The 70,124-nt window shown below is 43.3% G+C and overlaps 1 protein-coding gene across 1 annotated transcript; it reads left to right on the top strand.

Moving 5' to 3' along the window:
- The first annotated feature begins 20,839 nt into the window (after positions 1-20,839).
- Positions 20,840-69,231, top strand: LOC115477865 (ubiquitin carboxyl-terminal hydrolase 44-like). The gene is made up of 6 exons (XM_030214978.1): positions 20,840-20,903; positions 25,599-27,089; positions 46,058-46,256; positions 58,939-59,047; positions 60,396-60,601; positions 66,861-69,231. Exons 2-6 carry the CDS (start codon positions 25,656-25,658, stop codon positions 67,037-67,039), a joined length of 2,127 nt encoding a protein of 708 aa, XP_030070838.1. The 5' UTR covers positions 20,840-20,903; positions 25,599-25,655; the 3' UTR covers positions 67,040-69,231.
- The last annotated feature ends 893 nt before the right edge of the window (positions 69,232-70,124 follow it).

Below are 70,124 nucleotides of genomic sequence, written 5' to 3'. Positions count from 1 at the left end.
GCCAATACATTTCTATAGGCATGTTAGAATTTGACGTGCGTTAGCATTTAACGTGCGTTAAAAATGCTAACGCGCCTATAGCACACCTTTGTAAACACAGGTCTATGTTCCTATTACCACTAAGCTGTAAAACAAAACCATTTTATCCGTTTGCGAGTGCAATGAAACCAAACTGCCAGCTTTTTTTTTTCCTTCGTACCTAGTCAACATTTCTAGTTACATCATGAGTGAACACATGCTAAATTACACCTAACGCATGCTAAATTGTGTTAATCCCCATTATCGGATAAGAGGAAATTTTTCTTCTCAAACTGCAGTAAATATTCGTTCACCATGTCACATAAAAATGCATGCAAAGCAGTTCCTTTGTGCAGCTTAACGTGGATCGTGATAAGCCTCACTATCTGCATTAAGCTTGGAAAAAGATAATTACATCACAAGAGGAGTAATTAGCGTTCCCCAAGAGCGCTGACAGGCTATGTGCTGCCAACCTGACCCTTATTTTAAACTGTATTTGTTTAATATCTACTGGACTTGGCGATCGCCTTGACGGTATTATGTAAGCCACATTGAGCCTGCTAATGGGTGGGAAAATGTGGGATACAAATGCTACAAATAAATAAATAAATGCTTTTGGCCCTCTATGCATTCATCTAAGGAGGCATCTGGGCCCAAAGAAACAATCTGCCTCAGCAGCAATTACCCCTCCCCCCCCAGCAGGCATCTTCCTGCAGATCCCTTCTCCTCCAACAAATCCACCCAGTAATACTCCCATTCTCCTTCAAAGCCCACTCACACACCTACAGAGAAAAATCAAGGCTCCTCAACCCCATTCCACACTCAGCAAACCTACTTGATGGTCAAGGGATGCATCAGGGAAGCTGGCACCGCCTGCTGTCGTCATGGTCTACAAAACATGTAAAACAGATGGGGAGTCTGAAATGGAATGGGGTTTGCTATTTGGAGATCTACTTGTGGGGAGGGGTTATCTGCCAGGGTTGAGTGGGGTTACTTCTTTGAGTTAGGGACTTACTTTCAGGGCCAGATGCTCCATTAGACATGAACTGAGGTTGAAAGGGGGCGGGCCGACTCAGGAATAATATCAGGATGTATTTTTTCACTGAGGGGGTGGTAGGTACCTGGAATGCCCTTCTGCAGAAACGGTAACGGAGTTCAAAAATGAGTAGGATAAACACAAAGGAATCCTGTTTGGAAGGAATGGATCCAAAGAAGCTTAGCAGAGATTAGGTAGCAACACTAGTAATTAGGAAACAAAGCCAATACTGGCAAGACTTGTACGATCTGTGCCCTAATCGTGGCTAAACAGATTTGGATGGGCGGCAATGGATCTTTTCAGGAGCTTTGCGAACTTCAGAAATTTAGAACAAGGACAGTGCCAGGCAGAGTTCTACGGTCTGTGCCCTGAAAATGTCAAGAACAAATTAAGTGTAGCAAAGAGAGGGAGCAAAGTACAAACAAAAGTCCAAACAGCAAAACAAAAAGTACCAGGACCCTTCAAAAAAAGGGGAACTGAAACCTTTAATCATGTGTTTTGATGAAACAATCATAGAATGGACCCCATTCTATGATTGTTTCATCAAAACACGATTAAAGGTTTCAATTTCCCTTTTTCTGAAGGCTCCTGGTACTTTTTGTTTTGCTCTAAGAACAAATTAAGGTCAGGTATACATACGAAGTATCACATCATACCTTATGTAATGAGTTCATCTTGATGGGTAGACTGGACGGACCATCTTTATCTTCTCTTTATTTGCCGTCATCTACTATGTTATGTTATCACATTACGGGGCCAGTAATGCAAGTATGTTACTGCTGCTGGTAATGTACCCGGAGAATGCATGCTTCCGGCATGAATGTGGAATTTATAAAGCGCTTACTACCAGATTCTATATACGGTGCCCAGATTTCAGCATGATCCCACAATGCATATGCAGCCCTGCAACTTAATTGGCTGTTAACCATCAATAATTAGGTGCTACCAACCAATTATTGATGCTAATTGGCAACAATCAGGATTTGCATGTGCATCTGGTTGTGCGCTATTCTATAATGCTGGGCGCCTAAACCCCCCCCCATGTGTAACCCAAAAGGAGGCGTGGCCACGGGAGGGGCATGGGCAGGTCAAGGGCATTCTAAAACGTTGGACGCAGTGTTATAGAATAATGGCTCTCTGTACCCAACCTGGGTGCTGGGAATTGGCACTAAGGCCTATCCTGTAAAAGGCGCATGACCTTTATAGAAAAGTGCTTAGCACCAATCTTTTTTCCGGCACTAGCTTTTGAGTGCCATTTACCAAATTACCCTCTTAATGCTCTTTAGGAAGTTCCACAATCGAGACACTAACAGGGAAATTTTCGAAAGAGAAGGGCACCCATCTTCCGACACAAATGGGCGTCCTTCTCTCAGGGTCGCCCAAATCAGCATAATTGAAAGCCGATTTTGGGCGCCCTCAACTGCTTTCCGTCGCGGGGACAACCAAAGTTCACGGGGGCGTGTCGGCACTGTACCGAAGGCGGGACTGGGGCGTGATTAAGAGATGGGCGTCTTCAGCCGATAATGGAAAAAAGAAGAGCGTCCCTGACGAGAATTTGGCCGACTTTACTTGGTCCATTTTTTTTTCACGACCAAGCCTCGAAAAGGTGCCCGAACTGACCAGATGACCACTGGAGGGAATCGGGGATGACATCCCCTTACTCCCCCAGTGGTCACCAACCCCCTCCCACCCCAAAAAAAAATTATTTTTAAACATTTTTTGCCAGCCTCTATGCCAGCCTCAAATGTCATACCCAGCTCCATGACAGCAGTATGCAGGTCCCTGGAGCAGTTTTTAGTGGGTGCAGTGCACTCCAGGCAGATGGACCCAAGCCCATCCCCCCCCTACCTGTTACAGTTGTGCTGGTAAATGTGAGCCCTTCAAAACCCACCCGAAACCCATTGTACCCACATGTAGGTGCCCCCCTTCACCCCTTAGGGCTATGGTAGTGATGTACAGTTGTGGGTAGTGGGGGTTGGGGAGCTCAGCACACAAGGTAAAGGGAGCTAGGTACCTGGAAGCAATTTGTGAAGTCCACTGCAGTGCCCCCTAGGGTGCCCGGTTGGTGTCCTGGCATGTGAGGGGGACCAGTGCACTATGAATGTTGGCTCCTCCCACGACCAAAGGGCTTGGATTTGGTCATTTTTTAGATGGGCGTCCTCGGTTTCCATTATGGCCGAAAACGGGGGACGACCATCTCTAAGGTCGACCTAAATGTTGAGATTTGGGCATCCCTGACCGTATTATCGAAACAAAAGATGGACGCCCATCTTGTTTCGATAATACAAGTTTCCCCGCCCCTTCGCCTGGACGTCCTTAGAGATGGGCGTCCCCGTTTGAAAATGGCCCTCTAAGGGGCTCATTTTCAAAGCACTTAGACTTACAAAGTTCCACAGGTTACTATGAGGCACATTTTGAAAAGAGAAAAATGTCCAAAAAAGTGTCATAAAAGCACCATTTGGATGAATTTCTTCTCAAAACGTCCAAATTGTTATTTTCAAAACGTATTTTACGGACGTTTATCTATGCAATTGGTCTGCACTGCGTCCAAATCACAAGGGGGCATGTTGGCGGCATTTTGAAGGCGGGCTTAGGTCCCGCCTAACACTTGGACGTTTTACTACTACTACTACTAATCATTTCTACAGCCATAAAGGAACAAAACCAAAACGTCTAGGGTGAAAACTTCAACGTTTTGGTCTAGACTTGTTTTCTAATGTAGGAATGCTGAGAGATCACTGCACTCCTTATCCCCCAAATTGCAATGTGACATCTACCACCTGCTTCCTGTTTAATGCAAAAGTGTTGTGTTCACTTTGTGTAGAACAGGAAGTGAGGAGATGCAGAAAGAGGGAGAACAATTCAGGGCCGTGCCAACACGGTAAGCGAGGTAAGCATGGCAGGAGGGCGCCATCCTCTGGGGGGCACCCCGCCGCACCATGCTTACCTCGCCCTCTTCTGACGTCAGAAGAAGGCGGGAACTGAGCGAAGGGAAGACTGACACGTCGGGGCGGGGGAGCGCCACCTCCTTCTCACTAACGCTACGCTGCTGCCGGACAGAGGTAAATTTAAACAAAAAGAAAAGGATCTGGGGAGAAGAGTAGTGTAGCGATCGTTTTCGGGGGGGGGCAGCGGGTAGTGTAGCGATCGTTTTCGGGGGGGGGCAGCGGGTAGTGTAGCGATCGTTTTTGGGGGGGCGGGGGCGGGGCCAACTGCAGGGGGGCACCGGAGACCCTAGGCACGGCCCTGGAACGACTATCTCTTCATGTCCCTGCAGTGCTGCTAAGAGGGGGTAGTTGGAGACCGAGAGATAGGGATGTACAGGGATAGAATTGAGAAAAGGGAAGCTGAAGGACAGTTGAAGCACAAGCAATAGAAAAGTGAAAGCTGTAGAAGGAAGATGGATAGACAGCAGAGAAACTGAAGCAAAGATGATAAATGGGTTAGGCAGGTGAGAGAGAAGACAAGATGGGGTAATGGGCGCAGCTGAGGAAGATAGAGATAGAAAGGTGGAAAATATAGGGCGAGTGAAAAGGATTAGTCAAGAAAGGGGGTAAAAGAGATGAAAGACAGAAGGCAATGGAAGGGTAAAAAGATGGAAAGAAATGTGAGTAACTGAGGAGATGGAGAACACTGTAAAAAATCTTACTAAGGATGCACTTGACACGAGAGCTGCTGTCACTTTTAAGCTAGCATTGTTTTTCTTGTTGCTACATTATTTCATAATAGAATATATGCTTTTCAGTGCTTCCATTACTAAATATGACCTTGTTTTGCATAAAGCACAATGTCTGCCTCTGACGGATATGATGAAGACGTCTGATGTTGCTGGTAGAAGCGTGTTGAGAGCCCTCTAGAGGCAAGTGTGAAGAATACAGCTAAGGCAGGACTGGACTCTCTCTCTCCTCTAAATGTTCACCTGGAACCCAAACCCAGCAGTTCTTCCTTCATTATAACTAGTCAAGTTCTGCAGCATTTGTATCATTATTGGCATATCAGTTTCTTCCAGAATAATAGAACATTTCAACACAGTATACAGGCCAACACTAAGCAAAAATATTTTGGATTTTATATCACACTAGTAAGAAATGCCCGTTTTGGAAACAAATGAAAGGGGCGCTAGCAAGGTATTACCCCCCTCCCCACACACACACCACCCTCCCTCCCTCCCGAGTTCCAGACCCCCCCCCCTCCGTCCCTCTCTCCCGAGTTCCACACACCCCTGTCCCTCTCTCCTTCACTTTGTTGCGAGTTTCAGCTGCCGTCCGCGTACCTGATGCGAAGGGGAGCGTGTGAAACGGGCGGTAGCAAGGTTTTCCTCGAGGGCGGTGGAACGGTGGGCGTATTTCTTTACTTCTGCCCCAGCGTGGCTCGCGTTTTTGTTGAACTCGTGCCTTGTGCCTTCCCCGGCCCTCCCTCAACGTCATGGCGTTTTGACGTGAGGACGGAGCTACACTGAAGGCCAGCCAAACCAGATATCTCTGGCGCCTCATGTTTCCGGCTTGAGGCTTCATTGGAACGTTGGAGGTGCCTTTTATATATAGAGATATCATGCATGACAGCAGTAACTCATAAGATACTTTGAATAATGTTAAAATGTTTTGTATTTCATTATAAGCAATGTCACTTGTATAGTGAAGTAAATTCTACCCAAGGGCTCAAGGCGAAGGGGCCCACATGTGACCACTGCCAGATCTTCTGAGGTGGACCTCTCTTTTCCCACATCCTGCACTTGTACAAGCGGATTTGACTAATATAAAGAAATATTAAGCAGGTAAATGGTATGTACACATTAAGGCTCATTTTAGATACAGCATAGAAAATCGGAATGGACTCATCCAGGTAGGGATGTGTACAATTCAGTAGTAAATTAGAAAAGGATCTGCCGACATGGAGTCTTTTGTAAAATACATATTTCGCCTGTGCTTGCAGAAAGAGCCATTTCACAAAGACACATATTGAAATACTGCATGGAGGAAATGCAGCAACTTACATGTATAAGGCCGACACTGACATTGTACAACTTGATACTTATATATCTTATGAGAATTTTAATTTTCTATGCTCCGAGTCTTAATGTGTACAAACCATTTACCTGCCTGGAATGACTTCCCGAGAGAGGAAGCGGAGAAAAAAAAAAACTGTGGCAGAATTCAAAAAGCTTGGGTTGAGCACAGAGGATCTCTAATTAGAAAACAAATGATATGAAAATCAAAACTTAAATGGTTGCATATGTGTTTGCGTGTCAAATGGTGCTTAGATGGTGACTCTGGCTGCATCAGCTAAGGCTGGCGCTCGGCTGGATTGTACGGTTTGAGTCCCGCATGCAGCGATCCGGTTTAGGATGGGCTGGAGAGAGCTTTGACGGAAAATCCAGTGGTTTGGAATTTGAGGACAGTGCCGGGCAGACTTTTACTGTCTTTGTCTCGCAAACAACAAGATGGATTTGGATAGGCTGGAGTGGGCTTTGACGGTAACTCCAATAGTTGGAACATAAGGACAGAGCCAGGTGGATTTCTATGGTCTATTTCCCAGAAACACCAAAGAAAGACTATGATCAAGTATATAATATCACGTTCATTACTGATTTAAAGCTTGACTTGATAATGAATGTGACTGTTGGGCAGACTGGATGGACGATTCAGGTCTTTACCTGCCGTTACTTGCTATGTTACTATGTTTACACGGGGACTGTGGCTCACTCACTACTCCAGTTCCAGGAGGGGATTGTAGATAAGTCTGGGAGTCTCCCAGATGATCTGTGTATTTTGCAAACTGCTTTAGATTTCCTTTTGTCTCTCACATACGTACATACTCAAGCCTCTCCATAAATGCAGACAGAATGTGTGCATGTGGGTGAGCAAGAGGTTTAACTACTTGAACTGCTTTGAGGAGGGCTGTGGAGGGAATGGTGACTTTTACTACCTGTTCCAGTGGGTAGTGTTTGAAAGCAGATTCTTTAACTTCCAGCATTTCACATAGGTGCACGTGTTTGATAGGTTCAGCCTCTAACATTCCATAATTGCAACTGGGAGACATAATGAGTTGTCCTCACATTTGCAGGTCATAGGTGTCCTGTAACGGATATTATATGGACATAGGATAAATAGGTAAATTTTTCCAACTAAGAATTACACCAGTGAAAATAAAACCACCAAATATGTCTGCTAAGCTATCGGGTGACTATTATTTTCAAAGCACTTAGCCTTCCAAAGTTCCATAGGTTTCTATGGAACTTTGGAAGGCTAAGTGCTTTGAAAATGAGCCCCGATGATCATTATACAGGCTGATTCCATGCATACACCTGAAAATGCTTCTTCATATTACTCCGGAGTCTGCCCCCCCCCCCCCCCCCCCCCAGCTTCATACACATGTACACTAATTTCCAAAATGTGGCTTGGACTAGAAAATAGAGAGAGATTGGTGTGATTTTATTTTATTTGAATGTTGTGTGTTTTTATTCTGCTTTTGATCTTTTTTTAAGATTGTTAATTATCTCGAATGGCCCTGCCAAGGAGAGGATATATTAAATTGTTCACAAATAAAATCTGCAAACTCTACATGCATACATGCAACTAATTGCTAAACAGAGGCAGCAATCCTCAAAGCCATGGTCTGATGCTTTCAGGTCAGAGCCTGTAGGGCCTGCACCCCCCCCCATCACTACTTCCACAATCAAGAGTCCCCCCACCCCCTGGTCAAGCTCCCCACCCCCAAAAGGGTCTATCATTAGTTTTCCTGGTGGTTCAGTGGTCTTGCGGAAGGAGCAATTCCCAGTCGCTCCTGACCTGGATAGTACCATCTCCAAAATGGCACCTCTAGTGATAGTCTCGCGGTACTACCACTATGGATCATGTTTCCTCATATAGCTTTGAGGCCTGATGCTCCTGGGCTGCTAGAATAACGAAGCTTGTGAGGTGACTTGCAAGCAGAGTTAATCCTTTTACCACCGTAGTCAGCAAACTGTGGGACTATTACACCACAAGCTGCAGACTCGTGCGTTAAATCAAGGTGTGATAAAAGCCTGTCTTTTACCACATCTTCATAACTCCCCCCCCCCCTTTTTTGCATAAAGGTTTTGGCTGTTTGTGAAGAAAAATCCATATTTTATTATATATTGCAACTCACAAAAATGCCTACTCATATACTGCATAAAGGGGTTCGCTTCTTAGCATTTAGCGCATGCTAATTTCATTAATGCACATTAAGCTTTAGTAAAAGGGGCCCCAAATTACATAGCATGTATCAGTAGTGTGTATTTTGATGTGTGGATACACCTCGGCAGGGCCGCCAAGAAAAAGGGGGGGGGGGGGCAAGATTCCCTGAAGGACCCGGTGCCAGGGTCTCTCTCCATGTGTCGGGACCTGGATGATTGCGTTAATGCGATAACCCAGGTCCCGGCACACAGGAGCAGGTGAGTGAGACCAAAGGAGGAGCAGATGCAGGAAGGTAAGGGGGCGGGGGGCGGCAGCCACCCCAGCTCTGTCTCTCGGCAGCCCTGCTCCTCGGCAATTTTATAAGCTGCTATTTCCATTAATACTTAGCTTATGTGCAAAAGGGCTTTTAAAATTCTTCCCATAACCGTATGTTAGAAGTTCAGCGCACATTACAGAATATGCTTTGCGACTTCTGCGCTTAAATTCTAATCAGTGCCAATCAGTGCTCATTATTGCTTGCTAAGTGATGTTATCGGCGCTCATTAGCTTGTTAAGTTAGGCACCTTGTTATAGAGATTTCAGCACGTATCTATAGGCATGCTATATAGAATCCGGGGGGGGGGGGGGGGGAAGTAGGTATATTTGATAACAATGAACATAGATCTTACAAAAGTCCATGACACACCAGTTCTACGCCCACTTTTCAACTAAGTGACTTAGAATTTACATGCACCACATTACAGAATATGCTTAGCAAGTAGTGTGCGTAAATTCTAATTAATGCCAATTAACATCCAATTAACAGCACTGATTAGTTTAACTAATTAATTTATGCACATTTTAATGGAATACGCTTTGATTCCCATGCAGAAATCTTGGCGCAATAAATATTTGAAAGGTATTAATCCGCAAACGAACCTTTTCCGTAGATGGGAAGGCGGTAGAATCAGAGGACATGAAATGAGATTGAAGAGGGGCAGACTCAAGAAAAATGTCAGGAAGTATTTTTTCACGGAAAGAGTGGTGGATGCTTGGAATGCCCTCCCGCGGGAGGTGGTGGAGATGAAAACGGTAACGGAATTCAAACATGCGTGGGATAAACATAAAGGAATCCTACTCAGAAGGAATGGATCCTCAGAAGCTTAACCGAGATTGGGTGGCAGAGCTGGTGGTTGGGAGGCGGGGCTAGTGCTGGGCAGACTTCTACGGACTGTGCCCTGAAAATGGCAGATACAAATCAAGGTAAGGTATACACAAAAAGTAGTACATATGAGTTTATCTTGTTGGGCAGACTGGATGGACTGTGCAGGTCTTTTTCTGCCGTCATCTACTATGTATATAGAATCCCAGGGATAGCTCGTACATATGCCCATGCATTCCATAATTTGGGGTGAATTCTATAAATGGTGCCTAAAAAAACTGGTGCAAAAAAGCCTGCTTAAGCGGTATTCTATAAGCCGTGCCTAAAGGTCGGTGGAGTTTATAGAATAACACTTAAGCAGAGAGGTTGTACATATATTTAAGCACCGCAATTTGCACCCACAAAAACATGGTGCAAACGCGCCTAAATTTACGCATAGAGCACCCATATTCTGTAATTACATGCATAACTCAAAACCACGCCCCTGATCCACCTCAAAACACTCATGATCCTCCCATTTCCACACCCCCTTTTTCAGACCGTGCCTAAATTTACACGCTTAAGTCCCAATTAAATCTAATTAGTGCCAATAATTGCTTGTTAAAAAAAGCAAATTATTGACACTGGTTGGCACTGGTTGGCATGTTATTCTATTAGATTGTGTATGCAAATCAAGGGCACGCTTAAATTTGTACACGCAATTTCTGGTGATTTTTATAGAACCAGAGGCTTTATGTGCATACATATGCACTCCTTCCAAAGTCCATCCATGTACTCGCCCACTGGCAAAGTATGTGCCGTAAAATCTTGGTGAATGCTTTTTCCACTTGCCAGCTTTCTGTAAGAGCTCATTTATGTGTGCAAGTGGCCACGCAAGTGAATGACTACAATTCCACCATTTACTTCCTAATAGAATTACCCCCAAATCATGGCAGAATGAAACTTGTGCATGGCATTTTCTGATCCTGAGAAACAAGAGGCATGAAAAAGCCACAGCTAAGTTCCAGAAGAAAGAAGCAGCCAACTGAACCAGCCAGTGGCTGTAAAATACAAATTAATAAAATAGCTGCCCGACATGTTTTGCAAACAATTGCCTGCGTCAGGGGCACAATCAACTCTTATTAGGGCAAAGAGTCAAAGGCTGCCTATACTGGGCTCAGTATGTACTGCTTCAAAAACTATATAAAAACACTTCTTTTCATAAATAAAGCAGCATATGCTTCGTATATGCAACTCAAACACGTCTGAATGTACACAGCATTACCATCTGGGCAGATACAAAAAGGGGCATAATCGAATGGAAACGTCTATCTCCATGGGCGTTTATCTCCGAGAACGGGTCCGTGAAGGGGCGGACCGAAGCGTATTTTCAAAAAACATGGACGTTTATCTTTTTTTGAGCTGGGCGTTTTTGTTTTTCAGCGATAATGGAAACCGAAAGCGCCCAGCTCAAAAACGAATAACTCCAAGACATTTATTCATGGGAGGGGCCAGGATTCGTAGTGCACTGGTCCCTCTCACATGCCAGGACACCAACCGGGCACCCTAGGGGGCACTTTTACAAAAAAAAAAAAGGTAAAAGAGCTCCCAGGTGCATAGCACCCTTCCCTTGGGTGTTGAGCACCCCAAATCCCCCTCAAAACCCACTGCCCACAAGTCTACACCATTACTATAGCCCTAAGGGGTGAAGGGGGGCACCTACATGTGGGTACAGTGGGTTTGGGGGGGTTGGACGACTAAGCATTAAGCAGCACAATTGTAACAGGTGGGGGGGGGGGGGGTGGGCCTGGGTCCACCTGCCTGAAGTCCACTGCACCCCCTAACAACTGCTCCAGGGACCTGCATACTGCTGCCAGGGAGGTGGGTATGACATTTGAGGGTGAAAATAAAAAATTGTGAAACGGCATATTTTGTGGTGGGAGGGGGTTTGTGACCACTGGGGGAGTCAGGGGAGGTCATCCCCGATTCCCTCCAGTGGTCATCTGGTCATTTAGGGCACTTTTTGGGGCCTTATTCGTGGAAAAACAGGGTCCAGGAAAAGTGCCCTAAATTCTCGCTAAAAACGCATATTTTTTTTCCATTATCGGCGAAAGGCGCCCATCTCTGATCGCCCGATAACCACGCCCCAGTTCCGCCTTCACCACGCCCCCATCAACTTTGTCCGCATCCGCGACGGAGTGCAGTTGAAAACGTCCAAATTCGGCTTTCAATTATACCGCTTTATTCGTTTTTGTGAGATAAACGTCTATCTCCCGATTTGGGTCACAATATAGGCGTTTTTCTATTTCGATTATAAGCAGGAAAGTATTGCATGTGTAATTTTAAAAATTGATATTTTATTGCTTTATGATATGCAGCATTTGCTGTTTTACTACCAACGGAAGTTACTTTAACAGTTCTGTATTTCACCACTGGAGGCAGTGTGGTCTTACACATTCTTTTCTGTACTGTACTTAACACAGATGGATTTGCTGGATTCAACAAATTCCAAGATGCCCTGAGCAAAAGTCTGTAAACGTTTCTGCTGAAAAGGATAAGAAAACGAACTAAAACATGGGAAAGAACCAACATGCACAAATACTGAGTCAGATGTACGCAGCAGGTTTCCCACAGATACAAAAAAAGGGGGGAAACCCTTTCGTACATCAACCTCAATTAGGTTCAGGTTCAAAATTATTCTTGATATACCGCAAAATCATCATAAAATATCTAAGCAGTTTACATTAAAACATGAGTTAAAATGGAGGACACAATTATCAAGGTATGACAAAGGCAAAAAGAAATGACATGAAAGAATAAAGGAAAATACAAGAGGAAAGTTATTTTACAATCTCAAAATTGAGGAAAGGGAAATGGGGTAGGAAAAAACAAAAGAATAATATGTTGCATTAGAATTAGGTAGGGAAGTTGCTGTTAAAGAGTAATTTAGCAACTTGTGAAGGGGATTGTAATACCGAAGCATTTACTTTAGCAGCTAATGTTTGAGGAATGTCTTTTTTTTACTTGGGGCCCTATTTACTAAGCCGCGTTATAGGTACGTTAGCATCTTTAACGCGTGTTAACCATGTACGCACGTTAACCGTGTTCGCACCTATACTATCCCTATAGGTGCCTACATGGTTAGTGCACACGCTAAGTGTAGGCGCGTTAAAAATGATAACACGCCTTAGTAAACAGGGCCCTTGGTTAATAGTTGTACGTATTTGTTCTCCTTCCCTTCCTTTTAATGTGGGCTAGATATTGAAGGCGATCAACGTGAACTCAGTTTTAGGAGTTAAACATAGGAACATAGTAGATGACGGCAGAAAAAGACCTGCATGGTCCATCCAGTCTGCCCAACAAGATAAACTCATATGTGCTACTTTTTGTGTATACCTTACCTTGATTTGTACCTGTCCTTTTCAGGGCACAGACCGTGTAAGTCTGCCCAGCACTATCCCCGCCTCCCAACCACCAGCCCCACCTCCCACCACCGGCTCTGGCACAGACCGTATAAGTCTGCCCAGCACTATCCCCGCCACCCAATCACATATCAAAGAAGTGCTCAAAACCTTGGGGGATTTTTCTCTTTTTTTTTTTCTTGTAATTGCTGTTTGAGTATAGTTGTAAAGCAAAAAAAACCAAAAACAAAGGAGTGGCCTAGTGGTTAGAGCACCAGTCTTGACATCCAGCGGTGACCGGTTCAAATCCCGCTGCTGCTCCTTGTGATCTTGGGCAAGTCATTTAACCCTCCATTGCCTCAGGTACAAACTTAGATTGTGAGCCCTCCTGGGACAGAGAAATATCCAGAATACCTGAATGTAACTCACCTTGAGCTACTACTGAAAAAGGTGTGAGCAAAATCCAAATAAATTATTTGAGACTAGTAAAAAAGCCCTGTTTCTGATGCAAATGAAACGGGGGCTAGCAAGGTTTTCTTCTGTGTGCATGTGGGAGTGTGTGTGTCCCTGCCCTCTCTCCCCAACCCCCTCTGAGTCCTTCACTGTTACAGAGAGAGCGATGTGCTTTGCTGTGTTTTTTCCTTCACTGTTTGTGTTACAGAGAGAGCGAGGGCGGGGCAGACACTCATGGGGAAACTGGATATCTCTCCCCCTTCACACTTCCAGCTGGAGGCTTCATAGAACCTTGGTGGTGCCTTTTATATATAGAGATTCTGTTGCTACTATCTGAGATTTTACAAGGAATGATGCTACTATTTGAGATTCTACATGGAATGTTGCTATAGTGGAGGAGTGGCCTAGTGGTTAGAGCACCTGTCTTGCAATCCAGAGGTGGCCGGTTCAAATCCCACTACTGCTCCTTCTGATCTTGGGCAAGTCACTTAACCCTCCATTGCCTCAGGTACAAGCTTAGATTGTGAGCCCTCCTGGGACAGAGAAATATCCAGAGTACCTGAATGTAACTCACCTTGAGCTACTACTGAAAAGGGTGTGAGAAAAATCCAAATAAATAAATAAATTACTTCTCCGATGTCCAATCTAGCTGTTAAACTGGACTTTGGAGTAGAATGTGGATTCTCATGAATCACAACTGACTGTATTACAAAATTATTTTGACTCTTTATCTGCTTCAGTCCAGCGTGTTGATAGCCTTTCAACTAAATTAGTCAAGGGCCTAGCAACTTTGGAGCTTGGAAAACCAGGTACACAGGAGGAATCTATGCTTAATTAATTTTCCTAAGATACCAGGAGTATCAGAGCAAGATATGTTTAAAAAGTATCTTTGTTCCAAAAGAATCTATGCCTCCTGCTTCTAGACTTTTTTTAAGGAGATGGTAAGGTGGATTATCTTTCTCCTATATCCAAAGATAGTTTAAATTTGACCGCGTTTTTGGAGTCTTCAAAAGAAGTAGTAGTGATCCCCATCTACTTTGATCATCCCTATGGCACCTGATTATGATAAAGACTGGCTTTTAAGACTTTATTTTTCGCACAGAGATACGTTGTTTTGTTCCCTGAAAGTGTGCGTGTTTCCCGATGTAGCCAAGGCCACTCAAGAGACGTCGCAAGCAATTCTGTTGAAATTTCCTTGCAAATGTATGATTAAGTTTAATGATGAGAACTACATCTTTTTTGATTCCTCTCAACTACAGATGTTTCTGAGCAATAAGACTGTAGCCCAGAGTCGAACTATGGAACCTGAACTGGTTGTTCATATTTCTCCATATGAACTTTTTAGCAGTCTGCGCTCTTTGGATTATTCTTTCTGTATTTGTTTATTTCTTCATATAGTTTGATCTCTTGTCTCTCCCATAATTGAGGACTTGGGTAATGGTTATGGGATATTTTTGATTTTGTATTATTTCCTTGTACCTTGTTGTGAACAAACTACTTGTTTTCCTTTTCAAGAGATGTCATGATATTATATTTTTTCAATTCAATAAAAAATAAAATAACAAAAAACAAATGTGCATGCAATATAAGCAAAGAAACAAATGCAGGAATGGAAATTTTAATGAAACAGTTGTACATCTTATTCCAAAAAATATAAGAAATAAGTTTTATTATAATAAAATAGGGAATCTTGAGCTTTATGCCAAAAGAAGGCGCTATAAAGCCATGAAAGTACATCTGTGATTGTTAAGATACACAGAAACATGAGTTATATCTTAGCCAAATTTAGCTTTAGCATTTTCAAACTGGATGTGCTGCTTCTGACCCCATTTGGGCTCTCAAACCACAGTTTGGGAAGCTCTGATAAGTACATAAGTATTGTCACACTGGGACAGACCAAAGGTCCATCAAGCCAAGCATCCTGTTTCCAACAGTGGCCAATCCAGGTCACAAATACCTGGCAAGATCCCATAAAAGTTCAATACATTTTATGCTGCTTATCCCAGAAATAAGCAGTGGATTTTCCCCAAGTCATTTTAATAATGGTCTATGGACTTTTCCTTTAGGAAGCTGTCCAAACCTTTTTTTAAACCCTGCAAAGCTAACTGCCTTTACCACATTCTCTGGCAACGAGTTCCAGACTTTAATTACACATTGAGTGAAGAAAAACTTTCTCCGATTCCCGTTTTAAATTTGCTACTTTGTAGCTTCATCATATGCCCCCTAGTCCTAGTATTTTTGGAAAAAGTAAACAAACGATTCATGTCTACCCGTTCCACTTCACTCATTATTTTATAGACCTCTATCATATCTCCCTCAGCCATCTTTTCTCCAAGCTGAAGAGTCCTAGCCGCTTCAGCCTTTCCTCATTGGGATGTCGTCCCATCCCCTTTATAATTTGTCACCCTTCTCTGTACCTTTTCTAATTCCACTATATCTTTTTCTGAGATGTGGTGACCAGAATTGAACACAATATTTGAGGTGCGGTCGCACCATGGAACGATACAAAGGCATTATAACATCCTCATTTTTGTTTTCCATTCCTTTCCTAATAATACCTAACATTCTATTTGCTTTCATAGCCACCGCAGCACACTAAGCAGAGGGTTTCAATGCATCATCGACGACAACGCCTAGATCCCTTTCTTTGTCAGTGACTCCTAACGTGGAACCTTGCATGACGTAGCTATAATTCGGGTTCCTCTTTCCCACATGCATCACTTTGCACTTGCTCACATTAAACGTCATCTGCCATTTAGATGCCCAGTCTCCCAATCTCGTAAGGTCCTCTTGTAACTTTTCACAATCCTCTTGCGATTTAACAACTTTGAATAACTTTGTGTCATCAGCAAATTTAATTACCTCACTAGTTATTCCCATCTCTAGATCATTTATAAATATGTTTAAAAGCAGCGGTCCCAGCACAGATCCCTGGGGAACCCCACTATCTACCCTTCTCCATTGAGAATGCTGACCATTTAACCCTACTCTCTGTTTTCTATCTTTTAACCAGTTTTTAATCCACAATAGGACACTACTTCCTATCCCAAGACTGCAATTTCTTCTGGAGTCTTTCATGAGGTACTCTGTCAAACGCCTTTTGAAAATCCAGATACACAATATCAACCGGCTCACCTTTAGCCACATATTCGTTCACCCATTCAAAGAAATGTAATAGATTGGTGAGGGAAGATTTCCCTTCACTAAATCCATGTTGACTTTTGTTTGTTTGTAGCATTTATACCCCGCTCTTTCCCGCTCGATAGCAGGTTCAGTGCGGCTTACAATGTATGGGTACAAAGTATTACAGAGATAACACAGTGTATGGGTACAAAGTATCCCAGAGGTAGCATAATGTATGTAACATAATGTATGGTTACAGAGTATCACATAGATAACACAGTTGTATAGAAAGTTTCCCAGAGGTAACATAATGTAAGTAACATAATGTATGGGTACAAGGTATCATATAGATGATATAGTTGTATAGAAAGGATAAGAGGAAGAGATGTGAGGGGAAGGAATGAGTTAAGGTTAATGTTAGTGGTGTGGATTAGGTTCGTGAATTAATTTGGGTTGTTTGGGTAGGCTTGTTTGAAGAGGTATGTTTTCAGCAGCTTTCGGAAGGGTAGATGTTCGTTGGTTGTTCGGATGTATCTTGGTATGGTGTTCCAGAGTTGTCTGCCGATAACGGAGAAGTTGGATGCGTAGTAGGTTTTGTAATTGAGACCTTTGCAATTGGGAAGGTGAAGAATGAGATATGTTCGAGAAGATATGGATCCGTTCCTGGCTGGCAGGTCGATTAGATTGTTCATGTAACTTGGAGATTCTCAGTGGAGGGTCTTGTGGATCAGTGTGTGGACTTTGAAGTTTATTTGCTCTTTAATAGGGAGCCAGTGGAGTTTTTCACGGAGTGGTGTTGCATTTTCAAATCGTGATTTACCAAACTTGAGCACACAGTTATGGAACACACTGCCGCACAACTTAAAAATGATCTACGAACTAACGAACTTTCGCAAACTACTGAAGACCCATCTCTTTAACAAGGCATACTACAAAGACCAACCAATGTGAATATACACAACCCCCCCACATATATTCAGATCTAACAATACCTGCTTGTTTATTCATATATTATGTTTTATCATTATCTTGTTGCCCAAGATCTTTCTGTAACACTAAATGTCTATTTTCTAATATATTTCCATCACTCATGATGAATTGTAAGCCACATTGAGCCTGCAAAGAGGTGGGAAAATGTGGGATACAAATGCAATAAATAAATAAATAAAAATGAGTCTGGCTGCCGTGTTTTGGGCGGTTTGGAGTTTTTTTCAGGATTTGGGCTTTGCAACTGTTTGTGCTTTTCGTGCCACGCCTCCAGAGTCTCTAATCACGGCTGGGAACTACTCACACAAATACAATCCCCTCGACCGATATCTTAAAAGAACCAGACAACTGGTAGCACTATTTTAGACTGTAACCAAGACAAAAAGAGACCAAGGAAGTGCTTCCTGGGGTTAACACAGGTTTATTTAATTATCCAGAGATTAGGATAAAAAAATAAGAAAATATTCAAGTATAGTCTAGAATATGACAGAAATGAGAACATATATAGAAATGGAAATGGCAATGGAAAGTGGGAGCAGGACATTGTTTCAGACTCCCTGGCTTGGGAGCCAAAAGAGATGTACACTGCCCAACATCCTATCTGGCAGAGAAATATTATATAGGGTTTCTTTTCCCTTACAAGACAAAAAGGGAGCACAAGGGGGAGGGGTTGTCACACCCCCTTAGTTAGCACCTTACAGTCAGTCAGGATCTCTAGTATCAATAAAATACACAGCATCTGTTTATATTTCCTTTTGAAGATGCATTTGGTCTGCTGTCCAAATGTTTTGGACATACATTTCTCAAACCTTTAATTAGTATTTCCCCAATTCTAAAAGAGGAGACAAACGTTTACTGCTTCCAGTTGCTATAGAGGTGTTAGGTTTCTCTTGTCAATAGAACTATTGCTTTTGACTCCAGGGACCAGGGAGATAGTGTTTGAATTGTTCTAGGCAGAGAAGGAAATAAGGTGTTACCTGATTCATGGTTGTAAAAGGGTAATTCTGTCCTGGATAGTAGCCTTACTTCCAAGCCTGGCCATATTCAAAGGGAGAGATTTTCCCCCTTCTGCAATAATATTTCTTATCCAGTCCTTACTACAGGATTTCTATCTCTCTCTCCTCTGTCAACCCTGCCCCCTACACCTGGAACTTCCTTTGATCTGCATCCTAAAAGTCTCTCAAAGGCTAATACACACATTCATGTGAACAGCAAATGGACAACAAATGGCAGGAGCTCATTGTCTTTCACTTGCTTGGTCAGAGGAAGGTGGGGGAAAGAGGTGGGGGGTACTTGCTCCACCTGGCCTGCTTAATATCATTGTAATTTACAGAAAAAAGAGAAATTTCCACTTCTCATCATCTGTACATTAATTCTTAGATATTAGATACTTAGCAGCACTGAAACTGCTTGGTTCAGGCCTTCATAAGTACAATGTACACCTCAACCAACACAACCAATGAAGAGTCGGCGTGTGTGAGTACTGTGGATTGTACCAGATTACGGAAAGTTGTTTGGGGGAGGAATGGTTTTACTCTTTTCAGTAATCCATGCTTTTGAATGTGCTCCGTAATTTTGTTCTTTAAAATTACCATTTTGCCCGGCACCGACATCAGGCTCACCATCTATAATTTTGCGGATCTCCTCTGGAACCTTTTTAAAATATCGGCGTTACATTGGCCACAATCCAATCTTCCGGTACCACATTCAATATTAAAGATAAATTACATATTACTAACAATAATGATCTAAGGGCTAATTTACTAAAGTGTGTGACCATGTTAGTAGTACACGCTAACACAATGTGGGTTAGACGGTTTCCTAAAGGACAAGTTCATAAACTGCTACTAAATGAACTTGGGAAAAATCCACAATTCCAGGAATAACATGTATAGAATGTTTGTACATTTGGGAAGCTCGCCAGGTGCCCTTGGCCTGGATTGGTCGCTGTCATGGACAGGATGCTGGGCTCGATGGACCCTTGGTCTTTTCCCAGTGTGGCATTACTTATGTACTTATGCTTATAATGCACAGCTTTAGTCTAATAAATCTTCAATTTCAAAAATTTATCAAAGTTGATAAAGTAGCTGGGGACTGAAATATATCCTTTTGGCAGCTCCCAGCCTCCACCCCCCCTTTTACATAAACCCCTTAAGGGTCATTTAGGGGCCCTACAAGCTGAAATATAAAAAAAGGTTTAGCGTGTACTAACATTCTTGTTGCTAAGCCCATTTTTAACACAACTAAAAACATTTTTTTGCCAGACCTGTACTAATTTTTCAATTAGCTTGCGGAACTGCCTTCCGTACCCATGCCACATACCCTCCCAAGAAATAATTGTAAAAAACAAAACTGCACACGCAACCAAGGAAATTACTGCAGGATGCTTTAGCCTTAGTAAAAGGGCCTCTTCTACCTCTACGTTTGCTACTGAATGTTATTGCAAACTAACTCACATAAAAAGGATTTATTGAAGGACCCATTTTATATAATGGGACCTATTTATCAGTAATGCGCTTCAACTGTATTTGTATGGAATTAACATGGTAACACATACCTGAATATAATAAAAATGTAAACTACTTTGACAGTTTTGTAACTCCACGCCCCTTTACTATTTAGAAAAATGCAAAACCAAGGGGACTGACTTAAATCCCCCCCCACCCCCACCCCCACCCCGTGATTTAAATAAGATTCAAAATTTTACATTATCGGTGAAAAGCTTAATCACTACAATGTTTGGAATTTACTTGTTAAATCACTTACTCTTAAAACCCTCTCTGTGCCTTTTAGCATGAGGCATCATGAAGTGTTCTTTAGGTTACACCAGTTCATCCACATTGCTCTTCAGTCACATCCAGTGCAATTTTTCTAGCAAACAAAGGTGCCGGTACTCAAATGCCAGGCCACCCTTCAGGGGTGGGGTGATCACTGAGGGACTCACCCCACAACCAGTCACAGAATCTATGACAAGGCAGAATTGGTGTGTTGAGCTTGAGCTCTTTCAGTAAAACTTGTGGTCCATGGGTCAATTTTAGCAGACGCTGGACTGGAAAAGGTGCCGGTACTCAGTACTCCCGAGTACCCCCTCAAAAAAAGCCATGGGCACATCACACTCTCTACCAATCAGCGGTTTTCATTACGATTCTTTCCTGCAGTTAGTTAGTCCCTGTGTCCATTTGCACTACTTATTCTTTAAAATAGCCCACGATAGGGTCTCTTCTGTCCAAGTGCCAGGGACCATAGGAAAGTGCGTGTGTTGCATAAGGCAGGGCTCCATTGGTGCCTGGGCTTTCAAGTCCCCCCGAAGGTTACCGTTCGTTGAACAGCTGCCCTGCCTCACACGGTGCATTTGCTGCATTTAGCCTACGCTCTAAAAGTAAACTTTTTTACCCGAGGCCACGCGCCGCGCAGGCACCACTTGTGCTAGGCTGACAGCAGCAGGCAAGTCTCGTGGTTTCAATTCTCGCGGGCCTGCCCTTGAAACCGCGCGAGACTCCCTCAACTTCCTGTTTCGCGCGGCTAAGTTTACTTTAAAGGATATAGAAGAGCCAAATCGCGGCGGCGCGGAAAGGAAGCATGCAGTGTCTGCGAATACAGCCCGCAAGGTGAAGGGCTAGAGAGACTCACTGGTGGAGGGAGGGGAGGATTTCTGTGTGTGTGAGAGAGAGAAGGCTGGGGGGATATGAGAGAGAATGAGTGAAGGTTGAGGGGAAGGGGTGTGAAGAGAGAGACTGGGTGAAGCCTGTGGGGGTACATGCGAGAGAAAGTCTTGGGGGGGGGTACGTGTAGAGAAAGAGTGGGTGAAATCAGGGAGTATGCAAGAAAAAAACTGGATGAAGTCTGGGGTGGGGGTACCTGTACCTGCGAGAAATGAAAAAGACTGGGTGAAGTCTGGGGGGTACCTGCGAGAAAAAGACTGGGTGAAGTCTGGGGGGTTACATATGAGACAAAGACTGGGTGAAGCCTGTGGGGGTACATGCGAGAGAAAGACTGGGTGAAATCAGGGAGTATACAAGAAAAAGACTGGATGAAGTCTGGGGGGTACCTGCGAGAAAAAGACTGGGTGAAGTCTGGGGGGTACCTGCGAGAAAAAGACTGGGTGAAGTCTGGGGGGTTACATATGAGACAAAGACTGGGTGAAGCCTGTGGGGGTACATGCGAGAGAAAGACTGGGTAAAATCAGGGAGTATACAAGAAAAAGACTGGATGAAGTCTGGGGGGTACCTGCGAGAAAAAGACTGGGTGAAGTCTGGGGGGTACCTGCGAGAAAAAGACTGGGTGAAGTCTGGGGGGTACCTGCAAGAAAAAGATTGGGTGACGTCTGGGGGGTACCTGCAAGAAAATGACAGGGTGAAGTCTGGGGTGGGGGTACCTGTACCTGCGAGAAAAAGACTGGGTGAAGTCTGGGGGGGTTACATATGAGACAGAGACTGGGTGAAGTCTGGGGGGTACCTGCGAGAAAAAGATTGGGTGAAGTCTGGGGGGTACCTGCGAGAAAAAGACTGGGTGAAGTCTATGGGAGTACATACAAGAAAATGTCGGTGAAGTCTGGGGTGGGGGTACCTGTACCTGCGAGAAAAAGACTGGGTGAAGTCTGGGGTGAGGGTACTTGTACCTGTGAGAAATGAAAAAGACTGGGTGAAGTCTGGGGGGGTTACATATGAGACAGACTGGGTGAAGTCTGGGGGGGGGGGTACCTGCGAGAAAAAGATTGGGTGAAGTCTGGGGGGTACCTGCGAGAAAAAGATTGGGTGAAGTCTGGGGGGTACCTGCGAGAAAAAGACTGGGTGAAGTCTATGGGAGTACATACAAGAAAATGACAGGGTGAAGTCTGGGGTGGGGGTACCTGTACCTGCGAGAAAAAGACTGGGTGAATTCTGGGGGGGTTACATATGAGACAAAGACTGGGTGAAGTCTGGGGGGGTTACATATGAGACAAAGACTGGGTGAAGTCAAAGACTGGGTGAAGTCTGGGGGGGTACCTGCGAGAAAAAGACTGGGTGAAGTCTGGGGGGATACCTGCGAGAAAAAGACTGGGTGAAGTCTGGAGGGGGTACGTGTGACAGAAAGACTGGGAGACGTCTGGAGGGGGGTACGTGCAAGAGAGACTAGGAGATGTCTGGAAGGGGGGTATGTGCGAGAGGAAGACTGGGTGAAATCCGGAAGGGGGGTACGTGCGAGAGAAAGATGGGTGAAGTCTGGAGGGGGGTCTGTGTGAGAGAAAGCTGGGTGAAGTATGTGCGAGAGAGAGAGAGAAAGACTGAATAAAAAGGCAGAGGAGGCAATACGAGGGAGGGAGGGAGGGAGAGACTGGTGGTGTCCCAGGCTATGGTTATATGTGAAACAAAGACAATTGCCTCTTTGCTTCACCTATAAAGAGGGTGCTGTCACACAGCTGACAGCGTGGTTTGGGAAGTGATTTGCAGAGGCACCTTAAGGGACTGATTTACTAAAAGAAATTTTGCCTGCAGACACAAAATAGGAAAAAAGCCTTAGTAAGTCAGTTTCTCAAAGTGCTGCTGCTGATCTGGGAGGGGATTCAACTCCCCTCTCCCCCTCCAGTCACTGGGAAAAACATTGGAGAGGTGAGGAAGAAGAAGCAAGAGAAGTCAGTCTCTGCTGCTGGCTCCAAAGTTTTTGGGCTAGTTCCTAGATTTAATGACAGTTTTTCAAAGCCCAGTTTTCTTTATTTTTATTCTACGTGCTGTCCTTTCCTGTATTTTGTGCTGCTTGTGTAATTTTAGTTTGCTAAGAAACAAATAGCTCAGAACTCTCAAGGAGCAAAAGCTAGTAGTTAATGGGCAGTGTTTCACTGATAAGTTACTTCAGGAACCTTTTTACTAAGCTGCCTTAGGCACACCTAATGCAAGACTTGCTAAAGTGTTCGGCATTAGTTTTGCCATCTGTGTGTACTAAGTGCAAGATAATTCTTTTTTTAATTTTTTTGTAGGAGGCATGTCGGGTGGAGAATGGGTGTGGATGCACTAATTAGCTAGCATGCTGACATCACCACAGTGTTAACTGGTTAGCATGTCCATAACACAAGCAAATGCTAATATTAGCAGATGGGGAAAAAAAACCCACCAAAGTGGAGGAACAGAGGAAACCTTACAGAGTCCATGAAGACAGTGAAACAGTAAGGTCAATGGATGAGTCTTCCAACACTTAATCACACATACAATTGGTGGATTCTAAAGGATGTAGTTTATTAGAAAGCGAATGGACCCAACACGGGACCAGGTTTCGGCTTAAAAAAGCCTGCTTCAGGGGTCTTTTGCAGGCTTTTTAAAGCCAAAACATGGTCCCCTGTCTGATCCAATTATATGTGTGATTAAGTGTCGGAAGACTCATCTGTTGACCTAACATTAGCAGATGGCCATATATGGGAAAAGCCATTTTTGACGTCTATGATAAAAATGGGCTTAGCACATGGGAAGGTCCCATGTGAGGACGTGCTAAACTTATTTCTTAACAAAGCTTAGTAAAAGAGCCCCTCAATGTGTGTGAGAGTAGTAGCCAATAATTTTTGGGATTAAATATATATTGTGATGATACTAAATTGAAGAAAAAATTTTAATGAGAAATTTAACCCCTGCGTGGCTTAGTAAACAGGGGGGTTAGTATAGATAGTTTTTTTTTTTTTTTTAATGTGAATTGTTTTTAATTAAATTAGAAATGCATTTGATCTATAAAACACAATTGTTATAATCATAATACTATTGTTGAGCATCGGGGAAAGTATCTCTACATTAAAATACAATTTTGCCAGTGGTGGACAGTCACATAATTTTTATTTTTTGTTACATTTGTACCCCACACTTTCCCATTCATGGCAGGCTCAATGCGGCAGGCAATGGAGGGTTAAGTGACTTGCCCAGAGTCACAAGGAGCTGCCTGTGCTGGGAATCGAACTCAGTTCCCCAGGACCAAAGTCCACCACCCTAACCACTAGGCCACTCCTCCACAAAGCATAAGTTAATTATATATAAATTCAGCAAATTACTTAGACATGCATTTCTGATTGTGAAGGTGGTAGGCAATGTTCCCTCTAAGCAGAGTGCATGTTTAATTGTTCATACATTTTAGGAGTGTTGCTCACAGATTTTACATGGTAGCTCACAAAAATGTTTTTTTTTTGTGTGTTCTATACAGAAATAACATAGTAAATGACAGCAGATAAAGACCTGTATGGTTCATCCAGTCTGTCCAACAAGATAAACTCGTTTTACATGGTATGCAATACTTTCTATGTATACCCAAGTTTGATTTGTCCTTGCATTCTCAGGGCACAGACTGTAGAAGTCTGCCCAGCACTGTTCTTGTACTAAAAGTTCTGAAGCTAACATCGAGGCCCCTTAAAATTTACACTCTAGCCCATCCCTGTCTATCTCAGTCATGATCAGGGCATTGGAGTGGAGGAGTGACCTAGTGGTTAGGGTGGTGGACTCTGCTCCTGGGGAACTGAGGAACTGAGTTTGATTCCCACTTCAGGCACAGGCAGCTCCTCCTTGTGACTCTGGGCAAGTCACTTAACCCTCCATTGCCCCAGGTACAAATAAGTACCTGTATATAATATGTAAGCCGCATTGAGCCTGCCATGAGTGGGAAAGCGTGGGGTACAAATGTAACAACAAAAAAAAATTAGACCATAGAAGTCTGCCCAGCACTGGTTTTGCTTCTCAATTACTGGTGTTGCCACCCAATGCATTGCTAATAGTTGTGGTCAACAGTTGTTAGTTTTTAAAATTTGTTGTTCACACGAAAAAAAAAATTGCACACACCAACCACTTCTTAGAGGAACCATTGGTGGTAGGTCATTTGCCAGCAAGTGCCTAGAATCCAGTGTCTAGAGGCAAAACCCTTTTTCAATTATATTGTCCGGAACTGAGTCTAATTTAACAAATCGTAGTCAGCTGTGGTCAACTGTTCATTTCTAATGTAAATTATTTTATGCTTGGTGTTAAGATGAGTAGCAGTTAGGGTGCAAACCAGTATGCGTAACTGAAAAAAAGAAAAAGATTTAGTACCTGATGCACATAATTGAGGGCTAAAGATACTAACATGCACTACTGCATCAGTGCTTTCTAACACAATTAAAAGGTTCTGTTGCATAAAATGGGACCTGCAGTAAAATGTGTGTTAACAGCATTGGCGATTCTAGCCCTAAGACCTGTAGAGGATGTTTGCCTGTTCATAAACAAATTGATTATTCTAAAAGCTTTGTCTCTAGGAAAGTATTATGCAGAATCACTGCTACTTGTACTTGCTTAGTTCAAGTTGCTTTTTCTGCTTTTTCATAGGACGCTGTCTTGGACAGAGCATGCATAATATTGCAGTTTACCACGTAAGGATTAAAAATGGATAAGTGTAAACATGTTGGGCGATTGCGACTTGCCCAGGACCACTCAATTCTGAACCCTCAGAAGTGGCATTGTGTGGACTGCAATACCACGGAGTCTGTGTGGGCATGCCTCAGCTGTTCTCACGTAGCATGCGGTCGATACATTGAAGAGCATGCTGTCAAACACTTTCAGGAACATAAACATCCCGTGGCTTTAGAGGTGAATGAGCTATATGTGTTTTGCTATATTTGTGATGATTACGTTCTTAATGACAATGCAACAGGTGACCTTAAACTCTTGAGAAGTACATTGAGTGCAATTAAAAACCAAAACTATGACTGCACAACTCGAAGTGGTAGGACTCTGCGATCCATGGGCATTGGTGATGATCTTTACCTTTCACACGGAGGCGCCCAAGCCCTGCTACAAAACGAAGATCGCATGTTCACTGCTCTTTGGCATCGGCGGCATACGTTAATGGGCAAAGTGTTCCGTTCTTGGTTTGAGCTAACCTCCAGTGGGAAACGGAAGTTGGAAGAGGAAAGAGCTAAGGCAGAGGCGGAAGTAAAGCGTGAGGAAGCTAGGAAAAGACGACAAGAGCTTAAACGCCGATTGAAAGCAGAGCTGGACAGCATACCCCCAAAGAAAAGTTTACGTTTGCAACAGCGTACGTTCCCAGCATCCCAGGAAGTGGCACTGGATCAGCAGAAAGCACCGTACAAACCAGTATCCCCAACAAAGCCAAAAGCAATAGCAGCTACCTCAGAGGAAGTTAAACTGAAAAAAATTGGTGACTCTCCAGTTAAAAGAAGGCCCACTGTGACTCCTGGTGTAACAGGCCTGAGAAACTTGGGTAACACATGCTACATGAACTCTATTCTGCAAATTTTAAATCACCTGCGTGTTTTCCGCGAATGTTTCCTGCAGCTTGATCTCAACCAGACTCAAGAGCTGCTGGCTAAAGCAGGCGGTGGAAAAACAAGGTCTACTAAATTTTCTCCGGTTGCTGAAGTGTTAAATATAAAAGGGAAAAACAAGAAGGGAAAAGGATCTCTCTCACTGAGGCGATCTAGTTCCTCGTCAGGGCTTAGTGGTGGAGCATCAAAGAGCAAAAACATGGAGCTTATTCAGCCCAAGGAGCCAAGTTCAAAGCACATTTCCCTTTGTCACGAGTTACACACCCTCTTTCAAGTTATGTGGTCTGGTAAGTGGGCACTGGTTTCTCCTTTTGCTATGCTTCATTCAGTGTGGAGGCTGATCCCTGCCTTCAGAGGTTACGGCCAGCAGGACGCTCAGGAATTCCTGTGTGAACTTTTGGATAAAGTGCAGCAGGAGCTGGAGACAATTGGGACCAGATACCCAGCTCTTATCCCTAGTTCTCAAAGGAAACTGATCAAGCAGGTTCTGAATGTGGTCAATACTATCTTTCAAGGACAGCTACTCAGTCAGGTATGTTGTTGGTCAGTTATAAATAATTCACATACAGTTTTAGAGTTGAGAGGAGGCTTGTTAGCAATTCTGGGTTTTGGGTTTTTTTTTATTTTTTTTATTTTTGAGAGTATAAAACATTTTTTAGCTAATGTGTATCACGCTGTTAAGAAAGCCTCTTGGGCCTAATACAATAAAGATTCTGCTGTTTGGTGGTATATAATAGAAACGAATCACTTAGGAATGAAGGGTCTTTGAGAGAAAAAAAACAGAGCATGCCACTTGCCTGCATGGTTGTACAAGAGTGAAAGGCATTGCAGTCCTTTGTGATTAGAAAGGCAGTTTTCCAAAGCATTTCATTTTGGGAGTTTTCATTTAATCCCTCGCTCTTTTACGGATTTATTCTGACTACATTTGAAAGCAGATATCTTGTCTATTTTTATGTGCAATTAATATGAATTTAACAACAATTGAGACATATTGGACCTCTTATTATAATGAGGAGAAATTAAACAAAAAAAAAGTCTCTCTTTGCTTGGGTATATGATGGTCCTTATTTTGTAAATTGCAAGTTCATTCCTCATGTGTGGGTCAGAAAATTATTCAGTAATTTTTATAATAGCACAGAGGATGCCATGTATCATTCTGTTGCTGTAAAGGGGGCCATGGATTCAATATACCGCCTTTGTTGCTGTTGTCTTATTTTTGTCCGTAAACTATTTTGGGTTGAACTACTATATCCAGGGAAGGGTGGTATAGACGTGTAACTTAAGCATGACAAAATATTGTTACAGTGTGTATGCTAGTTGTATCTTTGATTGAGCTTCACAGAAAATGTGCAGCAAGGAATGGTGCTAGCATAACATCGCAAACGTTTTGAATGAGGAGCTTCCCGCAACCCTGAAATGCTTCTAAGAGTTTGTTAAAATGAGATAAACTACCAAAACAAAATATAGCCCAGAATGGGGGAATGGGAAGCAGGGAGTCTATTTCAATGTGACACGAATGTTTCCTTGGGAACAAGTACTGACTACATTGGTCAAATATATCAATCTGTGTTGTCATTCAAGTGTCATTAATCAGTGGGTCGAAACTATTTCACTGCGGTACAGCTTTTCATCAAATACAGCAGTGGTTTGGTGGCAGGTATTGTGCAATGTCATGCAGAAGGTGCCTGTTTCAGTCCCCAGATTAGGTCTTCCACACCATGGGTCTGTTGGGAATACTGCAGGAAGGGGAAAGGAGGATCAGGATATCATGATCATAGTTGGATTTAGAGACCATGAGACACGGTTCCAGAATGAGCCCTAATGCATGGCTCCTAGCTTTGGGATCATCGCTGTATTAACTAGACTGAAAATGTTTGGAAAGCCTGTTAAAATAGGAAGAAAATGAAGGTTCGTAGTGCCACAATCCTAGTGTCAGTTCTTTTGAACAGGAAGTAAATGAATTACCAGTTTAAATAGTCTATGAAATTTGTGAACAGTTTTGGAAGTGCTGAGGGAGAAGGGCAAGTTGGGGGAAAAATAAAAGTTTATATCTTATTTCACAAGTTTTTTGTTTTTTTTTTAATTTGCACATCATACATTTTGGGTTTTCTTTTCTGGCAGTATTGGTTGTGTTGATTTTAGCTTTTACATGTTTAGTATGTGTGCTACAGAAGCAAGCACATGTTGTTTTAGCTTTAATAGATTTTTTTTTGTTGTTACATTTTGTACCCCGCGCTTTCCCACTCATGGCAGGCTCAATGCGGCTTACATGGGGCAATGGAGGGTTAAGTGACTTGCCCAGAGTCACAAGGAGCTGCCTGTGCCTGAAGTGGGAATCGAACTCAGTTCCTCAGTTCCCCAGGACCAAAGTCCACCACCCTAACCACTAGGCCACTCCTCCACTGTTGCTACTATTTGAGATTCTACATGGAATGTTGCTACCATTGGAGATTCTAGATGGAATGTTGCTACTATTGAGATTCTGTTGCTACTATTTGAGATTCTACATGGAATGTTGCTATTCCACTAGCAACATTCCATGTAGAAGTGTCCTTGCAGATCACCAATGTGGCTACGCAGGCTTCTGCTTCTGTGAGTCTGACGTCCTGCACATACGTGCAGGACGTCAGACTCACAGAAACGGAAGCCTGCGCAGCCTTCTACATGGAATGTTGCTAGTGGAATAGCAACATTAAATGTAGAATCTCCAATAGTAGCAACATTCCATGTAGAATCTCCAATAGTATCTATTTTATTTTTGTTACATTTGTACCCTGCGCTTTCCCACTCATGGCAGGCTCAATGCGGCTTACACGGGGCAATGGAGGGTTAAGTGACTTGCCCAGAGTCACAAGGAGCTGCCTGTGCCTGAAGTGGGAATCAAACTCAGTTCCTCAGTTCCCCAGGACCAAAGTCCACCACCCTAACCACTAGGCTACTCCTCGAGATTCTACATGGAATGTTGCTATTCCATTAGCAACATTCCATGTAGAAGTCGGCCCTTGCAGATCACCAATGTGGCCGCGCAGGCTTCTACATGGAATGTTGCTAGTGGAATAGCAACATTCCATGTAGAATCTCCAATAGTAGCAACATTCCATGTAGAATCTCCAATAGTAGCAACATTCCATGTAGAATCTCCGATAGTATCTATTTTATTTTTGTTACATTTGTACCCTGTGCTTTCCCACTCATGGCAGGCTCAATGCGGCTTACATGGGGCAATGGAGGGTTAAGTGACTTGCCCAGAGTCACAAGGAGCTGCCTGTGCCTGAAGTGGGAATCGAACTCAGTTCCTCAGGACCAGAGTCCACCACCCTAACCACTAGGCCACTCCTCCACTCCAACAGAGGTTACTATAAATAAGATGATTGCGTTATAATCAAAGTGGGCAGATTCTGTTTTGGTGTTTATAAACAGTATAATGATAGTGACGTTTTTCAGAGTCTTGCTGTGATGCTAGAAGAAAAACTTTTCTCTAGTGAGAGAGGATGGGTGTGTCCAGTAATAACTTAGGATGTTGATTATTTATGCTGATTGTACTGAATGGAAAGTTTTTGATTTTAAGTTCTGTATTGTAACATAATTATTTTTGTTATGTAGTTATGTACTGTGGTCTGAATTTCCCCCACACCAGAGGAACACTGATTCACCCCTTTTTCAAAATTTAACACTCTACACAAGCATGTAGGGTAGTAGACTTCTATCTAGTGTCCTATCTGTCTGTCCTACCCTTATCCCTTATTTGTCCTGTCTGTCTGTCCTGATCTAGATCTTTTGAGCAGGGACTGTCTTTTCTTCATGTTCAACTGTGAAGCGCTGCGTACGACTGGTAGCGCTATAGAAATGATTTGCAGTAGTAGTAGTAGTTTTTTCCCTGCAACAGGGTAAAGGACAGTATCCCAGCTAGTGGCGTAGCTATGGGGGGCCACGGGGGCCTGGGCCCCCCAAATTGGCTCTGGTCCCCTGGTTTGGCTGGCTGGGGTCCCCAAACCCCGCCAGCTGAAGCCTTTGTCCAGCGCTGGTCTTTGTGCACGCTCAATTTCATTAAAATGAGCATGCCGGATGTGAGGGGGAGAGCAGGACAGGCAATGCAGCGGAGACCAGCGCTGGACAAAGGCTTCAGTTGGCGGGGGTTGGGGACCCCCGCCAGCCAAGGTATGTGCTGTGGCAGTGGTGCTTCAGCTGGTGGGGGTTGGGGATCCCCACCAACCAAGGTATGTGCAGTGGCGGTAGTGGGTGGTGAGTGGGTGAGCGGCAAGGTGGCAGCATACCAAAATGAGCCCCTCCCCATTTTGGGCTCTGGCCCCTCCCACCTCGAGGTCTGGCTACGCCCCTGAATTCCCAGCTTTCTGAAGTGAGAAAATATCTCTTGAACAGTGGCCAAGCCAGGAGGACAGGATCGCCACATAAGCCAGGCAACAATCCATAAGCAAAGCAGGGCCTTCAGAAGGCCTGTGTCTTCCTCTAGTAAAGATGTTGCAACTTTTAACGGACAAGAACAGAAATGCATCTGAGGTTTAAAAAAGGAGACTACAATAAAATGAGAAGAACAGTGGAAAAAAAAAACTTAGAGGAGTGACTGAGAGGGCCAAAAATTTACATCAGGCGTGGATGCTGTTCAAAAACATCATCGTGGAAACCCAGGCCAAATATATTCCGCGTATTTAAAAAGGACGACAGAAGACCAAACAACAGCCGGCGTGGTTAAAAAGTGAGGTGAAAGAAATCTACTAGAGCTAAAAGAAAATCCTTCAGAAAATGGAAGAAGGAACCAACTGAAAATAAGAAACAGCATAAGGAATGTCAAGTCAAATGCAAAGCGCTGATAAGGAAGGCTAAGAGGGACTTCGAAAAAAAGATTGCGTTGGAGGCAAAAACATATAGTAAAAGTTTTTTTTAGGTATATTAAAAGCAGGAAGCCGGCAAAAGAATTGGTTGGACCACTAGATGACCGAGGAGTAAAAGGGGCGATTAGGGAAGACAAAGCCGTAGCGGAGAGATTAAATGAATTCTTTGCTTCGGTCTTCACCGAGGAAGATTTGGGTGGGATACCGGTGCTGGAAATGGTATTCGAAGCTAACGAGTCGGAGAAACTTAATGAATTCTCTGTAAACCTGGAGGATGTAATGGGGCAGTTCTACAAACTGAAGAGTAGCAAATCTCCTGGACCGGATGGTATTCATCCCAGAGTACTGATAGAACTGAAAAATGAGCTTGCAGAGCTATTGTTAGAATTATGTAATTTATCTTTAAAATCGAGCATGGTACCGGAAAATTGGAGGGTGGCCAATGTAAATTCCAATTTTTAAAAAAGGTTCCAGAGGAGATCCGGGAAATTATAGACTGGTGCCGGGCAAAGTGGTAGAGACTATTATAAAGATCAAAATTACAGAGTATATTCAAAAGCATGGATTAATGAGACAAAGCCAACATGGATTTAGTGAAGGGAAATCTTGCTTCACCAATCTATTACACAAAGTTATTCAAAGTTGTTAAATCGCAGGAGGAGTATGAAAAATTACAAGAGGACCTTACGAGACTGGGAGACTGGGCGTCTAAATGGCAGATGATGTTTAATGTGAGCAAGTGCAAAGTGATGCATGTGGGAAAGAGGAACCCAAATTATAGCTACGTCATGCAAGGTTCCACGTTAGCAGTCACGGACCAAGAAAGGGTTCTAGGAGTCGTCGTTGATGATACGTTGAAACCTACTGCTCAGTGTGCTTCTGCGGCTAAGAAAGCAAATAGAATGTTAGGTAGTATTAGGAAAGGAGTGGAAAACAAAAATGAGGATGTTATAATGCCTTTGTATCGCTCCATGGTGCAACCACACCTCAAATATTGTGTTCAATTCTGGTCGCCACATCTCAAAAAAGATATAGTGGAATTAGAAAAGGTGCAGAGAAGGGCGACGAAAATGATAAAGGGGATGGGATGACTTCCCTATGAGGAAAGGCAAAAGCGGCTAGGGCTCTTCAGCTTGGAGAAAAGGCGGCTGAGGGGAGATATGATAGAGGTCTATAAAATAATGAGTGGAGTTGAACAGGTAGATGTGAAGCATCTGTTTACGCTTTCCAAAAATACTAGGACTAGGGGGCATGCGATGAAGCTACAATGTAGTAAATTTAAAACAAATCTGAGAAAATGTTTCTTCACTCAACGTGTAATTAAACTCTGGAACTCGTTGCCAGAGAATGTGGTAAAGGCGGTTAGCTTAGCGGAGTTTAAAAAAGTGTTGGATGGCTTCCTAAAGGAAAAGTCCATAGACCGTTATTAAATGGGACTTGGGGAAAATTCACCATTTCTGGGATAAGCAGTATAAAATGTTTTGTACTTTTTGGGGATTTTGCTAGGTATTTGTGACCTGGATTGGCCACTGTTGGAAACAGGATGCTGGGCTTGATGGATCTTTGTTCTTTCCCAGTATGGCAATACTTATGTACTTATGTATATTGATATGTAACTAGGTAACATTTAGCAGCAGTTTCCAGCTCTTCATGTCATGGCATACCATCTCCTTTCCTATCTCTCCACCCTCTACCATAATTGCCTTTCCCTCCCGCATCATAATTACCTTTACCTTTCCTACTCTCTTCCTCCTGCCATAAATTGCCTTCCACACCTCACAACAATCACCTCTTGCCCCTCCCTCAGGATTACCTTGGAGTAGGGTACAAACTGAGGGCCCGATGCTCAGAAGCAAATGTGGGCGCTAGAGACCATTAGTGCCGCACTAGCGCCCAAATTTGCTACCACCGACTCTTCAGAGCCAGAAAGCACATGAAATAATGAGCTCTCCAGCTCTGAACGCAATGAGCTTGCAAATGCATGCTAAACATGGTCATCAGTATTCCTCCCTAATGCTTAGCGGGCAGAGCGCCAAACAAGGGCCGGCTCCCGCGGCAAACCCTATACCAGCCCGGAGCTGGTGTTAGCGTTTACCAGGGCACTGGGGAGGAATGGGGAGACCGTGTTTAGCATGCATTTGCATACTTTGCCGGACCTCCAGACCTCCCCCCCCCCCCCTCCCAAACACAAGGGTCTGGAGCTCCAGTGGATCCCTAGACCCCTCACTCCCCCAAATGCATACCCCCCCCCCACGAACATACATAAAAACCTAGTGGTCTAGTGGGACCCTTACCAGGACCCCACCACCCACAAGCTAGCTTGGTGGTCTAGCGGTGGGCCCACCCCCCAAATCCCCTCATACCGTAAAGCAGGAGGAGGGACTTGCACTCCCTCCCTCCTCCTGCGGGTGCCTTCTCAAAATGGCGGTGCCCTGCCCAGTGCATCCTGGGATGTGCTGGGCGGGGTTTAACTACCATATAACGGGTTGGGGTTGGGCCCACTGCTAGACCACCAGGCTAGCCCATGTGTGGGAGGTCCTGGATGTTTGGTGTATAGGGGGTTATGTGTTAGGGAATTGTGTTTGGAGAGGGGGGGGTCTGGAGGTCCACAAGATCACCAGAGCTTTAGGTTTGACAAGTCTGGGCTTCTTCTGCCGGAAGATTGTGCCTTGAGTGCATGCCCAGGCACAATCCTTCTGCACTTTTCCCCTATGATCAACGCTAATAACATGTGTATATTTGCATGTTATTAGGGTTGATCATTACAGTGTTCATTCTCCACACTTATCCGGCAGTATTTTTCCGGCGCTGTTCGGAACAGCATGAGGAACTGATCATCAGGGCATGAATGCTTAGCTGCTGCCTCTGCAGCTTCCTTCTGAAGTCACAACCACAATGGCTTCATAGTCTTGCAAGATCTGCTGACCCCTCATGCTTCTGACTGCAGAGGAAGGGCAGTAGTGGTAGCGCTGTAGAAACGATTTGTAGTAGTAGTAGTAGAAGTGATGGACACACTGGGTTTTTTTTGGGGGGGGGGATAGAAAGCGAGGCTTTTCCTGCCTGCATTGGTGGTTTTTCTCTCTCGGGCATGCCCTATTTATTTCTGCTGGCAGCAGACTTTTCCAGGAACAGTTTTGCTAACCACTGGCATACATAATTATTAACAAAGCTTTTTAGAAAAGAATGGGCAGGTAATGTTTTTTCAAGCCATCTTTTAAAATAGCATTTCATACATTGTAAAGAAAATATTTCAAGAGGATTTTCAGTTTCTTCAAATGTTCCAAATTTCCCATTACTGATCTTAGGGAGGGATCAGGAAAGAAAGCTAAAGCAACCAGAAGAAATCAGTGAAACTAATCTATGGCACTTTGGTAATCTGAATGCCTTGACATTCAGGAGAAAGCGGGAAGCTTCTTAGGTGTCTGACCATTGATTCCCCATGGAAACTAAAATCCCGAGTCATCAGGGAGGCCAAGGAAAATATTAGGGCTTTCCAGCCTGAGGGAAACCTACTGAACTCTTTCCACTCTAGAGCATCAATAGAAATCAAACAAAATAAAACATGGAAAAGAAAATAAGATGATACCTTTTTTATTGGACATAACTTAATACATTTCTTGATTAGCTTTCGAAGGTTGCCCTTCTTCGTCAGATCGGAAATAAGCAAATGTGCTAGCTGACAGTGTATATAAGTGAAAACATTCAAGCATTACTATGACAGTAAAATAGATACCATTGGAGATTCTACATGGAATGTTGCTACTATTGGAGATTCTACATGGAATGTTGCTACTATTGGAGATTCTACATGGAATGTTGCTATTCCACTAGCAACATTCCATGTAGAAGGCTGCGCAGGCTTCTGTTTCTGTGAGTCTGACGTCCTGCACGTACGTGCAGGACGTCAGACTCACAGAAGCAGAAGCCTGCGCGGCCACATTGCTGATCTACAAGGGCCGACTTCTACATGGAATGTTGCTAGTGGAATAGCAACATTCCATGTAGAATCTATAGAAATCAAACAAAATAAAACATGGAAAAGAAAATAAGATGATACCTTTTTTATTGGACATAACTTAATACATTTCTTGATTAGCTTTCGAAGGTTGCCCTTCTTCGTCAGATCGGAAATAAGCAAATGTGCTAGCTGACAGTGTATATAAGTGAAAACATTCAAGCATTACTATGACAGTAAAATAGATACTATTGGAGATTCTACATGGAATGTTGCTACTATTGGAGATTCTACATGGAATGTTGCTATTCCACTAGCAACATTCCATGTAGAAGGCTGCGCAGGCTTCTGTTTCTGTGAGTCTGACGTCCTGCACGTACGTGCAGGACGTCAGACTCACAGAAGCAGAAGCCTGCGCGGCCACATTGCTGATCTACAAGGGCCGACTTCTACATGGAATGTTGCTAGTGGAATAGCAACATTCCATGTAGAATCTATAGAAATCAAACAAAATAAAACATGGAAAAGAAAATAAGATGATACCTTTTTATTGGACATAACTTAATACATTTCTTGATTAGCTTTCGAAGGTTGCCCTTCTTCGTCAGATCGGAAATAAGCAAATGTGCTAGCTGACAGTGTATATAAGTGAAAACATTCAAGCATTACTATGACAGTAAAATAGATACTATTGGAGATTCTACATGGAATGTTGCTACTATTGGAGATTCTACATGGAATGTTGCTACTATTGGAGATTCTACATGGAATGTTGCTATTCCACTAGCAACATTCCATGTAGAAGGCTGCGCAGGCTTCTGTTTCTGTGAGTCTGACGTCCTGCACGTACGTGCAGGACGTCAGACTCACAGAAGCAGAAGCCTGCGCGGCCACATTGCTGATCTACAAGGGCCGACTTCTACATGGAATGTTGCTAGTGGAATAGCAACATTCCATGTAGAATCTATAGAAATCAAACAAAATAAAACATGGAAAAGAAAATAAGATGATACCTTTTTTATTGGACATAACTTAATACATTTCTTGATTAGCTTTCGAAGGTTGCCCTTCTTCCTCAGATCGGAAATAAGCAAATGTGCTAGCTGACAGTGTATATAAGTGAAAACATTCAAGCATTACTATGACAGTCTGACAGGGTGGGAGGATGGGGGTGGGTCGGAGGTATGCATGGGGACATCAAAGCATATCATTGATATTCTAATAGGATGGGTGTGGATAGGTGAGGGGAGGGTGGCTAGCTGACAGTGTATATAAGTGAAAACATTCAAGCATTACTATGACAGTCTGACAGGGTGTGAGGATGGGGGTGGGTTGGAGGTATGCATGGGGACATCAAAGCATATCATTGATATTCTAACAGGATGGGTGTGGATAGGTGAGGGGTGGGGTGATCAACAGAGACATACAGCTTTATGGTTTATAATGGGCTAGGAACCCCAGATCCTTGTTAAGTCCTTTCTGTTGGGTGTTAAAATATTCAATCATTCTGACTTCAAAGGTCTTACGTTCTTGTATGGTTTTAAAGTTACCTTTCAGGATTCTCACTGTGAACTCACTGGTACAGTGTCCTGCTCCTGTAAAATGCTGACCTCTCTCCACTCTAGAGCAAAAACATCTTTTTAATGTGCTATTCTCTCTTCTTCTTTTGCCCCACCTGCTCTTTTTTTTCTCTCTCTCTCTCTTTCCTCTCCATGAGATGACTGCTGTTGGTGGTGGACCCTCTGTGGTAGATTTACTGTGGTGTGTATGTGTTGGTTTAAAGTTCTTCGACCTCGCCCATCCCCGGGTCTAGGCAGACTAAAAAGAAACATGGCATCATAATTCAAAGAAATAAAACAATATACCTATAATACCATTATAACAATAATACCAATATACATGCATACACACGTTACACCACTTCTTAGTTCCAAAAGTAACTGCAAAGGTCTAAAATACAAATTAATGCACGCGTCAAACTTCACCTACTTAAGCACACAGTTACGGAAGGCACTGCCACGCAACTTTAAAATGATCTACGAACTAACGACCTTCGGCAAACTATTGAAGACCCATCTCTTTAACAAGGCTTACCACGAAGATCAACCAATGTGAATATACATAACTCCACCACACATAGTTAGAAATGTCTTATAATATCTGCTTGTTATACTACTATCATGTCTTATCATTATAATGCTGCCAAAAAAGTATCGGTAACGCTAAATGTCTATTTTCTAATATATTTCCACCACTCATGATGTATTGTAAGCCACATTGAGCCTGCAAAGAGGTGGGAAAATGTGGGATACAAATGCAATAAAATAAATAAATGTGGTGCTGTACGCTAGGACGGAGAAGGAATAAACATTTTAGTATAGTCAGATTTTTCCTTGACTAAGTTGAAGTGTTCCTTTTAGAGTTTCTATTACAGTATGAAGTATTTTAACCTTGAGTACTTTTCATGCTTTCCAGATAAACAGTGCAAATCATTTTAACCCTTTTTTGCTCAGTGTTTACATAAGAACATAAGAATAGCCAAACTGGGTCACAGCAATGGTCCATCTAGCCTAATATCCTGCTTCCAGCAGTGGCCAATTCAGGTCACAAGTACCTGACAGAAACCCAAACACTCTGGACTTTTCCTCCAGGAACTTGTCCAAACCTTTTTTAAAAACCCAGATACACTAACCGCGCAGGCTTCTGTTTCTGTGAGTCTGACGTCCTGCACATATGTGCAGGACGTCAGACTCACAGAAACAGAAGCCTGCGCAGCTGATCTGCAAGAGCAGGCTTCTACATGGAATGTTGCTAGTGGAATCGCAACATTAACATTCCATGTAGAATCTCAAATAGTAGCAACAGAATCTCAATAGTAGCAACATTCCATCTAGAATCTTCAATAGTAGGAGCATTCCATGTAGAATCTGAAATAGGGAAAGGGAACTGGGACTTGATATTCTGCCTTTCTGTGGGGTTTACATAGTATATACAGGTACTTATTTGTACCTGGGGCAATGGAGGGTTAAGTGACTTGCCCAGAGTCACAAGGAGCTGCCCGTGCCTGAAGTGGGAATCGAACTCAGTTCCCCAGGACCAAAGTCCACCACCCTAACCACTAGGCCACTCCTCCACTGTTGCTACTATTTGAGATTCTACATGGAATGTTGCTACCGTGTTTCCCCGAAAATAAGACACTGTCTTATATTAATTTTTGCCCCCAAAAATGCACTAGGTCTTATTTTCAGGGGCTGTCTTATTTTTCGTGGAAACATCGGGGTTGGATCGGGGTTGGCCCGCCCGCCCTCTGTCGCTCCCGGAACTAACCTTAAACGCCTCCTTTCACCTTCGCAACAAGCAGTAGCAGGGCAGGCCACTCCTTCCTTCCGTGCTGCTGCTTGCTGCGAAGGTGAAAGGAGGCGTTTAAGGTTAGTTCTGGGAGTGACGGAGGGGGGGGGCCCGGCGACCTCGGGTGGGGGGGAGCGGCCCAGGGGCAGCCTTGTCCGGCTCTCAGAGGCCCTGCTTTCAAACAAAAATTTGCTAGGTCTTACTTTCGGGGGAGGCCTTATATCTACCAATTCAGGAAAACCTCTACTAGGTCTTATTTTCGGGGGATGTCTTACTTTCGGGGAAACAGGGTATTCCACTAGAAGTTGGCCCTTGCAGATCACCAATGTGGCCGCACAGGCTTCTGCTTCTGTGAGTCTGACGTCCTGCACGTACATGCAGGACGTGACTCACAGAAACAGAAGCCTGCGCAGCCTTCTACATGGAATGTTGCTAGTGGAATAGCAACATTCCATATAGAATCTCCAACATTCCATGTAGAATCTCCAATAGTATCTATTTTATTTTTGTTACATTTGTACCCTGCGCTTTCCCACTCATGGCAGGCTCAATGCGGCTTACATGGGGCAATGGAGGGTTAAGTGACTTGCCCAGAGTCACAAGGAGCTGCCTGTGCCTGAAGTGGGAATCAAACTCAGTTCCCCAGGACCAAAGTCCACCACCCTAACCACTAGGCCACTCCTCATCTCTAAGCTGGATTATGGAAGCGACATAGGGCTTTCAGGTGATTAGTACCTCTTCAGTCCTGTAGGAAGCTGCTCAGTCACTCCAGTGCATTGAAACAGCCATCTTTAAATAAAGGCTGCTTATTTCAATTACTGTGGATTAATCACTTGAAATTAACCAGATTCTTGGCCACATCTAGCCATCGAGGAAAAAGGAGACGATTGCCTTTTCAGACCTCTTTTGGAGTGCTGTGTACAATACAGGAGAGCACACATTTGAAAGGGTGTAAACTAGATATAGATGGTCCAGAGAGAGGCTACTAAAATGATTAGTGACCTTTTTTAGGAAAGCATTTGAGGACATACTTAAAAATCTAAACCTCTTTACACTAGAGGATGGGCAAGAAGGTGGGTATATAACAGAAACATTTAAGTATCTCTCGGGTATAAATGCAGAGAAGGCAGGCATCTTTCAGTGGCAAGAAGGTTGTAGAGTAAGAGGTCAAGGGAAGGGGATGAAAGTGGCTACAATAAGGAGTAATCTTAATTCCTTTACAGAAAGGATGGTAGATGCATGAAACCACTTCCCAATAGAGGTGGTAGAGACGAAGACAGTATCAAAATTGAAGGTTATCAATAGAAATCAAACAAAATAAAACATGGAAAAGAAAATAAGATGATACCTTTTTTATTGGACATAACTTAATACATTTCTTGATTAGCTTTCGAAGGTTGCCCTTCTTCCTCAGATCTGAGGAAGAAGGGCAACCTTCGAAAGCTAATCAAGAAATGTATTAAGTTATGTCCAATAAAAAAAGGTATCATCTTATTTTCTTTTTCATGTTTTATTTTGTTTGATTTCTATTGATAACCTTAAGAGTGGACTAACACGGCTACCACACCCCTCTACTTAAAATTGAAGGGGAAAGGGAAATGGGACTTGATATACCGCCTTTCTGAGGTTTTTGCAACTACATTCAAAGCGGTTTACATATATTCAGGTACTTATTTTGTACCAGGGGCAATGGAGGGTTAAGCGACCTGCCCAGAGTCACAAGGAGCTGCAGTGAGAATCGAACTCTGTTCCCCAGGATCAAAGTCCACTGTACTAACCACTAGGCTAGTCCTCCACTCTATACGATGGGTCAAGCACAGGGAATGTCAGGAAGCTGTAGTTAATTGGGTGGTGTGGATGGGCAAATTCATAGGCCGCCCTGCTCTATAAGGCATATCTTAACGATCCTACTTAAATGTCCTAACTTTGCAACACAACATAACCAAAGCTCATGCAGGACATAACTGTTCCTCCTTACGATTCCCCAATGCGTCTATCACACATGAACTCTGCCAAAACATCACTATGTATTTGTTCATACCGATATTGGCGATCGCCTTTACGGTACAATGTAAGCCACATTGAGCCTGCAAATAGGTGGGAAAATGTGAGATACAAATGTAACAAATAAATAAATATACTTCTTTGAGGTTAAGGACCTCGCAAAGACTTACTTCCCTGGAAGATGCTAGATAGTTCCTTATCAGAGACCCTCTGTGAGGAGGTCCAAAGGCTACGATTTTAGGACCTAGAAAAACCAGAATTCTTACACCTCTCCTTTCAGTAGCCAAGATAAAGGAGACAGACTGGTTAAGCAGGAATTGGGAGGGTTTGTTTATCTTCAGACAAGTATGTTCTAAGTGGGATGGTAGGCAAGGGTTGAAAATTACCTAGAAGACTTTGGCACCAACTTAAACTTTTAGGAGCCAGAGTTCTTCTGGTTGGGGGCGGGGGGGGGGGAGGTATTTTGTTCTTTTTGTTCCCCCAAGACAAAATAATACAAAATTTATACACGTTGAAAATGGACCAGTGGTTTCAGAGAAATAAACTTCCAAAAAATAGCTTAATACATTTCTGTGGGAGAAGCAGCTCCAAGTTGAGTTACACTGAAAAGGTGAGAGAAACACAGCGGGGGGGGGGGGGGGGGGGGGGGGGGGGGAAACTACTCTTCTTGGACTGCCTCTTCCCAGTTCTTTACTCTCTGTCACACAAAGGCACAACACACCGCCCACCAAACATATGAAACAAAAACACAGACATAGATTGTGCCTCATGGAATTATTACCAATCTGTTTGTTTTTGCCCTCTCATACTGTTCCCCTCTTGCACCCCCTCCCCCCCCCCCAAAAAAAAAAATGTTGCCATACCCTACTGGGCTGGTTGTTAGACATTCAGATGTGTATATCATTTTTGTTGTGTGACATGACTGTATAGCTTTCTTAATGGCTGTTTTGTATGGTGATACCTAGTGGCTGAACTGTGTGTTTTGATGGTGGTTGCTATGTGTACAGCCTCATATATATATATATATATATATATATATATATATATATATATATATATATAATTATTATTTAGATTTTGCTCATACCTTTTTCAGTAGTAGCTCAAGGTGAGTTACATTCAGGTACACTGGCTATTTCTGTGTCCCAGGAGGGCTCACAATCTAAGTTTGTACCTGAGGCAATGGAGGGTTAAGTGACTTGGCCAAGATCACAAGGAGCAGCAGTGGGGTTTGAACCGGCCACCTCTGGATTGCAAGACCGGTGCTCTAAGCACTAGGTCACTCCTCCACTGAATGACAAGTTTAATCCAGCACACTATGGAGGCCTTGGATGCGGCCTCCCCCTTGTGCAGCCCCTGAAACAGGGCAAAGAGCTTGTCTGACTTTTGAAAGGGACTTGTCACCTTCAAATAGCCTAACACCCCTGTCCGCACATCTAGCAGATGGATCTCATAGTAGTGGAGAAATATAGCACGGGGACAGAAATTTTACCTGCCTCCCTAGTGGTGGAATGGGTCATGGGTTTGATATTCCGCCTTTCTGTGGTGCGTTTATGCAGATAGTTGATCCATTCCATCCCATCCCCACAATTAATTTCCTCCATCCCTACCCGTACGTGCAGGGATCAGTGCTATTACACTCAGCCCTCCGTTTGCCTCCTGACCCTCAATAGCCTCCTGCAGTTTTTGAGTGTTCCAAGCCTCATTGGCTGATATTCAGAACTCCCGCAGTAAAGCCAACAGCACAGAACCCATAGCACCGGAACAGCGCAGAAACCTAGCTCACCAATGCTCAAAGGAAATGATATTCAACTTATAAATGCACTGTAAAAGCGAAAGCAGGGGGGGGGGGGGGGGGTTGGAATATGCGTGGCGCATGCACAGAAGAGTTTTATGGTAAGCTCAGCTCTTGAGCGCATGTGCTAGGCAAACCCAAAAGTGAAGCACACATTAGCAACTATTTTCTGCACCTTTAAATATAAGCTTTTCAATTTTTATTTTTGTTTTTACTTGGAAGGTTTATATTTAAGTGCAGGAAACAGGTGCCAGTATATGCTTTCATTTTCGGCTTTACTCTGACTCGCACACATTTCTCTCTCACTACCAGTGCTTAAGGGCTTGCAGGGCTTCCTTCTGCTTACAAATTAAATAAAAACCAGCGGATTTTACTACTACTTATCATTTCTATAGCGCTACAAGATGTACGCAACACTGTACACTTGAACATGAAAAGACAGTCCCTGCTCGACAGAGCTTACAATCTAATTAGGACAGACAAACAGGACAAACAAGAGATATTAAAGTGAGGATGATAAAATAAGGGTTCTGAACAAGTGAATAAGGGTTAGGAGTTAAAAGCAGCATCAAAAAGGTGGGCTTTTAGCTTAGATTTGAAGACGGCCAGAGATGGAGCTTGACATACCGGCTCAGCAAGATAAAAGGAACGGAGTCTGGAGTTAGCAGTGGAGGAGAAGGGTGCAGATAAGAGAGATTTACCCAGTGAATGGAGTTCCCGGGGAGGGAAAGAATCATGAGAAATCATCTCTTCAAACACCCTAATGCCTTCTCCAAGCTGGCTCTACGTTTTCAGCAGTAAGGGCGTCTTTGTTTTGTGTGCTGTTCTTTGAGCATTGGGAGGAAATAGGAAATGACCTTATTAACGTCCATTTGACTACATTTGCATGCTATTTGCTCTAATTTTTGGCACACACATTGTCTCCCACGCTGTAGCCCTCTGCGCTCACTAATGCCGGTGCTAATCGCCTCTAACATCAGCATTATGTTTCAGGCTGCTGTTCCAGCTGCCTCTCTGGGAATTCCAAGCCTCATTCTGGCGCTCCAGTTGCCTCGCTCAGTGCATTTCAATCCTCCTGGCATCGCCAGAAATTTTGACTATGGGAATCCTGTGTCTACTTCTTGCATTCTCGCGAGAGTCCCACTGCAGTTTCTTCCATCCCACAGGATTCCTGCGATCCCCATTCCCATACAGCTCTCTGCTTGACAGTGGAACCCTATGGGTAAACTGTAAAATTCATCTTTTGACAAGTGGCATCTTATGGTCTGACAGATTATCAAACTTGGTTTCATTTTATTATTCTTTGCGATTGAACAAGAATGTTTGGGTACTATTCCATTCAAATCCCTGCCTCCCCTCTCCCCACCCGTGTGCTTGCTTTCCCCCTCTTTTGCTTCTGTCTTCCTTTCTCCAGTAGATTTGTACTCCCTAACCATCTTCTTTTCTCATTGCTGTCCCTACTACTTATCGTTTCCACCCTAGCCTTCCACCTGCGTTTTCTTCAGCTTCCCCTGCAGTTAAATTTTGCTCTGTTCACACTGCCAGGAGCACAGATGTTCTGGTTACAGTCACATCGGCCTTCATTTTGGATTCTGTGGGATCTTGGGCTTGGAAGTGAGAGTTGAAAGGGCGCTGGTTGTAAATTTAAAGGGGCTCTTGCATGCTCAGGCCCAGATGCATCAAACAAACGTAACAAAATCTAAATCGTTAAAGTCCTTAACGATTTTGAAAAACCGAAGCATGCACCAAAAAAACAGGTCAAACATGTTCGTTGCGGTATCCAGAAGTACAATGTATCACTGAATCGTAATCCCCGTCGTAATCGGCCCCTAAATCATGCTCAGAGCAGCCAAGCGTTATGCTGGCTGCTCTGCGCATGCCACAAACGTAAAAAAAAAAACCACAACACAAACATGTGGCTCCCCACTTCCCCCTGCACTAACCAAAACATTAAACAAATAGATCGGGAGGGGGCAAAGGCGCTCGTCAGGAGCGTCCTGTATGGGCGCCCTTGCCCCCCCCCCCCTGAGATTGCCGCTGTTCCCCACTTCAGCCGGTTGTAATAAAAACAAATCTCCAAATTTTCTCATCCCCGGTCCCCCTCCCTTCCTGTGTTTCCTGTCCCTTGCTCCAGGGCTCCACCTCCCGCCATCCTCCGCCTCCGCCCCCGTGCCCCGCCCCCTACGTAGGTAACTTACGTCAATGGAGGGCGGGCCCAGGAACAACATCGGAGAAGGGAGAAGCAATTGGCGATCAGATGTTTTATCCCGTGCAGCACCTTCGCATACAGGTGAGAGGCACTGCACGGGACGGTAATGTGGAGGGGGGGTCCGGTGGAGGGTGGGAGCGGCGGTGACGATCCCAGGGGGCGGGGCACGGGGGCGGAGGCGGAGGATGGCGGGAGTGGAGGAGTGGAGCCCTGGAGCAAGGGACAGGAAACACAGGAAGGGAGGGGGACCGGGGATGAGAAAATTTGGAGATTTGTTTTTATTACAACCGGCTGAAGCGGGGAACAGCGGCGATCTCGGGGGGGGGGGCAAGGGCGCCCATACAGGACGCTCCTGACGAGCGCCTTTGCCCCCTCCTGATCTATTTGATTTTTTTTTTTTTGTTTTGGTTAGTGCAGGGGGAAGTGGGGAACTACCGGTTTGCGTTTTTATATAACTTTTTTTTTTTTACATGCCAGCTTGCATTTTTAAGGTGCAGGAGGGAGCGGGGAGATGACAGCTCAGGCCTGAACGACAGGTCTGAGAGCTCGCTAAATTTGTCACGTTAAATGATTCGTTAGAATCGTCGGTATGGTTAGTGCATAGCGAATTGTCCACATTTCAATGGTAGTTTCTGGTTTGCATTCCGTTTTCGTTATCTGCTAGTGGCTTCAGAAAAAGGCCTATAATGCATACAGCAGCCGCAAATTTTGTCGTTAGAGGGTCATTAAAGGGTCGTTAGAGTTTTGTGCATCTAGGCCTCAGTTGCTTAGGAGGTAGGCATACAATGGAGGAAGGTGACAAAAACCGTCATGAAAAAGGAGTGATAGCTTACAGGTGGTCACACCCTCCAGCTGGCAGGCGCCTGGGATTTTTTCACCCTTGATAAGGCTGTGATATGTGATGTAAGCTCCAAAAATAAAGTTGTTTTTTTTCCCCCCCCCAGTTCACGGCTCATGAAAGAAAAGGCAAAAATAACTAGTGTTCAGGACAGAATTCATCTTCTGGAAGATATTGAATCAGAAGTTTCATTCCTCATCCAAAAATGTTTTCAAAAATAAATCAGGTTATCGTGAGACTCAGTTGAGTAAACTAGAAAATTCATCAATCTTCACCAGAACAATATTTTATGTTCTGAGTGCATTGTCAAATGTATGAAGCTTTGAGTGAATTGTTGGCTAAAACATTATTGTAAGAAATGTTCTTTCACATAGGGATTGTTATTCCTTTGTAGCAGATAGACTACTGTAGTTCGCTGTTTTATGTAAACTAATGCTTGGGATGTTTGCATACTTTGAACTATTTCCCTGAAACAGCTTAACTAAATTGTTTGTTCTGCAGGTTACATGTCTTGCTTGTGACAATAAATCCAATACAATAGAACCCTTCTGGGACCTGTCGCTAGAATTTCCTGAGAGATACCACTGCAGTGGGAGGGAGACTGCTTCCCATCATCCCTGCTTATTGACGGAAATGTTGGCCAAGTTCACGGAGACAGAGGCTTTAGAAGGAAAGATTTATGCATGCGAGCAATGCAACAGTGAGTAAAGGCAGTATGTACCCAGAGAAATGTATGTTCTGCACGCAAAACCTGAACTGTTTCAACAAGCTATTGAGAGAGAGAGACATCCACTTAGCTAAGGGACTACTCAATACCTGCATTTTGCCTGTGTGAGAGCGCATAAGGTTGTGTAAACATGTGAAGCCACACATCAAAGAGCCATTTGTTTACTTATAATGACCTCAGGATGTCCATAAAAACAGTGCAGTTTCTTACACTTCAGTGGACCTGTGATTTAAGAGCGTGTTGGAAGTGTGGCCACCATGGAAGAAGGAATCAGCTGACCTTAACAGAATATTTTTTTTTTTTTTTGAAAAGTGTGCCATACAGCCACCAAGATAATTGTTGTAGAGAATTGTAATGTAGAGTGTTGTTCAGCAAGAAGGAAACGGGGTACTTTAACTTTATGTACTGCCCCCGTCGTTAGACCGGTCCCCCCCCCCACCGATAGCCCAGCGCGTGCCGAGCGTGTGCACCACGGGGCCGCAGTCAGTTTTTTTTTTTTTTTTTGCCGGCTTACGTTCTCGGGCCTGGCGCCTCGCGGCTAGCCGTCCTCGCGTCTCGTATCAGTAGTTAGCCCTGCTGCCCCGCACTCCTCCTATTTATGCTCTCTCCCCGTCTGTACTCACCATATTCGATGCTGCTTGGGACTGGAAGTCGGGACCGGAGCTACCACGCGCGTGGCTGCTGCTAAGGCTCGCTCGCACGAGGTAGGTCACGAGGCAGTCTGCTTGTCCTGGACGCCGGAAGAGGACGTCCAGGCTCCTTCGGGCGTCTTTTAACCCCTTCGCTGGCTCCTCCTGTTGCCAGCGGGGTGCCTCGCAGCGACGGGCTCCGGCACCCCCCCCCCCCCCTTTGTGCCTCCTTTGCTCTTCTCGGCGCGCATGCCCGTTGGGGTACGGTGCCATGTTATCTTCGGCTCCGTGCACCCTGCATGGCACTGCGCCTTACTTTAATGTAGAGTGTGATTTGTCATAGGAGTTGTAGCTCCCTAAATAAACAACATTGAAATGCCTTGAAAGGAAGAGCTCAAATTGTACGTGTGTGCTTTTTGAGTAGGTAAACTTGTTTGGGATAGTTTGACTTTCAGCAGCAACATTTTGTGGCATGCTAGTTCTGAAATATTTTCAACTGTGATTGTAGCGTTTGCTTTTTTTTATGCCATTCTTTTAACCATCTACCCATTTCATTTTGAATGTTTCTCTTTTATGTGTCAACATTTTTATTGATGATTCCACCTGGTAACGCATCCATTAGAGTACATACATAACAAGTTGTAAAACTGTCGTTCTTATGTACATTAATCTTAAGTTGCTATCATCAGTTTTTGTTTTTATAACAGTACCCTCTCTTATCCCCCTCCCCCCTTACTACCTTCACTTTTGCCATGCACACTGAAAGAAACAATAGTCAGCATATTACATTAAACTCAAACTGTAATTTACAATAGTAACACCTTACGTTATTCCGTGATTGAACCCCTTGTTACTATTATTCCCCCCTCCCCTCCCACTCATCCCCTCCACCCCTGTCTTTTTAAATACTCCATGCTCATTCGTAATCCGTTCATGGTCTAGTCCTAGCCAACCTCTTCATTTTCCTATATTTAATGTGTTGGTAAAGGTTCACTGCCTTACTGGTGCTTCTTAAAGCTCTATGTACCATTATACTCTCTGTCTATTGTATTCCCTGTCCAGACTCACCCCCCCCCCCCCCTCCAAAGATACCATGAGACTCCCTCTCCCTCATGACTCTTCCTTCTTCTTATTGTGTAGAAAATGTATTTAACACTGCACTTCTCGCTTTATGGGAATTGAATGTTTCTCTTTTAAAGAAATGCTACCTGATGCAAGGTTCCACATTGGAGGCACTGCCCAGTTAGGGGATCTAGGTGTCATCGTTGATGATATGTTAAAACCCTCTGTTCAGTGTGCTGCGGTGGCTAAGAAGGCAAATAGAATGTTAGGAATTATTAGGAAAGGAATAGAAAAAAAATTAGACTATTATAATACCCTTACATCACTCCATGGTGCGACACACCTCGAATACTGTGTGTAATTCTGGTCACCACATCTATAAAAAAGATATAGTGGAACTAGAAAAGGTACAGAGGAAGATGATGAAAATGATAAAGGGGATGGAATGACTTCCCTATGAGGTAACGCTAAAGAGACTAGGGCTTTTCAGCTTGGAGAAGAGACGGCTCAGAGGGGAGATATGGTAAAATTCTGAGTGGAGTAGAACGGGTAGATGTGAATTGCTTGTTTACTTTTTCTAAAAATACACGGACTAGTGGGCACACAATGAAGCTACTAAGTAGTAAATTTAAAACAAATCAGAGAAAATATTTCTTCACTCATTGTGTAATTAAATTCTGGAATTCATTGCCAGAGAATGTGGTAAATAAGTTAGCTTAGCAGGGTTTAAAAAAGGTTTGGATAATTTTCTAAAAGAACAGTCATAAGCCATTATTAAGATGGACCTGGGAAAATTCACTGCTTATTTCTAGGATAAGCAGCATAAAACCTGTTTTGCTCTTTTGGGAACTTCCCAGGTACTTGTAACCTGGATTGAACAAAAGAATAGCCATACTGAGTCAAACCAATGGTCCTTCTAGCCCAGTATCCTGCTTCCAACAGTGGCCAGTTCAGGTCACAAGTCTTTAACAGAATCCCAAATAGTAGCAAGATTCATGCTACTGATCCCAGGGGCAAGCTGTGGCTTTCTTCATGTCTATCTCAATAGCAGACTATGGACTTTTCCTCCAGGAACTTGTCCAAATCTTTTTAAAATCCAGATACACTAACTGCTGATATCACATCCTCTGGCAACGAGTTCCAGAGCTTAACTATTCATTGAATGAAAAAAATATTCTTTCCCGTTCATTTTAAAGTATTACCACGTAACTTCCTTGAGTGTCCCCTAGTCTTTGTACTTTTTGAAAGGGTAAAAAAATCGATTTACGTTTACCCATTCTACACCACTCGGTATTTTGTAGATCTTTATCATATCCCCCCCCTCAGCTGTCTCTTTTCAAAGCTGAAGAATCTTATCCTCTTAAGCCTTTCCTTGTATGAGAGGAGTTCCATCCCCTTAATCATTTTGGTCGCTCTTCTTTGAACCTTTTCTAATTCTGCTATATATATATATATATATATATTTTTATTTTTTTTTTTAAAGATACGGCAACCAGAATTGTACATAATACTCAAGATGTGGCCTCGCCATGGAGCGATACAGATATAATATTTTGTCTTATTTTCTATCGCTTTCCTAATAATTCCTAGCATTCTGTTTGATTTTTGGCCGCCACCACACATTGGGCAGAAGATTTCAGCGTAATGTCCACAATGACACCTAGATCTTTTTCTTGGGTGCTGACTCCAAGGTTGGAACCTAGCATCAAATAACTATGATTTGGATTATTCTTCCCAATGTGCATCACTTTGCACTTGTCCACATTAAATCTCTTCTGCCATTTGCAACTTCCTAAGGTCTTCCTGCAATTTTTCACAATCTGCATGCGTTTTAATAACTTTGAATAGTTTGGTGTTGTCAGCAAATTTAATCACCTCACTCGTCATTTCCATTTCCAGATCAGTAATAAATATGTTAAATAGCACCGGTCCTAGTACAGATTGCTGGGGCACTCCATTATTTACCCTCCACCAATTTGCTCAGGAGTCTCTTATGAGGAACTTTGTCAAACACTTTCTGAAAATATAAACCAGCTCACCTTTATTCACATGTTTGTTCACACATTCAAAGAAATGAAGCAAATTGGTGAGGCAAGACTTCCCTTGGCTGAATACATGTTGACTCTGTCCCATTAAACCATGGTTGTCTGCGTTCAGTGATTTTATTGTTTATAATAGTTTACATATTTTTCTCGGCACTGACGTTGGGCTGTAATTTCCTGGATCCCTTTCCAAAAATTGGAGTTTCATTGGTCACCCTCCAATCTTCAGGTAGTATGAACGATTTTATTGACAAGTTACAGATCACTAACAGCAGATCACCAATTTCATATATGAGCATTCATTTCTCTCTCTCTCTCTCTCTCTCTCTTGTGTGCCGCACCTCCCCTCCTGCCTCCCTCTTTTGAATGCCCTTCCCGCACGGTCAGTCCAGCATCTCGCACTCCATTCACAGCCCTGTCAACCTTTTTTTTTTTCTTTTTTTTTTTTCAGTAAATCTACACCCTGCAGTGGTATTGAAACACTGCATCGGGCCTTGCCTTCTGACCTATCCTGCCCCCTTCTGAAAATAGGAAGCTGTGATTAGTGATTAACGTGTTAATGGTAGAGGGCAGCAGACTTTGATCCTGGGGAACTGGGTTCAATTCCCACTGCTGCTCCATGTAACTCTGGGCAAGTCACTTAACCCTCCATTGCCCCAGGTACAAATAAGTACCTGTATATCCTATGTAAACCCCACAGAAAGGCAGCATATCAAGTCCCAGTTCCCTTTCCCTATTTCAGATTCTACATGGAATGTTGCTAGTGGAGGAGTCACCTAGTGGTTAGAGTGGTGGACTTTGGTCCTGGGGAACTGGGTTCGAATCCCACTGCAGGCAAAGGCAGCTCCTTGTGACTCTGGGCAAGTCACTTAACCCTCCATTGCCCCAGGTACAAATAAGTACCTGTATATAGTATGTAAACCACTTTGAATGTACTTGCAAAAAACAAAACAAAACACAGAAAGGCGATATATCAAATCCCATTCCCTTTCCCTTAACACGCAGCCCTAGTTTTTTCAAGTGGGCCACATGATCAGAAATCCATGTTCAAGCAGTAAACTGATATTCCCTTTCTGTTGGGGGTTGATAGTTTTGTTTGTTTAATTGGTTGAAATACTATTGTATTCAGCATGTATGAGATGTTACTAAATGTTTTTTTGGGTTTTTTTTTTTTGGGGGGGGGATACTTCAGGGCTTAACATAGAAAAATGAAAGCTGATAAAGACCGTATGACCTATCCAATATGCCCATCTGTGCTATCTACTCTCCCTTCCTCTTCCATAGAGAGCTTATGTACTTGGCCCAAGCTTTCTTGAATTCAGACACAGTTTTCATCTCCACCACAAATTCACCACCCTTTCTGTGAAGAAGTATTTCCAAAGGTTACTCGTCAGTGCCGTAGCGAGGGCTAATGGCACCCGGGGCGGGTCGCCGCTGTGCAACCCCCCCCCCCCCCCCCCCCCCCCCCCGACCGCATTCTTACCTGTGGGAGGGCCGATCCGCCCCGAGTGCACGTCACTCGTAGCTGCGTCGGCCCCGCTGGTTCCCTGCTCTCTCTGCCCCAGAACAGGAAGTAACCTGTTCCGGGGCAGAGAGAGCAGGGGAACCTGCGGGGCCGGCACCCCCCGAGCACATGCACTCGGGGCGGACCGCCCCTCCCGCCCCCCCCACCTTCCTACGCCACTGTTACTCGTGAGTCTGTTCTATTTCACCTTCATCCTAGGCCCCCTCATGCCAGAGCTTCCTTTCAGTTGAAAGAGCTTTGCCTTCTGTGCATTTATGCCATGTAGATATTTAAATGTCTGTCGTCCCTCTCCCACCTTTTTTCAAAAGTATACATATTGAGATCTTTGTCTGTCCCTATATGCTTTATGATGAAGACCACTGACCATTTTAGTAGTCGCCCTCTGGACCAACTCCATCCTGTTTCTTTACATAAGTACATAAGTAATGCCATACTGGGAAAAGACCAAGGGTCCATCGAGCCCAGCATCCTGTCCACGACAGCGGCCAATCCAGGCCAAGGGCACCTGGCAAGCTTCCCAAACGTACAAACATTCTATACATGTTATTCCTGGAATTTTGGATTTTTCCGTTTAGTAGCGGTTTATGGACTTGTCCTTTAGGAATCCGTTCAACCCCTTTTTAAACTCTGCTAAGCTAACCGCCTTCACCACTTTCTCCGGCAACGAATTCCAGAGTTTAATTACACGTTGGGTGAAGAAAAATTTTCTCCGATTTGTTTTAAATTTACTATACTGTAGTTTCATCGCATGCCCCCTAGTCCTAGTATTTTTGGAAAGCGTGAACAGACGCTTCACTTCCACCTGTTCCACTCCACTCATTATTTTATATACCTCTATCATGTCTCCCCTCAGCCGTCTCTTCTCCAAGCTGAAAAGCCCTAGCCTCCTTAGTCTTTCTTCATAGGGAAGTCGTCCCATCCCCGCTATCATTTTAGTCGCCCTTCGCTGCACCTTTTCCAATTCTACTATATCTTTTTTTTTAATTTTTAGTATTGCAAGCAAGGAAAAGAAGGAATTGAATACCAAATTCCTTAGCATCCTGGCTGTACCATTCTGAACAATTGGGGTGTTATCCTTGCCTACCAGCAGATGTTTATGTCTTAGTGGGGCAAGTTAGAAGTAATCAAAACATCTAAATACACATTCTCAGTACATTACCAGTTTTCTTTGATACTTTTTACAAATCTAATGATCATATGTCTTCAGAATCTCTGGATAAATGAAACATCTTTCATACCTTTAAGAATTTTCAAATTTTCAAATCCAAAAGGAGTGCGTTTTCCCTTTCCTGATCTCCTGCCAGACCGATCCATACATACAGATTCTTCCTCCTGCCAGCAGATGGAGACAGAGAGCAAATTCTTTTCCAGCATACTAAACAAACTCTGATATTGTCTGTCTCCAGTAGCTGGTGGACACTTACTGGGTTGGTGCAGCTGGATCATGAATGGCTCTTTAAACAGCAGCCCCCAGGTTATCTCCTTGGGAGCACAGGGTGGTGTATGTTTTTGTTTGGCTTCATTCCCTCTGAGCCCACCAGTCCTTCGGTGGCTGTATAAGTTGGTCCAGGACTTTTTTTGCTCAATGCGAACAGGCACTTTATAGTTGTAGAGTGGATGTGCTGGATACTACCTTCAAAGGGAGTAAAGCTCATCTTCCAGCAAAAAAGGATGTGTTGAGTATAAATTGTGCTAAAGTACATGCAGTACAGGCCATCCTAGGCAGTAATGCAGAAACGCCTTCACATGCTCATGAAAACCTTTAGATTTTTCAGAGCTGTGGGTTTTTTTTAGTGTTTTAAATATAGTTTATAATGTTACTCTTCTTGTTTTATTATGTACACTGTCTTGATGTGCTACATGAAAGGCAATTATCAGATAACCTTAAATAAATAAACATATATCCCCAGGGCTATGGAGTCGAAGTTGGAAGCAATTTTGGGTATAGTCAGTAAAAATGTGCCAACTCTAACTCTAGCTTCAAATTGAAAACTTAAAATATTATAATACTAGTAAAAAAGGCCCGTTTCTGGAACGAATGAAACGGGCGCTAGCAAGGTTTTCCTGGGAGTGTGTATGTTTGAGAGAGAGAGCCAGAGTGAATGTGCGGGTGTGTGACAGAGTGCGACTGTCTGTGTGACAGTGTGTGTGTGAGAATGAGAGTGTGTGGCAGGGCCCCCTCCCCTGTTCCTAATGCCCCTCACCCCGATCCCTCCCCTCCTTTTCCTCCTCCTTCCCTCACTTTGGGTTCCTTAAGGCTTTCAAAAGTCTATGTACCCCCGTGGCCTAACACCCAGTATCCGGATACCCCACCGCTTTCCTCCTCACCCCTCCCCCAAGATGTAACACTTTCACGTCCTTCATTTTTTTTTTAAAGTGTCCTATCTACCCTGTGTCCAAATGCCCGGCATTCAGATTGTGTTCCTCTCGTAAATTTTCATTTCTTTCATTCATTCAGAACTTGCCCCCCCCCCCCCCCCCCAACACTTTCGGTTCCTTCAGTCTTTTAAAACTCTGCTATGTACCCTGTGTGCTAATGGCCAGCATTGAGATTGTTTTCCTGTCCCAAATTTGCATGTCTTTCAGTCTTTCACAACTCCCCCCCCCCCCCCCTTCTCCAGTTTAACACTTTCGTTTCCTTCAGTCTTTTAAAACTCTCCTATCTACCCTGTGTCCTAGTGGCCAGCATTCAGATTGTTTTCCTTTCCCAAATGTTCATGTCTTTCAGTGGTTCAGAACTCCCCCTCTCCCCCCATTTAACACTTTCAGTTCCTTCAGTCTTTTAAAACTCTCCTATCAACCCTGTGTCCTAATGGCCAGCACTCAGATTGTTTTGCTTTGCCAGTCTGTCACTGACGTCAGTGCATGCCTGCCTAGCAGACCACTTCCGGCAGGCACGGTCCCAGGCACATCCTGTTGGAGGTGAGAATTATTATATAGGATTGGTAAATTTGTCATTTCATACTTAAAGATACATGTCATTGTCCTGGATCTAAAGTATTGGTAAAGTATGAGTTACATTTTTTGTTCTGGATCTGAAGTACTGGTAAATATAAAACCTAGTATCAGTAGGAGTCTGAGTCAAAGTTTAGGTGTACTGACTCCATAGCCCTATAGATCCCATCACCAGAAAGAGTGCTTGCATCCCCCTGCTTGTCAATTGAGAAAAAAAAGGGGGGGGGGGAACCACAGTAATAAAAGCACACAATTATTTTGTATGGTGTGAAAACTCTAAATTATTTAGAGACATTGGATATCTCTCGAGTTTTTCTTAAGACTTTGTCTGCTGAGGATGTTTTCCAGACTTGGTTGGAAGAGGTAAGGCTCACGTGAGATTACTGTAAAGAGAAACGCTGGCGTTACCTCAGCAGGTGTGTTCAGCCCCTAGTGTGAGAATTAACAGTAAGCACAAATTTGTGGCTATTGAGGACTTTTCACCTGTAACCAATATTTATACTTATCTGAAAATGCTCTCAATGTTTCTAGAGACTAAACTGATTTGTGTTACAAACCTGTAATTGAAATGCATATGTTAAATTTGCAAGTTGGTAAGATTTCATTAGCATTTAAATATAATTCAAATAAATAAAAAAAATATTTTCTTTTTATTGTTAAACTCCCTGGTTGGTGTTGAGTCATTTTGGGGAAACACTGTGACATATTTGGTACCATCATTGTAATACCTTGCTCTGCCACCAGGGGGTTTACAATACAAAAGAGGCGATTCAGAAAATGTTCCATTCAATGTGGAAACTTAAAAGAATAAAACCTTTCTTCCCAAGAGAAATATTTCATAGTCTGGTACAATCAATGGTGCTAAGCCATCTAGACTACTGCAATGCACTTTACGCTGATTGTAAAGAACTAATCATCAAGAAACAAACAGCTGAAAATACTCATATTCGGCAAAGCTAAATACGAAAGTGCCAAACCCCTAAGAGAGAAACTGCATTGGCTCCCACTTAAGGAACATATTACGTTCAAGATCTGTACCCTGGTTCATAAAATCAATTACGGAGATGCCCCGGATTACATGTTAGACCTCATAGACCCAGGAATACCAAAAGATCAGCACGTACATTCCTGAACCTTCACTTCCCCAGCTGCAAAGGACTAAAATACAAATTAACACATGCGTCTAGCTTCTCCTATATAGGCACGCAGCTATGGAATGCATTACCACTTGAAGTGAAAAAAAATGGGCGACAACCAACTTTCGGACATTACTGAAGACTTACCTTTTCAACAAGGCACACCGCATCGACCCATCTTTTGAACTTTAACGTACTATATGAACTGTAATGCATTTCCACTGTACCTCTTATTCCAAATTTGATCTCTCTATACCTGTTTGCTTAATTCTACTTTATCACTTAAGTTCTTTATGTAATACCACTTGTATCTTTCTTTCTGGAGCGGCGATTGCCATGACGGATCAACATAAGCCACATTGAGCCTGCAAATAGGTGGGAAAATGTGGGATACAAATAAATAAATTAGAGTTGTGCTCAGGCATTACCAAAGCACATTTTAGTTGGGGATAATGTGAGATGAAATAGATTTTGATATTAATCTGCCCTTGTGTGCAGCGGTGCAAGTCAGTTTCATTAGTCATTCTCCAAGTATGCTTATTTGACAGACTTTAGAAATTAGCACGACTGCTTAAGCAACTTCAGTCCATTAAACCGTGCATCTCAGGAACAAATAACCATTACTAATCCAAATTGAGTCTGAGAAATAAAATGTCATGCCAGTGCGTATAAGAACTTGTTGAAAAATAGCAATATAATCTAATATCAATCGTTGACTGTACCTGCTCAAGAGATTCCAAGCCTAGAGCATATCTTTTTAAGCAAAGAGTTCTTAAAGTTGAACCTCAAAAAATCTCTGTAAGGTTTACCAAATAGAAAACGGCACAGGAATAAAGAAAACCAAAACAGCAAAAATATGTTGACATTTATGTAGATTTTGCTCATACCTTTTTCAGTAGTAGCTTCGACTCCTCCCTCCCCTTCTCTGCACACATCCAGCAGATAGCCAAGATTTGTCGCTTCTTTCTCTATAACGTCAGCAAAATTCGCCCTTTCCTCTCTGAGCACACCACCCGAACTCTCGTCCACTCTCTCATTACCTTTCGCCTTGACTACTTCAACCTACTCCTCACTGGCCTCCCATTTAGCCATCTATCCCCCTTCAATCTGTTCAGAACTCTGCTGCCCGTCTTATCTTCCGCCTGGACCGATATGCTCATATCACCCCTCTCCTCTAGTCACTTCACTGGCTTCCGATCAGGTACCGCATACAGTTCAAGCTTCTCCTACTAACTTACAAATGCACTCAATCTGCAGCCCCTCATTACCTCTCTACCCTTATCTCCTACCCGAAACCTCCGCTCACAGGACAAATCCCTTCTCTCTGTACCCTTCTCCACCACCACCAATTCCAGGCTCCGCCCTTTCTGCCTCGCCTCTCCCTATGTGTGGAATAAACTTCCTGAGCAGCCCATACGCCAAGCCCCCTCCCTGCCCGTCTTCAAATCCTTGCTCAAAGCCCACCTCTTCAATGTCGCCTTCGGCACCTAACCTTTATACCTATTCAGGAAATCTAGACTGCCCCAATTTGATTGTCTGCACATTTTGTCCATTAGATTGTAAGCTCCTTTGAGCAGGGACTGTCCTTCTCTGTTAAACTGTACAGCGCTGCGTAACCCGAGTAGCGCTTTAGAAATGTTAAATAGTAGTAGCTCAAGGTGAGTTACATTCAGGTACTCTGGCTATTTCTCTGTCCCAGGAGGGCTCACAATCTAAGTTTGTACCTGAGGCAATGGAGGGTTAAGTGACTTGCCCAAGGTCACAAGGAGCAGCAGTGGGATCTGAACTGGCCACCTCTGGATTGCAAGACCAGTGCTCTAACCACTAGGCCACTCCTCCATTAGCAACATTCCATCTAGAATCTCAAATAGTGGCAACATTCCAGAATATCAAAAAGTAGCAATATTCCATGTAGAATCTTCAATAGTAGCAACATTCCATATATTTATTTATTTAGATTATTTCTCTGTCCCAGGAGGGCTCACAATCTAAGTTTGTACCTGAGGCAATGGAGGGTTAAGTGACTTGCCCAAGGTCACAAGGAGCAGCAGTGGGATCTGAACTGGCCACCTCTGGATTGCAAGACTGGTGCTCTAACCACTAGGCCACTCCTCCACTTGTCCTTAAAGAACCAAGAGGTCTTTTTACTAAGCTGCGGTAAAACATGGCCTTAGCACACCCTTATGTGTGTTTTTTCCCAGGCACTAAGGCCATTTTTACTGCAACTGGAAAATGACCAATTTTTTTCAATTAATGGTCATGCGCTAAATAGAATTACCGCTGGAACACGTACTGATGTAGTTGGTTAAGGATCATGTGGTAATCTTGCACTAACCAGTTAGAGTGTGGTAATGCAGATGCAAGAACACACACTCCAACAAAAAATAAAAAAAAATCTTTTTTAGCGCACAGGTAGTGCAAGCAGATTTGGAACTTACCGCAGGACACTTAAGTGCGTCCCATGATAAGCCATTTTAAGCTGCGGGAAGCATACTGCAGCTTAGTAAAAGGACCTCTAAGCTAATATGTATTTTGAGTAGCTTTTGGGAGCTAATATGCCTTTCTTTAGGATAGGCAGAGGGAAGGGGTTTTTTTAAACTCCTGAAAGCTACTCAAGAAATTAGTATTAATCCAGAAAAAAAGGTATCACTTTACATATAGAGTAGCCATATTGGGTCAGACCAATGGTCCATCTAGCCCAGTATCCTATTTTCCAAACAGTGGCCAAGCCAGGTCACAAGTACCTGGCAGAAACCCAAATTGTGGCAACACTCCAATAAATCCCAAGGTAAGCAGTTGCTTCCCATGTCTGTCTCAATAGCAGACTATGGACTTTTTCCTCCAGGAATTTGTCCAAACCTTTTTTTAAACCCAGATACACTAACCACTGTTACCACATCCTCCAGCAAAGAGTGCCAGAGCTTAACTATTTGTTGAGTGAAAAAAAATTTCCTCCTATTTGTTTTAAAAGTATTTCCATGTAACTTCCTCGCGTGCCCCCTACTTTTTGTACTTTGGGAACGAGTAAAAAGCCGATTTATTTCTACTCGTTCTGCACCACTCAGGATTTTGTAGACCTCAATCATATCTCCCCTCACCTTATTTTCGTATGTTGAAGTGGACTAACATAGCCACCATATTACTTTTATCCTGGAATAAAAACAAACTTTAAAGCACTTTCAAGGTCTGGCAGTGTATATATACTACAGTAGTTCTGCTTATCTACATAGCACTATTTGTGGGTATTGTTTAATTATATTGCTTACCTAGTTACTATCTAATCACTATATTCCTCCTTTATCACAGCAAAACGTAGGAAGTTTTCAGCCAAGCCAGTTATTCTTACTGAAGCTCAGAAACAGCTTATGGTGTGTCAGCTACCTCAAGTTCTGAGGCTTCACCTTAAACGCTTCAGGTAAGGAGCCAGCGCAGGGTCTTGAACCACTGTTAAATCTGCTGCTAACCTGAATAAGTACGTGCATTTCATTCCCGCTGGGCATTTCGTTATCTAGTTAAGGTTAGTTTCTGTTATCTGGCAGGTACACGAATACTACTGCTATTCCAGGCTTCCTTATTTGTTATTTTTAATGCTCCTGTCTGAGAAATCCTTTATCAGGTTGTCAGAAAGTACTCTTACCAGCATTGTGTTTAAGGTAGGGTAAAGTCCACTCGACATAACTACTACCTATCTGAAAGGCAGGGATTTCTGCTGCTCACAGCTCCTGTTGGATTGGCAGTCTAGTGTAATAAAACTGTATCTCTGTACCCAACGTTGCACTACATTCTGCACAGGATAGTGTTGTTAATGATGTGTGTTTGGGGGGGGGGGGTTGAGAGAGGGGATGGGATGGAGCAGTGACGTAGCTACATGGGGCCCTGGACCCCCCTGCCGATGACGCTCTCGACCCCCCCCCCCCCTCCCGCCGCCAACCCTCCCCCACAGTCGCCGTGGGCTACCTTTGCTGGCGGGGGACCCAATCCCCGCCAACCGAGGAGGTCCTCTTCCCGCGAAGGCTTCGTTCTGTTTCTGACGTCCTGCACGTTGTACATGCAGGATGTCAGAAACAGAACGAAGCCTTTGCGGGAAGAAGGGGACCTACCTCCTCGGCTGGCGGGGATTGGGGTCCCCCGCCAGCAAAGGTAGGCGGGGGAGGGGGGTCGAGAGGGTCGTCTAAGTTGTTGGCGGCGGCGGCAGCGCCTGGGGGGCTAAAATGTGCCCCTCAACTCGGGCTCTGGACCCCCCCCTCCCACCGAAGTCTGGCTACGCCCCTGGGATGGAGGTGGGTGCTGCTATAATATTGTTTGTTTCTGTTTGCATTGTGTTATGGCATGCATGGCCACCTGCCCTATCTGACAGTGCAGGTAATGTGGTGCCAAGCAATACGTTTCTGTCCTGAACATAACAGCCGTACTGGGTCAGACCAATGGTCCATCCAGCCCCCGTATCCTGTTTCCAACAGTATCTGGCAGAAACCCAAGTAGCAGCAACATTCCTTCTACCAGTCCTAGAGCAGATGCATTTACCACAGAGGCTTTGCACTTATACTGTGTGATCGTTTTTGCAACTAATGCCACGCTAAGTGCAAAATCTTACCACACTTAGAACTGTCTTTCAGTAGCATACAGAAAATTTAATCTAATATAAAAATGCATTGAAAAATGATTATTCATCAGTAAGAATAGTAAGTATTGCACTTGAATATGAATTGGCTTGGACGAAGGCACATTTTTAAAAAAAATATATTTTCTCCTTAATACTATAGGTGGTCAGGACGTAACCATCGTGAGAAGATTGGCGTGCACGTCAGTTTTGATCAGATACTCAATATGGAACCCTACTGTTGTAGAGAATCCACTAGTTTGCTGAAGCCTGAGTGTTTCTTGTATGAACTGTCTGCTGTAGTGATGCATCATGGGAAGGGGTTCGGTTCTGGTCACTATACAGCCTACTGTTATAACCCAGGGGGAGGTATGGATGTGCTAATATTTTTTTTTTGACATTCTGGTTTACATCATGTTTCTTTGATAAGTTGCCAGTGTTCATTGGTACGGAAAATAAATGACTCTTCTTTACCTACTGACAAAATACTTGACAGCACATGCTAACCATTTATTTATTTTAATTCTTTATTGGTCCACTTGTATCCCACATTTTCCCAACTTATGCGGGCTCAATGTGGCTAACAAAGTTACAATAAAATTACATTATACAATAGCAAAAATTGGCAAGATAAGAGAAGCTGACAGAAGAGAAAAGAGTGGATAAACTAACAAAATGGGAAAAGAATAAGGGTGTTAAACAGCATTGTTGACTTCGGGGTAGGCTTTGTTAAACAAATAAGTTTTCAGCAGTTTTTTTAAAAGTTTGATGATCCGATGACTCTTTCAAAAGTCTCGGCAAAGCATTCCAGGTTCGCGGACTGATGAATGAGAAGGAAGAGGCGTAGATTGTCTTATATTATTATTATTTATTTATTGCATTTGTATCCCACATTTTCCCAACTTATGCGGGCTCAATGTGGCTAACAAAGTTACAATAAAATTACATTATACAATAGCAAAAATTGGCAAGATAAGAGAAGCTGACAGAAGAGAAAAGAGTGGATAAACTAACAAAATGGGAAAAGAATAAGGGTGTTAAACAGCATTGTTGACTTCGGGGTAGGCTTTGTTAAACAAATAAGTTTTCAGCAGTTTTTTTAAAAGTTTGATGATCCGATGACTCTTTCAAAAGTCTCGGCAAAGCATTCCAGGTTCGCGGACTGATGAATGAGAAGGAAGAGGCGTAGATTGTCTTATATTATTATTATTTATTTATTGCATTTGTATCCCACATTTTCCCACCTATTTGCAGGCTCAATGTGGCTTACAAAGACCTGTTATGGCATCGCCATTCCAGGGTAACAGATACAATTGGTGTTACAACAAGATCAAGGATGAGAAAATAGATCTAAGCGGTCAATTATAGAAAGATGCCTTATATTTTAAAAGACCCACTTAAGACGTGTGTGCCAGAGGATTTGTTTTACTAGGACCGACCAGACTCATGACTGTAGATTGTGGAACCAGTGTCTTATGCTGTTTGGGGGGGATTGGGGGGGGGGGGGGGGGAGAAGCATCACAGCTTGAGGCTACACAGAACTTTTGTACCTAGCTGACGCAGATTTACTGTAAATTCTACCATGGCATCTATGGTGAAGGTGCTTTGTTTAGAAGATATGCTAAGATGAAATCCATCAAGGTTTACTCCACTTAAAAAAAAAAAAAATCTGTACAATTCATAAACCAAGCCTTTAACTGGGTGAGGGTGGAAGAGATGATAGTAGGCTACGTGTGTAACTTTCACAGTCTTTGGGTGGTTTTGACTTAAAATGAAGCTGCCTAGTGTAACAGGACTATAGTAATATTTTGAAACAATTTCTTTGTGTACAGCCTTTGGAGGAGTAGCCTAGTGGTTAGTGTAGCGGACTTTGATCCTGGGCAACTGGGTTTGATTCCCACTGCAGCTCCTTGTGACTCTGGGCAAGTCACTTAACCCTCCATTGCCCCTGGTACAAAATAAGTACCTGAATATATGTAAACCGCTTTGAATGTAGTTGCAAAATACCACAGAAAGGCGGTATATCAAGTCCCGTTTCCCTTTTTTTTTTCTTTCTACTTTTTGGCTGAAATTTAGCTCATGTTTTTTTCAACACAGATACTTACGGCTGGGGGAATTCTGAACAATGCAGAACTTGCACAGAATGTCTTCAGTTGCTATGCAGAATTTGGTACAGGGACCAGGGTGAAACAGCCGCAGCAGCTATACAGGTTACAAGGTGGAAGCAGTGGCATTAGTATGCAGGAAAGAGAGGCAGTATGGTCTGGAAAGCAAGGGAGCTGTAGTAGCAGTCTTAGACAGAGGAGCCGGAGGAGAACGTAAGCACGGCAGTGTGGAGGAACATCTATTCCTGTGCGCACAGCCTGTCCCATGGATCTTTTTCCAGTTAAGGCCTCTTCCGAGAGACCTGGTCGCTGGGAGATGAACAGCTGCACCTCCGTGTTAAACAGCCAGCTGGATACTGAATCAGCATTCTTCACTATAAAGCCAGGAGGGGGCAGGGCTTTAGCTGCTTGGCCCAGCTTTTTAACACAAGTGCAGCTGTTAGAGCAATCAGCTTCAAACAGCTTAAACTTGAAAACAGGTCCATGGGACAGAGGAGACTGGGGGAACAACTGGTGGCTAGCTGACAGTGGAAAGAGAGAAAAATGTAGAGGAGCATCCAGGCCAAAGCAAAGCAGGTTGTGAGTTTTTTTGCAGGAGGATGGGGATGGGGGCAGGAACTGGTGGCCTTTCTGGTAGGGGCTGAAGGAAAGAGAGAGGGGAGAAAGAAACAAACAGAGCTGAGGGAGAGAGAATTCCTGTTTGTGTGCTTGGAGCAGGGTAGGGGGGGGGGGGGGAGATCAAGCAGAAGGCGAAAGAGGTGGAGTGATGAAGGCCAAGGAATGTGGGGGATGAAGGCCAAGACTTATTTTATTACTCTAGAGGGATTCTGCACAGAAATTTTAAAAGAAATTTAACATCTGTCAGTAATATTTTCTATAGCATAGATTATTATTTAAAAGCAGTGGTTATATGATATGAGCAAATAAAACTACTACTACTTAACATTTCTAGAGTGCTACTAGGGTTACGCAGCGCTGTACAAATTAATAACTAAAAACTGCAGAATTCCATCCACTGGCTTTATAGGCCATTTTCTAATTTTTAGCTCATTTCTTACATTGGCAATAGAATTACCAGGTTTCAAATCAGAAGTAACATCTGCAGGTGTGTTACTAACCCCATGGGGATAGAGGGAAGATTGTGTCATTGCCTCAGCAAGGAGTAGATGTGAACCAAATTCCAGAAGTCACTGAGATACTGGGGGCATGCTTGGATGGTCAACAACTACTACTACTACTACTATTTAGCATTTCTATAGCGCTACAAAGCGTACGCAACGCTGCACAAACATAGAAGACAGACAGTCCCTGCTCAAAGAGCTTACAATCTAGTAGACAAAAAATAAAGCAAACAAATCAATTAATGTGTAGAGGAGAGAGGAGGGTAGGTGGAGGCGAGTGGATACAAGTCAAAAGCAATGTTAAAGAGGTGGGCTTTCAATCTAGATTTAAAAATGGTCAAGGATGGGGCAAGACGTAGGGGCTCAGGAACTGAAGGCTCATGGCAGCATTGTTCCATCGAAGCCTTTTCTGGTCAGTCTGTTAGTCTAAAGACACTAGGAAGGAATGGAAAAGCAAAAGGAGTAAATGGTGGTGGTGTAAATCCTGTCCAAGTGGCCCCTGTGGTGAAGGAGGCTCCCCAGGGAAGGCGGAGGCATACTTGCAGGTAGTCTGGGTCTTCTGAAGTAGTCGCCTTACGCAGGAGGCCCTTTCAGCACTGTTGCCTGGGAGCCTATAATTTGAACCTTTGACCACAATCAGAGCCATAAATTACCATACGTGGATTTTTGTTTCCTGGGAAGGCGGGAGATTTATGGAGGCCCTGTTCAGTTCCTGATGGAAATCTATCACTACACAATGGTGACACCTAGTGGCCATAGGTAGAGCCCATGAATCTCGCCTTGGCTGTGGTAAGAGTTGCACTGTCCCAGAAATCTAACCGATCTCCTCCTAGCCCACTCTGCCCTTGCCCCCCCCCCCCCCCCCACCAACCCCAAGAAATCCAGATTCTATAAGTAGTGAAATACATAAATGTATTTTCTACCATACTCTGCTAAATAAAAAATTAAAAAGATACTGCTCATGGATGGTTACATTTTTGGAAATGTGCATGCCCCCCTTTCCTTTCCCTCCCATGCATGAGAAGCATGTCCCCTCTCCTCTCCATCCCCTTCTATCCCAAGTTCTCTATTTCCCCATTTCCCTTCATGTACGTCCTCCTTACCAAAATGTTTTCCAGCCCCCCCCCCCCCCCACATGACTCCATCCATCCCACCTCCCCTCCCCCGAACGTACCTCGGTACATCCTAATGGTCTAGTGGCCTCCTAGGGGCAGGAAAGATCCCATTCTTTCCTACTCGCTGCCACTGATTCTCTGTCACCATTTTTTTTTTAAATGGCGGCCGAGACTTCAAGCGGTGACCTTGCAAGACTTCCACAGAGTCTCGGCAGCCATTTTAAAGAAAGAGCGGCAGCAGGCAGGAAAGAGTGGGAATCTTTCCTGCCCCTAAGAGGCACTAGACCACCAGGATGTACTGAGATGTTCGGGGAGGGCACCCAGGGCTGGAGGGGAGGCAAGGGTCCACCCCACTGACCTGGAGGGGATTCCCGCTAACCTGGTCCCATGCAGCAATCTAATCTGTGGGAGTTGGGTGTCTGCTAGTTAAATTCCACAGCAAGTGCTATGGTCTGGAGCAGTCTTTGCCAGTGAGGGAACAGGAGGAGCATGGGAACCTCCCCTGACTGCTGCAGGTGGTCTGCTGCTCTTCCTGACATTTAGTATATCTTTAGCTACGTTGCGGCAGCTAGGATGAACAGGCTGCTGTAATCCTCCCAACCCTTCAGCCAGCAGTGTGAGGGAGCTGGCGTAAAGGGGGGGGGGGGGGGTCAGTCACTGTAGCACATAGGAAATGCGATCTGGCATGTTATGCAGTGGCAACAGGAGGGAATGGGGAGGGAGAGTAAGTGCAGGGGGGGGGGGAGATGCCTAGGGACAGTGTACATAGGACAATATGTAGGAATTGAGGGGAAGTGTGTAAGAGTTGGGTCTGAATAACAGTAGTTAGAGACCCTGGTACAATGAAAGGGAAAAGGATGTGGAGGAGTGGCCTAGTGGTTAGGGTGGTGGACTTTGGTCCTGGGGAACTTGAGTTTGATTCCCAGTTCAGGCACAGGCAGCTCCTTGTGACTCTGGGCAAGTCACTTAACCCTCCATTGCCCCATGTAAGCCGCATTGAGCCTGCCATGAGTGGGAAAGCGCGGGGTACAAATGTAACAAAAATTAAATTTGGATTTAGTTCATACCCTTTCAATAGTAGCTCAAGGCGCATTACATTCAGGTACAGTAGGTTAAGTCCCTGTTCTAGAGGGCTTACAGTCTGTTTTGTACCTGAGGCAATAGAAGGTTAAATAAAGATCACAAGGATTTGAACCCTGGCTTCCCTGGTTCTCAACACAGTGCTCTAAACTGTAGGCTACTCCTTCAGTCTAGGTGAGAGTCACAAGTAAGTAACTCACTGTTATTCAGATTCGGTTCTCTCACCGTGTTCTGTATCTCCTGTCCCCCGTCTCCTTGCACTTGTGTGTTCTCAGAGTGTGTGTGTGTGTGTGTTGGGCATATGAGGTATTGTGGAGGGTGAGTGGGCATGTGTCCTGTGTAAGAGCCATCCTAGTTAGTCTTCACAAGTTTGCGGGCAGAGTAGGGGCTTTTCTGGCACATGCAGAACCAGTGCCATGGGCCCAGTTAGTTTTTGCCAGCAAAGGAGGAGGGTTGTGATAAGCTGACAGGATTTCCAGGAAGTGTAGGAAGATGAGCATTCCCACCTGCATGGATAGCAGTCTGGCAAAGAGAACTGGTCTCCAGGGGGTGGGGCAGCAGCTGCAGCACTAAGCTTTCATGCCAGACTACTCAGAAAGGTCTTCCTCATTTTTTTAATCATACCCCCCCTTCTGTCTAAACACAGGGCTTCCCAGCAGCCTTTCATTATTTTTAAAACATCTCCTGGGAATACATATGGGGTATTCCAGCATATATTGGACAGAAAAATGTATGCAGACTAGCTTGTGACACTGGCGGGATAGCCTGAAAAATCCAGCCAGTTGCTGATCTTCAGAAGACATGGGATAAATCATTTTAATTAAATAAATCACCAGGACATTGCAGTCACAGACTGCGTGTGATTCCCTCCAAGTCTGCACACTGGATGTTGGCAGTGGGTGATAGTGCTACCCTAGTTCTGGCCACACTGAAGAACTGAGGGCAAGTTTCTGCCTGGCAATGTGCATAGCTTTGTTTGTTGTGTGTACAACGTAGTACTGAATGGCTGTAGGCTTTGATAGGCTCAAGACCATTAACAAAATAACTAACTAAAGTGTTGATTTTAGTGCTTTTTGTCTGTCCCATCTTAGTGCATAACTATACAACTTCCTCAGTTCAAAGCTAAAAATGCAATTTAATATTTTTACTGTATCTGATATAAGCATAATGTGACGCTAATTTCCATTGGTGTGCTGTTCTGTCCTAGGATTTTGGGTACACTGCAATGATTCCAAACTTGCCATATGTACTGTGGAGGAGGTCTGCAAAGCCCAAGCCTACATCCTGTTTTATTCCCAGCGAGTTCTCCAAGAGAACGGACACTCTCTAAACAGAATAGCAGCCCCAAGCTCCTCAATCACCACTTCTGACCCAGCAGCACATTGAGGACGCTGCAGTAAACCCAAAGCCAGTAGAAACTCTTCTGAATCCTGTATATAAATTTTAAGCAGATAAAACATATTTTCTGATGGATTAGTGTACAGTATGTTTATATACTTTGTACTCATTTTAAAAAGTACTTTAATACAAACTGATATGTACATTTGCAGCAGGTAACTTCAGCATGTGTGGACCAAGCTGTGTCTTGAAAATATCTCCATGACTTTGATTTTTACCTCAAGTTGTTTTGTCAATTTGATAAAATCTTAATTTGTTAAATGCTTTATATATTATAGGTTATCATTATGTCTCGTAGATTAAAATGTGGATGTACATCTTTAGTTAAGGGACAGATCCACTTTAAATTAGGAATTGGAAAGAAAGCAGCAGTTACTTGTAACTGCAGAAAAAGTGGAAACAAATTTTTTTTAGTTGAGGTTCCACTTGGCAACTGCAGGGGTTGCTTGACTGGCACCATATTCTAAAAGTGATTTTGATAATAACATTAGTCATAACTAATTTGCTTCTGCCCAGTCTAAATAAGGCTTTTAAGCAGAGGGAGGCAATGATTCCAAGTTTCCATCTGCAAAAGATGGCACTGGCAACAGGTAGAAGGGATTAAGCAGGTTCCATACCAAGGATGGTATTCATGCCTAGTCCTCTGGCTACAAATAAGTTGTTTTCATGGTATCCCTGATGAATATGCATATCACAATATACAACACCGGGTACCTATATTCCACTACATTTACAGTAATATACTGAACCTTAAGTAACCATCAAATAATATCTTTAACTTTTAAATCAAAATTATCCCTTCAGTCTTAGTCTTAAAATTCTCTCCATTCTAAATTAAAATATCAATCATTCTTCTACATCTTTCCTCCACATACACATTCATTTATAACAATTGGGTTATACACTACAATATTAGTTACAGCTCAAATCGGTTTCTCAATTGGATACCTAAATACAGAACAGTATACCGATCAGAGTTACACACAGATTTCTGCAGTAATGAACTGAACATCAACAACTTTAGATGGCTGTTAATGTGGTGATAGTCGGCTTTAAGAATAAAAGTTAAAGAATTACAACATTAATGATTAACAGCTTTTTACAAGCAAGGGATCTATATTTCAGCTAATGTTGAATTATGAGTATTGTAACAGAGAGAGATTTGAGCTGTAACTGACATTGTAGTGTAAAGCCAATTGTTATAAATTAATGCATTGTACACACATTTCTCTCATATATATTCACTGAGGAGTTCCTGACCACATTGTGGCACTCAATTTCCACTAATAGTGTAAATTGACAAATTCTTCGTTTGCTTAATCAGCTTAATACATTATAAATGTAATGCAGGATGGAGTTGATCCTTCTCATTTGAATGGGGAGAGACAAATTTAAATCATAATTGGTGCAGGTTTCCCCTTTCTTAAAACTGTTTCAGCAGGATGCTAGAGTGGAAGAGGAATGCCTCTAATGTTGGTTTGCTTGATATCCTGAAATTCACATTGGGTGCCCTTTGGAAATGGTGAGGATATTAACCGGCAACAATATTATTATCAATATTTTGCTAAGCATATAGAACAGTCCACAGTACAGAGCAATGAAGAGTACCTAAAAGCTCTCCTAGAAATTAAGCTTGCAAAAAGACACTATTATGTTTGAAGCAGCAATACAAACTAAAACAATAAATAAAATTCACAATGGTGGCTTAGTTTTGGAGGGGGATGTGGGTGTGGCCTTAAGATCATCCTGTCTCTACCATTTCATGTCTCCCTCCCTAAACATTTTTTGTCATATTTCAAAACAGAACTTGACTAAGAAGAGCACATGAATTCAAATATGTTGATATACCACCTTTCTGTAGTACAACCAAAATGGTTTACATTTAATTATATATAGGTACTACATTTTTGTACCTGGGGGTAAGGGCCAGTTAAGTGATATGCCCAAGGGCCACAGTGGGAATGGAACCCAGTTCCCTATATTCTGACCCCATTGCACTAGTTAGGCTGCTCCTCGATTACTGCCTGAAGTCTAATTTCTTAGGGAAAAAAACTGGCTTAGTGTCTACGTATTCTCTTCCCTTCCCAAAAATACAACATTTGAACCATAAACTGTTCAAATTTTGGCCATATTTAGAGCAACTTGTGTGCCTTTCCCCTGAATTACCAACACATAGAATAACTTTTATAGCTTACTTTCTTATAGAAATGTCTCTGTAAGTCACCCTATTTCTCTGCATGACACCGCTGGCTCCTGAATTAAACCAATTTCATTTAACTTGTATTTTTCTGTTCTGTACTACACCCATTGACTTTGAGCCCAAGGCACAGTTTTCAGGTGCCTTTGATACTCATATACCACTTAGAAGAATCCCTCATTCTTTGTTGTTTTAATGTAGGAGAAACATTTCAAAGCACATTGAACACTTTTGAAACGCTGCCAAATCATTGGTTTGTAGTTGTCATATTCAAATTTTAGTACCTAACTTTTCACATATCTTGTTAATAAGCTGTTAAAGGTGGCTTTCTAAGACATCTTCTATTGAAACTATGTACAATCATTTGTGCATTTCTTTAATTATTGCCAGATGTACCGTCACTGACTGACCTAGCACTTGTTTAGAGAACTTAGTTTAAAATGCTAATTTCTTCTTATTCTAAGCTATGAAACAATGACAGGAGAAATGGGTCAGAAAATGCTTTGAGTATAAGGAATACAGCTTTAAATTTGTCAAGTCTTTTTTTGATTAAAAAAAAAAAAAGGTGACATGAGTTGTTGACATATTCAAAACCTGAAATCCACTTTAAGTGCACCAACTAGGTGAACAGAACATCTCCTATTTTTAAGCATCTTCTCAGGTTGACAAATAAGGTTAAACATTTTACAAAAAGGGACTTGAAATCAGATTCACCTGTTGGCTTACTGTAATAGAGACATTGTAGTTGGGCAGTGGCTGTTATCACGATTCTGAGATGGTGAGGCTGTCCTATTCCTGCTGCAAAGACCACCTTTTGCTGAAATAGGAGGGAGCTAAAACAATGGGTGTTTGGAGGGAGTTCATTATATTAAAACA

This window comes from Microcaecilia unicolor, chromosome 9 (assembly GCF_901765095.1).
Source record: "Microcaecilia unicolor chromosome 9, aMicUni1.1, whole genome shotgun sequence".
Lineage (NCBI taxonomy): Eukaryota > Metazoa > Chordata > Amphibia > Gymnophiona > Siphonopidae > Microcaecilia > Microcaecilia unicolor.
This window is presented reverse-complemented; position numbering and strand designations above follow the sequence as displayed.

Coding starts and splice junctions, on each gene's coding strand:
- LOC115477865 (XM_030214978.1), top strand. CDS start 25,656: ATGGATAAGTGTAAACATGTTGGGCGATTGCGACTTGCCCAGGACCAC. Junction 27,090..46,057: donor AAGGACAGCTACTCAGTCAG/GTATGTTGTTGG, acceptor TTTGTTCTGCAG/GTTACATGTCTTGCTTGTGA. Junction 59,048..60,395: donor CTTCACCTTAAACGCTTCAG/GTAAGGAGCCAG, acceptor TTAATACTATAG/GTGGTCAGGACGTAACCATC.